The 71,723-nt window shown below is 40.8% G+C and overlaps 2 protein-coding genes and 1 pseudogene across 3 annotated transcripts; 2 read left to right on the forward strand and 1 right to left on the reverse strand.

Annotated features, from left to right (window-relative positions):
* Positions 1-7,901: 7,901 nt before the first annotated feature.
* Positions 7,902-11,568, reverse strand: LOC311599688 (small ribosomal subunit protein uS5-like; annotated as a pseudogene). The gene is made up of 2 exons: positions 11,483-11,568; positions 7,902-8,604 (listed from the first exon to the last, which is right to left on the reverse strand). The product of its transcript is annotated as a small ribosomal subunit protein uS5-like (transcript).
* Positions 11,569-12,035: 467 nt separating this feature from the next.
* Positions 12,036-30,322, forward strand: LOC311600178 (cytochrome P450 4A12B). Its single transcript, XM_084786590.1, has 12 exons — positions 12,036-12,254; positions 13,612-13,753; positions 14,391-14,435; positions 14,840-14,967; positions 24,396-24,520; positions 24,857-25,011; positions 25,444-25,550; positions 25,645-25,835; positions 25,937-26,070; positions 26,944-27,008; positions 27,160-27,236; positions 29,353-30,322. Exons 1-12 carry the CDS (start codon positions 12,066-12,068, stop codon positions 29,519-29,521), a joined length of 1,527 nt encoding a protein of 508 aa, XP_084642716.1. The 5' UTR covers positions 12,036-12,065; the 3' UTR covers positions 29,522-30,322.
* Positions 30,323-49,380: 19,058 nt separating this feature from the next.
* LOC311600176 (cytochrome P450 4A2-like) lies at positions 49,381-57,244 on the forward strand. The gene is made up of 12 exons (XM_084786587.1): positions 49,381-49,672; positions 50,411-50,543; positions 51,051-51,095; positions 51,553-51,680; positions 52,679-52,803; positions 53,145-53,305; positions 53,705-53,811; positions 53,897-54,087; positions 54,190-54,323; positions 54,561-54,625; positions 54,746-54,822; positions 56,435-57,244. Exons 1-12 carry the CDS (start codon positions 49,478-49,480, stop codon positions 56,601-56,603), a joined length of 1,530 nt encoding a protein of 509 aa, XP_084642713.1. The 5' UTR covers positions 49,381-49,477; the 3' UTR covers positions 56,604-57,244.
* The last annotated feature ends 14,479 nt before the right edge of the window (positions 57,245-71,723 follow it).

Below are 71,723 nucleotides of genomic sequence, written 5' to 3' on the forward strand. Positions count from 1 at the left end.
CTCTGTTGAGAAGTTGGGTGTAATTCTGATAGATCTGCCTTAATATGTTACTTGGCCTTTTCCCAATGAGGCTTTTAATATTCTTTCTTTTTTCTGTAATTTAGTGTTTCAATCATTATGTGGTGAGAGGATTTTCTTTTTTGGTGCAATCTATTTGGTGTTCTGTAAGTGTTTTATATGTTTATAAGCATCTCTTTTTAAGGTTGGGGGAATTTTTCATCTATGGTTTTGTTGAAAATATTTTCTGGCCCTTGGAGATATAAGTCTTCTCCTTCTTCTTTTCCTATTATTCTTAAGTTTGGTCCTTTCATGATGTCCTAGATTTCTTGGATGTTTTGTGTCAGAAACTTTTTTGATTTAACATTTTCTTTGACAAATGTATCAATTTCTTCAATCGTATCTTCTACATGGGAGATTCTCTCTTCCATCTCTTGTATTCTGTTGGTGACACTTGTATTTGTAGCTCCTGTTCTTTCTTACTTAGGCTTTACATCTTCAGAATTCCCTCAGTGTTTTTTTTAATTGCTTCTATTTCCATTTTCAGGCCTTGAACAGTTTTATTTGTTTCCTTCACCTATTTGATCTTTTCTGTTTTTTAAGGGATTTATTTATTTATTTACTCTTTAAAGGCCTTTGTATCTTTATTGTGGTTGGATTGAAGGTCATCTTCTTGTGCTTCACTTTGGCCATGTTTGGATATCCAGGGCTTACCGTAGTAGGAAAGCTGGGTTCTGGTGATGCCATATTGCCCTGGTTGTTTTTTATTGTGTTCTTACGCTGGCCTTCTTGTTGTCCTTGGTGTTGACTGGATGTTCCTGATGCTTACCAAACTCCTTGGGGAGGCAGATAGAGGTGTAGGCCTGACAGTGTAACTCAGGGTGCAGAGCACAGCTCACCTCTGCTGCCTGTGCCCCAGGTGGACCTGGCAGGCAGAGGACTCTTTTTCCTTTTTCTTGATACAGTTCATGGGTTAGCAGGAAACTGTGGAGATTGAGGAGGAGAAGGAATAGGAAAAGTACAGTATATACATTACTGTTAAATATAGGACACTCTTAAAAGAGACTATACATGAGAAAAATGAATGTAAAAACCTTTTCAGCTGTGAAAAATAGGTGTATAAATAAATGTGGCCTGAGCTGTCTTGGTGCCAGAGAGTGTGAACTGCATCTCTTGGTCCAAGTTTATTTTGCAGATTCCATATGTCTTTCTTCAGGTTCTGAACCCCACTGGAGCCGGACTCCAGCACTCTACATTTCAGTTTCTCAGGAGATGATTGTTGACTGAACATTAATGTTAACATTCTATTTATAGTTTTCCCATTTGTCTAAATTAGATAGGGTAAGATCTAGACTTTCCACCATATAGTACAAATTCAGGCCAGGGATGCATTAAAGATGGGATCAGTAAACTTCCTCTGAGAAAGCCCATTAGTTTTTGTTAGAAACATAGCATTTGAAAAGTCTTGATAGTCACATTTCAAATTCACTCAAAGGTTCTAGAGACAAATAACTTCAAAAGAGCTGCTGGGAAAACCCGAACAGATTTGAGGATTATTCCCTTGTAAAATACAAATTGCTACAAACTCTTTATTACTGGTAACAAGGACTGTCAGAATTTTTATCACATAAATTCCTTAAACACTGAATCAACTTCTATACACCAGGTTTTAAGGCAATTCTTCATTTGTAAACTGGTTCCTAGATTTGGTTTACCCAAGGGCTGAGTACTTCCTCCTAGGTAACAGCTTTGAATAAGGCTCCTGAAACCAGAGGCCAATGGAGTACAAGTAAACATACTCTGTGGGAGAACTAATAGGTACTTTCAGTGTGTTCCAATTTGGTTTGTTTTGTAACTAAATTCAAATATGAAGAATCAAAAGATGTGTTTCTGTGCCAAGTCCTGTGCTAAGAGGTAGAACAAAGAGAAAAAGAAACCTTCCAGTGTTTCAGTGACAAGAACAGAAAGGTATTTTAAGAACCAAGCACCTGCACTTGGGACAGACATCTTCCCTTCATTCTTGAGTGGTTTGTGAAATGTTCCAGTTCCTGGCACTGTACTGGGCCCTGAACTAGGGCGTGATTTTGAAGAAGGCACTGCTTGTGTCTTGGGTGCACAGGATATAAAGAAACACCTGACAGAAGGATGAGGCCCATCTGTTCATTGGTCTGATACTTTAGGATGTTCAGGAAGAGGGTGGAGGAAAGCATTCCCTGTGATCTCAGCATGAGCTGAGGTATGAAGTAGAGCTGGGTAATTGAAAGGTGGGGGCAGCAGTCACTAAAGGTTACGGGTGCTGCTGCAGCATCTGGACACCATCTGACCTGATTCAAGACACAGAAGATTAGTGTAGAGGAAGATGTCCAGGGAGAACAGAGGAGTCCAGAAGAAGAAACTAAGGCTGACACAAAGACTCAGTAGAGTTAGAAGGCTTCGGGTGCTTGTTGGATGAGCGGTGGAGGCTGAGGACTGAGTGGGAGATCAGTGGGGCATCATCCTGAGGCTCCTCAGCCTGATGCCTTCTTCAGGAGCTTCTCCATTGACATCTGATTTCCCTCTGATCATAAAACGTTTGTCCTAGTGGATGGTGATTCTCAGGAAGAGGAAGGATTAACTCTTCCATGCTGCGGAGCCAGAAATTCATAGTGGAAGAAGTGAACTAATTAAAGACCAAGTCATGAAATCATAGATGTTACTACACTGGCCCTTGGTGTGATTGCTCTCACCTAACAGACTTTGATATTGAGACTAAGGTCAACATTAGCAGGAAGATAAAGAAAGTTTCACCAAAGTGTGGGAATACGTGAACCAAAGTGAAGAGTCAAATAGGTGTGACACGTGAGGAATGCAGGCCAGTGAGTCCATCATAGAGGTGCCCCAGGTCCAGCCTCTGAAGAGCTCTGCACAGTGCTTGAGGCCATTTCTCCCTCCACTGCCTCTTTCAGGTTCAGGAAATGCACTGGGAAAACAATTTACCATAAATAAGGTGATAGTAGCAATGACTTTGGCCCTGCTCTGCTTTGAGCTGCTTCTAGATCCCGCCAGAGTCTCTTGTTTGTATGTCATGATTTCTGTTGAAATCCAAGAATGGGATTTATCTCTCAGAAAATTTCAATAATACTGGTGAGGTCAATGACAGACTCTGAGTGCCTGCTGCCATTCTGTCTTCCTGTCATTTGCTCCTGCTCCTTGCCTGTCTGTCCTCATCCTGGCTTCGGTTGGTCCTTCTTTCTACCTGCCCTCTGTGGATTCTCCTATCTTCCTGTCTCTAGAACCCCCACTTGTCTTTCCAACAGTCTCCTACTTGCTTGTGTGTTTCAATGTCTTCCTCAGCTTTCCCCTCTCCTTCGTCTTTCCCTTTCTGTTGTTATTGTCTGTGCCAATGTGACTGTCCCAATTTACTATTATGAAATAACACTGTTTTCATGAATTAAAGAAATGTGCTTATAGCCTGCTACATTTGCAGGTCAGATGTCTGCATTGGCTTTCACCGAGTAAAAAGTACATTTTTTTCAAGAGTCCTCAGGGTAAATTACTTTCTCCCATCTTCTAGCTTCTAGAGCTTTTTACTCAAGGCAAAGTAGATTAGGCCCACCTAGATTATCAAGAATCATCTCTTGTAACTGAATTCAACTAGTTATAGTCATTATTTACAGCAGATTTAAGCTAGTGTTTAATTGAGTGGCTGGGTAATTCACCACAGTCATGGTGAATTTAAAAGCCAAACATGACATTTCACGCTTATTAACTTGGTATGATTTGTCCCTTTGCAACTACTTAATCTGCAAACATAGATTTGGTACATACCCAACCACCCTAAGGTTATTTTTGCCCATCAGAAATTCAATAGACATGCTCCTTCCAACTGTGGTATATAACACTGAAAGTACACTAATTTCCCCCCCTGAAAACACTGTAAAAGTCAAGGCATGTTCACTCTTTCTTTTTGGTGCTCTGTGATTTTCATTTTGTGATATAAGAGAGTTTAACACATCATAATTTATATTTGAAGTATAGAAGGGAAGAAGAAATGTTTATATACATGAGCATATTTGCAAGAGAGCGAAACCACTGACCTTTACACGCTCCTGTTGTTTCTACTGATCAGAGGTTACAGCAGTATTTAGAGCTATTGTCTTCCACCATCTGTTTTATGCCCCCTTTGCTTTTAAAAGGTTCCTCAGTATGTTGTGTTGTCTTTACATAGTGGAATAACCCGAACCTCTATCCTTTGAAGTTCGCAGGTGCTCAGAATCCTGCTTGTATTGGCTTGTTGTCTTTTTCAACTTTCTTTAGCCAAAAGATGTGTTAAGTGCTAGAAGATGCTCCATGATAATTCTGTGTCCCAGACATCTTTTCCCTTCCTTCCTTTGGTAAGGACCCTACTAAAGTCATCTTGAAAATCAGGATCAATTATCAGCCAACACAGTAGTTCTCTTTGGTTCAGAGGCACAAGCACTCCAAATGCCAGGCACTGGTTTTAACTTCAAGGTCAACAAAATAGTAGCTGAATCTGAGTGGAAGCTTTTCTCTTATTTGAGTCTTTAGGCCATTTGACAACTTGATTACTGGACAGAAAGAAGTTTTATTTTTTTGTTCAGCCACTAAAGGTAACAGGGAACATGCACCATTCTTATTTCTATCTCTTGATTTCTGGACCCAGCCTGATTGTGGGAAACACAGTGGCTTATTAGACTATGACTAGACCAAGCTAACATATTTTTATTATATTAATCCCTCACCACACACAGCTACAAAGAACATTGCCCTACATCTGCAAAGTATTACCTCCTGCCAGTACTATACGTCAAAACTATTCTTAAGGTATTTCTCTGGTTCTGGGATTTACAGCTGAAAAGGATAAACTTAATGATCAGCAAAGGAGAAGGGACACCGAAGACATTAAAGGAACGTCATTGGAGCTTCCCCTACACGGAAAAGTCAAGTTGAACTCAGTCCAAGTTCAAGCTTCATTACTTCCTGGTCAGTTTTCTCACTTTGGTAGAAGATACTATGCGAGTTCAGGAGGTCAATTAGTAGCCAGGTCTTCTCATCTCAGTACTTGGAAGGCAAGAGTTGGATGATCTTGAGTTCTAAGCCATCTTGGACCACAGAGTGAACTTCACACACACACACACACACACACACACACACACACACACACACACACGCATACACTGCCCCCCTGGGTGAGGAGATATAAGGAGAGAAAGAGAGAAGGAGAGCACATGAAAGTAGAAAAGGGGAACTCTGGGAAAGTGAAGAGGATTGTCACAGAATGGGGGATACAACACAGGGTAACGAACACTAAGTGTGGTTAGCGTACACGATACATCTGAAGTAAAACATCACCAAAGCTTGTCATTTATAAAATGAATATGTGCTAATAAAAAAAATTTAAATCCAACCAAACAAATAAAAGCAACAGCAAAATGACACTAACATGCTAAAGCTGTGGGCTTAGGGATTTTTGTTCGTTTTGTTCTGTTTGTTTGTTTTGTTAATATCAGCCCTGCAGTGACAGGAAAAAGAGGGTTCTCTCAAAGCAGATGGAAGCTTCCAGGTCATGTATGTGATGTGAAGTCCTTGTTTGAATCTCCGTTCTTATCTTTTGGTTTCCCCACTTTGGCTATGAGGAAGCAGCCACACAAAGTGCAGTACTTAATTGCACTAAATGTTCTAAGGTATCAAACACAGGCCATCTAGAAGCTTAGGCGTTTCCATTTTTAAAGTTAACTTGATTAGTAGTGCCTGCCTGGTGGTGTGCTGTTGATCTCTATTGCCACCTCATGCTACAAATGGCCTTCCGACATCACAGGTGACAAGGGAGGGCCTGGAGAGCATTAGACACTTGGGAGGAAGAAGGCATTCATGTTCATTGGTGAATGAGGTGGCCACTTGGTCAACTAGTCTCAGAGTTTGAACATAGATCCTGGTCTCTTTCTCACATGGTCCTTGAGCCCCTTTCTCTGAGGAAACCCTACCCTCTTCTGAGGATGCTTCACTTCTCCTCACTTCCCCTGTCCTTGCTTCCTGACTTACTGGAGAGAAGCAATTCTAGAAAACCCAGAGCAGGCTTCTCACACCTAAAGTTTCAATAGGATGTCCTCCCCTCTTACCCACTATTCTGGTAGGTACAGTTTTTCATGGGGACGTACACCTTGGACTAGTGTCTCGATATAAGTGAGTATATACCATTTAGCTCTTTTTGCTTCTGTGTGAACTCACTCATTATGACAATTTCTAGTTCAATCCATTTGTCCACAAATTTTGGAAATTCCTTGTTTTTAATAGCTGAGTAGTATTCCATAGTGTAAATGTACCACAGTTTCTTTATCCATTCTTCTATAGAGGGACACGTAGGTTGTTTCCAAGTTCTGGCTATTATGAATAAGGCAGCTATGAACATGGTTGAGCATATGTCCCTGTTGTGTAGTAGTACATCCTCTGGGTATATTCCAAGGAGTGGAATAGCTGGGTCTTGAGGAAGCCCTATTCCCATTTTTCTGAGAAAGCACCAGATAGCTTTCCAAAGTGGTTGTACTAGTTTGCATTCCCACCAGCAATGCAGGAGTGTTCCTCTTTCTCCACACCCTCGCCAGCATGAGGTGTGAGAAGCCTGGGAGAAAGAGGAAATGGAAGGATCCAGTGGGTCCTGGAAAACTACAGGCGAGTCTGGGCCCTGGGGCCCTCCGCAAACTGTGGCAACAGCCAAGGAAAAAATAGGCAGTAAAAACCTTGAACCCCTACCCGGACTAGCCGATGGACATTCTCCACTGTTGAGTGGAGAAGGAGATCTAACTTTCACACAAACTCTGGTGCCCCATATTTGAACATGTCCCTTGGACGGAGATGCCTGGTGGCACTCAGAGGAAAGATAATAGGTCACCAAGGAGAGACTTGATACCATATGAGCATATTCAGGGGGAGGAGGTCCCCCTCAGACACAGACTTAGGGGAGGGGAGGGGAGTAGGGGGGAAGTGGGAGGAAGGGAGGAATGGGAGGATACATGGGATGGGCTAACAACTGAGATGTAATATGTATAAATTAATAAAAATGTATTTAAAAAAAAAAAAAAGAAAACCCAGAGCAAATGTAAAAGTCATCATTAAAATGATTACAGCAAAGACATCCCTTGCACCATATCTGTATTGGTAGGGGTTTCAACAGGCAATAAAAACAGCGGATTGGCTGACAGTTCAGGGTAGAAAATAACCTGACACCCCCTCCCCCACTCCCATCCCTACCAGTCAGGCTCTTTACCACCATGGGTCTTGAACTCTCTTCTAAAAGGAAGCTTCACCCTCTCTCCTGGAAGTTATTGACCCCCACAGCTGTTTACACTTTGGCCATAGATACTCAAGAAGCTAATGAACTGCTTGCACTGGAGGGCCTGGGCCTAGGAGAACCTTCCATGGCCTCTTACCACTGCATCTGAATCCATAACAGAAAATCCCTGAGACTAGGGAGCCTGGCGTCACCGGACAGGTTGTGTGTCTCTGATTAGGGAGGGTGGAGGATTTTCTGGCCTTGCTCCCTTCCCTTGTACCCTTAGACAAGCTCTGCACCCCTGCCCCAAAGCTGCTCTTCTCAGTCTTCATTGCTTTCATCTCACACCTCAGTAAGCTTGACAACTCCACCTGGCAACCCAGCCTCTTTCATAACATGGGTCTTTCATAACAGGGCGTAGTGCCTGCTTGTTGCACTACAAACACTGCCTCAAGTGTCCCATCCCCTGCTATGATGCCTGCACAGCCAGGGATTTTTTTGATTCTTTTTTTTTTAATTTAAAGAACAGACTTGATTCACTTTATTTTTCTTGTATAAAAAGCCCTATGTTATAGCCACAGCTGGAGCCTGGGTCCTCTGAGCAGAGACTCTGGGGTGGCTTTTCACAAAATGATTAGTGAATTCCTGATAAGGAGACTTGGTGAACACAATCTCTTTCCAGAGGTCAAGTGTCAGGCAGCTGTAGGTCTTGGAGATGGCATCCAAAGTGGCCTTGGCGAAGTTGCCCAAGGTGGCACTGCAGCCCCTGGCTGATGTGTAGCAGTCATCAATACCGGCCATCATCAGTAGCTTTTTGGGCATGGGAGCAGAGACAATGCCAGTGCCTCTGGGGACAGGGATGAGACGCACCAAAACAGAGCCACAGCGGCCTGTTACCTTGCATGGAACAGTGTGTGGCTTGCCAATCTTGTTCCCCCAGTAGCCTCTCCGCACAGGGACGATAGAAAGCTTGGCCAAGATGATGGACTCTCGGATAGCAGTGGCTACCTCCTTGGAGCACTTAACACCAAGACCAACGTGACCATTGTAGTCCCCAACAGCGACAAAAGCCTTCCACCTGGTCCGCTGGCCAGCCTGTGTCTGCTTCTGCACTGGCATGATCTTGAGAACCTCATCCTTTAGGGATGTGGGCAGGAAAAAAGTCAACAATCTCAGATTCCTTAATGGGCAGAGAGAACAGATAGATCTCCTCCAAGGACTTGATCTTCATGTCCTTAACCAAGAGGCCCAGCTTGGTGCCGGGGATCCACACCTTGTCTTTGCGCCCCACTACCCCCTCCCCCAACCTCTGGGGCCCTCTGCTATTTTGTGTTTTCCTGAGGAAGAGGAAGAAGCCCCAAGGCTTTCTTATAGACAATGATAAAAGCGTGCTTTTCTTTCATTTCTTGGAGCAGAGGAAAAAATAGACAAGTAGACAACTAAAGGTAATAACCATAGGCAGCAGTAATAACCAATGGGTACTAGAAAGGATAAAAGCACTAAGAAAGCATCCACAGGTACACACACACACACACACACACACACACACACACACACACACACACACACACATTTTTAACCCAAGCACTGAGGAGGCAGAGTCAGGAGGATCTCTGTGGGTTTTAGATTAGCCTGGTCTACATGGTGAGTTCCAGGACAACCAGGGCTACAAAGTGAGACCTAGTCCCCTGCAAAAAACAAAAACCCTGGTGTTTTTTCATTTCATTGTGTAACTAATTACTTTTTTAAAAAAATGTCTATTTTATTTATGTTATCTGCCCACACTTATATGTATTATATCGTGACTTCAGAAGAAAAACCAGTATGTTTAGTGGTTTCAAAATGCTGAAATGCCAACGTGCACAGATTTCTCTTCCTGTATTTTTTCTTTAAAAGGGCATATAAAGTTCTTTGACATTAAGCTGTTTAATTTCTCATAGCATTTATGTCAGTCTTATTAATAATTTCACAGGCACATAATTTATTATGTTTTCTCTCTCTATGTAGTTTCTACCAGGGAGCTGTTGATTTTGGAAAAATAAAAATAAAAGGGTAATTAAAAGTTTAAATCAAGAGGTTTATATGAGATATTTGGCTTTTGGAGAGACATAATGTAAATGGGTGATATAAAATTACACCGGTATCAAATTCAACCGACTAAATTCAGAAATCAAAAGCCTACTGGTGTGATCTACCCACAGGCAAAACCTCTTCAACTACTGCCCTGGGAACAGGCTGACCTCACCTTTACCTTTGGCAAACAAAACAAACCAGGTAGCACTTAGGAATAAAAACATCCATTTCCCTTTAAGCTGTAGCTTCTGAAACTAAACTCTGACATAACACATTTTATTTTCTTCATTCTCCAAACTAGTATTTATTAGTCATTATAGAAGGCACAGACCTGTACTCCATTATATAAAAAACATAAGGGCATATGATGCTTAGTTACAATTTTAATAATATGTAAATTCATTGTCTATACACAATTCTACACTCTGCTTTAAATTTTATATTTTATCTTATGTGTGTGGATGTTTTGACAGCATGTGTGCCTATGCCAGAGAGGGTATCAAATCCCATAAAACTGGAGTTACAGATGGTCATGAGCTTCTGGGTGGGTGCTAGGAATCAAACTCAGGTCCTCTGGAAGAGAAGCCAGTGCTCTTAACCACTGAGTCATCTCTCCAGCCCTTACAGTGGTTTTATTATTTTGTTGTAAGGTTTCCTAAAGTCCTCCAGAATTCTCCATGAACATTGTGTCCACTGACTGTGCACATCCAGCCACATGGCTTGTCTGCCGTACATCTTCTCATGGAAGCTTTTCTGTACAGAGAAACTACATATATGTAAATATGCAGACTATATAATAAGGCATGTCTTCTTGCCACCTGAAACACACACACACACACACACACACACACACACACACACACACACACACGATAAATGATATGGAATGATCCTGTTATAATCAGAAATGCTACATGGACCAATCGCTCAGCCTAGTCATCATTTTCTCCATATTAATGGTCAATGTGATTTTTTTTTTGACCCAGAGTGCCTGGCTGCAAATCTTACCAGCTGAATGAACCTGGGATTTCTACTTTAGATTGAGATGTTGAAATTTTTATGTTGTTTTGTGGAATAGTTAGGAGAGAAAACAAGTGAAATCTGATTGCTACCCTAAACAAAGTATGCTTAATTCATATTGGCAATTATGAGCCCGAGTTTGAGGAAGAACTCAAGGTGAAAAATAATCTCAGAATCGAGAAATATTGAGTAGATTAAGGTATTCATAGCTCCATGGGTTCTGACAGGGTTCAGGGAAGAAAGAAGACAAATGTCAAATGTAAGGCAATGAAGAACAGTGTGTAGCAGGATAAAGTACTTGGAAGGGTGAGAAAGCAGGCAAAGTTGTGGCCTGGGGAGAGACGCCTTTCACAGGACTCTTCCTGAGATGGCTTTTGTTTTTGAACTTTCCTTGTTGACGTTGGAAGATCATGCCAAAGTGAGAGTGACATCCTGGCTTTGGACATATTTCCAGTCCTTGCTCTGCCCGACTTACTGGTGGTTGTATCTTTACTGGGTGATTTTTTTCCATTTGTCCTTTAAGGCTCTACCCTGTTTTAGTGTTTTCCTTCTGAGGTAGACATTTGTGGTGGTTTAGGTGAGAAATGCCCTTCCTAGGCTCAGATATTTGAAAAAGCGGTCTGTACTTGGTGGTGCAGTTGGGGAGGCGTTGAAGCCTTGCTTGGGAGGAAATGCGTCACTGGCTTCGAGAATTCAGAGCCTCACCCCAACTTCCAGTCCTCTCCCGCCTCTCTTTTGTGCGTGTAGTTGAAGATACAAATCCTCAGCTTCTTGCTTTATCCACCATGCCTCTCTGCCATGACGGCTATGTATTCCTCTGGAAATATCAGCCAAAGTGAATCCTCTTTCTATAAGTTGCATTGGTTACTATATATATATTTTTTTATCATAGCAACAGGAAAGTAACAAACACATTTTATTCTTCCACTACAACCTTATCAAATTTTACTGCACCGATTCTGTTTCTGGCCACTGATCTCAAGACTGTCAGTTCAATAAATATTTGTGGAATTTGTTTAGTGATGGGGAAAAAAAAACCCAGTGTATCCTATCAGATGTCTAGAAAGGGATTAAGATCCCACGTTACAAAAGAAGGCACTGAGCTGGGAGAAGTTAAGTTGCGTGGCTGCAGTGAGGCTGGCCTGGCTCCCAAGCTTCCTGAATTCACGCTCAATGCACTCTTCACCAGCAAAGGCACTGTAGGTCATGATTGGATGGTGAATGCCAACAACACCACGGGAGTATTTCAGAGGGCCTGGGTAGTGACAGCTTTGACATCCAGTAGGAAATGCTACCACATGCTTTTAATGGCTTTTTTCCACCTAAACCTTCAATTTACCTCTTTGTCATAGTTTCTCCATCCCTGAAGTCTTGAAAATCATGCAAACAGCCACTTCCAATGAACTTTTGGTAAACTAAAGCGTGAACTCCTTGAATTCAGCTTTCTTCTGCCCTTTTGGTAACTCGTTCACAAATTCTTGTGAGCTGCGTGGGTAAGGTGGCACCATGCCACTTGATATGTCTTTCATTTTATTGTTCTCCAAAGTAGGTTGTTCAGGTGAATCAAAGCCTGGTCTTGAAATCCAGCTCTGCTCACACCCATGTCCCTCCTACAAGTAGGTGGGGCAATCTTCCTGGGGCCTTGCAGACATGAGGGTGTTCAGGGGAAGTGAGGGACAGACAGTGATCCAGAAGCTGTCATATCATGAGTGTCTCTGCTCTGAGCTCCCCCAGATTCCCGGGAAGCGTCTATGAGTTGCTCCAAGTGGCCTCAGTGCTCAGCCTGCTCCTGTTGCTCTTCAAGGCAGCCCAGTTCTACCTGCAAAGGCAATGGCTACTCAGAGCTACCCAGCAGTTCCCATGCCCACCTTCCCACTGGTTCTTTGGGCACAAGGTAGGAAGAAGAGAGGTGGGTGGCTGTGAGGATGGGACTCTCAGAGAATAGTCATCAAACTTACAGAACAGAGCTTGCTATAAAACAAGCCCAGGTTTCTCATGTTGCTTGTGGGATGATCTGCTCAGGATGGGACACATCTCTTGCTGGCTCGCTCCAGCAACAGGTGCTCACTGCTCAAAAGAGCCCGGTCTTGCTGTTGTCAGCTCTGCTGCATGGCTATGCAAACCTATCATCTGAGAGTCCTGGACTTGGGAGGCTGTGGTTGGTCCTACCTCTGCCTTTTTTCTTTCCAGGCTGAGAAACTCCTGCAGCCTTACCTGTTCTTAAAAACCTGGGCTTCTCAGCGCTTCCCTGCCTCCGTTTCTCTGTCACCCTCTCTTCCTGGCTCAGAGATTGTCTGAGAACGTGGCTACCAGTGTAGTAGAATCTGTCCTATGTATGGTAACAACAGGCAGGAATCGCAGGGGGGTGCCAGGTGTTCTAAAGGGACTCACTTTGCTATTGGGTGAGGCAACTGGCCCTATATGTTTACCTAAGGCTGAAAGAACTGCCTGGGTGGATGATTTATATGTTTAAATCCTGAGGGTCAGGAAGGTTGTTCTTTAGATGTGAAGGTCCATTGCTAGAGAGGCACATTAATCAGGCTGTTTATTTATGGGCTCTTCTGCTGCCCACCCTGTAGTGTGTGTTCCACGTTGCTAAGCACACTATATACCTCAGTACCCAACCAAGGGCCTGGAACAAGTGCACAGTCTCCCATAAATGAGAGGAAAGAGTAGCCTAGGTGCTGGGGGGGCCTTAAACAGTCCCCCCTCTCTGAGGGGATGGACACAGAACTAGGCAAAAGGCTTCAGGAAGAGGCGTGTGACAACTGTTGCATATTGGTCACATTTAAGGGAAAGAGATAGAGTATGGAATGTAAGCTAGAGCTGAGGTTCTGGGACCAGATTTTGGGGAATACAGCTTCATCTAACAGGGCCACAGCATCTGGCTCAGATCAAGTCCAAGGAGAGAGCAACGGTCTAGATGACTGCACAGAGAAGCCATCAGACTGTGCTCCAGTCCCAGGTTCTGTTAAATAAGCCTCACTCTTTATTTAAGACCAACAGCTAAAACAAAAGATTTTTAAAAATTTTACTCTTGAGGTTTTGTTTGTTTGTTTGGTTTGGTGTTTGGCAGTGTCTTTACAAGGTAGCCCAGGCTGGCCTTGAACTCACTATGTAGCCTATATTAGTCTCATACCAACCGAAATTCTCTGGCTTCAGCCTCCCAAGTGTTGTGTTGGGATTACACACATAAGTCACCACAGCTGGCACAAAGCATCTTCAGTGGTTAATTTTTCTACTTATATCAGATCCCAAAGGACCAGGAGCTGCAAGCTATTCTAAAACAGATGAAAAATTTCCCAAGTGCCTATCCACAGTGGATCTGGGGGAGCAAAGTGCGTTTCCAAGTATATGACCCTGACTACATGAAGTTGATCCTGGGGAGATCAGGTGAGAGTGAAACTTCCTCACTTCCACTCTGGATTTATACCTGGGTCCATGAAGTTACAGGACAAAGTGATGAGTCATGCTTCTAATGACAAAACAGTACCTTTCATTTTTCCTGGTCACAACCTAGCATATGGTCAGCAATATTTAATACTTGCTTGGTACTTAGTACTGCAACATTAAAATACTAGTATGGATTCAATTTATTTACCTTTTTTTCCCAACTAAATTGAGGTGGTCAGTTACATATAAAAATAATTGTCATATATATGTACAGTGACTTGAGTTCAAATGTTCTAATTGTTTCTGTTCTGTATCACGGGTTTAAAAAAAGCTACTAGCCACTGCAGTAAAACCACAAGGCTGTCCTACTCTTTGACTCTGAGGACATAGTAATCTACGTTTCTTGCTAACTCACGAGTCTCATCCTGGGGATGTTTAGCTTCTGGTGCAAGGAGGTTGCATCTCTAAGCCAAACTGTCAAGTTGGATAAAAGGGAGTGGAAGACGGGTGGGAGGTAGCATGAGGCAAACCTCTGACGGGTAGTTATCAAGATTTCATAGCTTTCTGGTCTTATTTGCTGCCATCTCAGGCCTCTTCATCGTCTTTATTTTTAATTAATGCCTCACTTTTTTTTCAGACCCCAAAGCTTATGGTTCCTACAGATTTCTAGCTCCCTGGATTGGTATGTACAGCCATATGAATGTCAATGTGGCCACTCTCTACTTTGAGTTTCCAAGAAGGGCATCTTGACTCATTGAGAACAATGGGAGATGGGCCATTACCTTAAAGATGTAGCATGACATGCAACCAGAAATTAACCTCCTCCTTCTGTTTCCATATCTCCTGCTTACAAACATTCTTAGCTCGATATGTATGTACTTCCCTCACTGTTTTAAATCTTTATCTTCTACCTATCATGATCACACCATATGTGATCTGGGGAAAACATTGAAGAGTAGTAGTCTTTTTCCATCCTTATTTGTCTTCTGGTTCTTCCAAGACCTCCCATGTTTATCTCTCCAACTTTCCCAGAGTCTTGGCATTCCCATGATTCATACACTCATTAACACCATCATCACTGCACAGGGTATGGTTTGCTTCTGCTGAATGGACAGCCATGGTTCCAGCACCGACGGATGTTGACCCCAGCCTTCCACTATGACATTCTGAAACCCTATGTGGGAATCATGGCAGATTCTGTCCGTGTGATGCTGGTGAGTTTTCTCTCTGGGTTTTCTCTATCCCTCCTTCTTTTCTTTTTCTTCCCCTTTCACTCTCATGTCCACAACCCACTCACAACACATACTCAGAGTCTACTCTTTAGAAACCATCAGACACAATCAAATGGAATGATACTCAATTCATAATGTGAAATTGGTTCCGTAGTGCCAGAGAGAGGGCGCAGAGAGGGGGAGAGGGGAGGGGAGGGTAGGGGAGAAGAAAAGAGCAGAGGATAGAAGAGCAGAGGACAGGAGAAATCATAGTAGGAACATGGTCAAGTCTAACAGCACACTTGAATAGTGAATCCTGATAGACATCAGTATTAGCTGTCCCTGGATGTTCTAGGTGTGGCAGCTCAGTAACCAGGGCTACTTCTCAAGATGTCATTCTGTCCTGAGACCCAGAGCTTCTACATAGAATTGAAAGACACATACAATGAAATGCACACCAGAACCACATTCTCACAGCCAAATTTGATGTGCCATCATACCCCACATGACTCTAATGTTTGACTTTATAGTGCTCATTAAACTGTTGATGAATGGAAAAAGCGTTAAAGACAAAGATGAATAGAAGCACAAGGGCAGGCCCATAGGGTTTCTTTTCTTTGACTATTTTATTCTCATACTTGAGTTTCCATTAGTGCTTTCAAGTTTCATTTGTCCATTAGAAAAATGAAAGGTTCCCTGGGATCTTCATCATCAGCTGAAAGGTTGTAACTAACTGATTCACAATATTCAAAGTGAAGAAATATTTTGTCAGGAACCAGTCCCAGCAGTCAGACATGTCCCAGCAGAAGGGATAAGGAACAGGCAGAGGGTAGTAATGGGTGAAGGAGTCAGATACCGTGGCTCAAAAAATCTTGCATCTCTGACGGACCAGCAACCAACTGTTTCTTTATTTATACAGATTCCACAAAAGAGGCAAACTTAATGATTTCAAAAGAAATACAGATCATATCATTTTGCCCCTGGAAAAGTTTTACAAGTACAGAGAGATTAGGTATTATCAATCTCAAATCATTTTTAGACTTATGTAGGCATTTATGAGATATGACATTCTATTCTGCAGGAAAGTGAAACATTAAACAGATTTTAAAAAATATCTCAGTCAGTCTAGGTGAGTTCCCAAGCCTTGAATAATGTATAGTGGTTGAAGTACAACTTGTGAGTTATCCTACCCTAAAATTTTTCAAGCTCTCTCAGACTGCAGGCTGACTTGTTCTATTCATTTATTTTTCTTTATGTTTCACTATAACATAATGTGAGCCTTATGCTTGAAAAAATTCTTATGTCTCTTTTATATTAATTTTATATCATTTATATACATTATCAAAGGTTGTTTTAGGCAAACTAACTTTGTTATTAAGTTTTTATTTGGGAGGTCCTGTAGACTACATATAGGAGGAAGCTTGAAATCTATTCTGTTGCCAAATTGCCAAATCTATTGTTTCTGAGTTTGCTTAGGGGCAGCTGTGGCAAGAAAACTCTGGGCCTAATCAACTCTTTTTGTGCTTTTCATAATCTCTATGGCAAGGAAGACTCCCAAGTAGAGCCAGATAAGATTATTTCTTTGAGAGAAGAAATAATTTTCTGGGAGAAAAGATGTAAATGGATCCTAATGTAGAATGTCACCGTCAAATGCAACATATAGAGATCAGAAACCCAAGGTGAAAGACAGCACAGTGGTGAAAACTGTATTCAGTCCAGCTTTGTGTCCAACAGCTGTGCTGGCTTCATGGCTCTGGCTATTTTCATTAGTCATCACTGTGCCAGTGTTTAAGTTTGAAATTTTTTTCCTGAGAAATAGGTATCAGATTACAAATATTTCTTCACACTTAATTTTATAGAAGAGGTTTGTATTAGTCACTTCTGTTGATTAAAGACTTGAGAAGAAGTTTGGATTACAAATAACAGGAAACAATCAACCCCTCCCAACCAAGAAAAAAATAATTCCTCCCCCAAAAAGCCCACAAAATTGTAATCAAATAAAATATCTCTCTGTTTCCTCTGTCTTTGTCTGTCTCCGTCTTTGTCTGTCTCTGTCTCTTTCTCTGTCTCTCTCTGTCTGTCTCTGTCTGTCTGTCTCTGTCTCTGTCTGTCTCTGTCTCTGTCTCTGTCTGTCTCTGTCTCTGTCTCTCTCTGTCTCTGTCTCTCTGTCTCTCTGTCTCTCTCTCTCTCTCTCTCTCTCTCTGTCTCTCTCTCTCTCTCTCTCTCTCTCTCTCTCTCTCTCTCTCTCTCTTTCACACACACACACACACACACACACACACACAAATAAAATAAATAAAAAAGAAAGAAAGAAAGAAACTGTGGAGCCTGTTATATGCTGGTCAGCTACTCCTGAACATGAGGACCCGCCACGAAGCGGTTGATACATCCAGTGTCACTCAATTGGAGAAAACTATTTTCCCTCTCCCAGGAGACATAAAAGACAGTTTTTAAACTTTACCCTAGTGGCAAGGATTTCACTCACTCACTCACTCACTCACTCACTCACTCACTCACTCAAAAATACATAACAAAATAAAATATCATAAGATAATACAAAAATGTCATGTGGAAGATGGACAAGACAAACCAACAAAAGAAAAAGGTCCCTGGAGAAGGCACAAGAATCAGAGACCCACTTGTTCATGCACTCAGGAGTCCCATAAAAACAGTCAACTGGAAGCCATAATATAGTCAAAGGAGCCGGTGCAGACCTCTCCAGGCCTTATGCCTGCTGCTTACATCTCTGTGAATTCAGAGTAGCTTTCATTGTGTTGGTTTAGAGGACCTTGTTTTCTTGGTGTCTTCCGTCTCCTCTGGCTCTTATATCCTTTCTGCCTCCTCTTTTGTGGGGTTTCCTGAGCTCTGAGTGTGGGATTTAGTGGGGGACATCTCATTTAAGAATAAGTGTCCCAAAGTCCCTGACTCTCTGCCTAATGTCTGGCTGTGGGCATCTCTAGTTTTTCCATCCGTTGTTGAAGAAGGCTTCTCTGAAAGTGGCTGAGCAAGGCACTGATCTACAAGCACAGCAGAATATCATTAGGAGTCACTTTATCACCACAACACTCACCCTCCTGCTCTTTAGACCAGTATTATTTGATTTTTACCCTAGGGCTCTGGGATATTTAGTCTCAGGTTCTTGGTCACCCAAGAAGTGTTGAGTATAGTTTCCATGTTGTAAGATGGCCTTAAGCCAAGTAAGACATTGGTTTAGTTATGCCCATAAGCTTTGTGCCACCATTGCCCTAGCATATCTTCTTAGTTTGGTGTTATGTTTCCCTTTTAATAACACGCAGAGCAATTCCCTCTACCAAATATGCTGGAATATAGGGTGACGGCTCTATGTACGCACCAACTTGACATCTCTGTGTTCAGTGAGTTGTGTAGGTGTTACCTTCGGGAATGGGGTCTTATTGTCAGTTTGTAGAGAACAATCTGTAGTCCTGGCAACAGCCTGGGTTGTCTGGGATTCCTCCTATTGGGCCACGTTGGCCAACAATTTAGATATAACAAAATCTCAGCACTGCAAGCTTCATTGGGTGACCAGAGATTGCCAGTTGGGACTCAGTCTCCCTTATTATTTTGGTGGTTTCATTTAGATCATCTTCATGCATGCATGTATTTTAGGAAGTTTTTGTTGTATTAGGGTTCCATACTACCTTCCAAATGTCCCTTCATTTTAGCTATCTCTCTTCATGTTCCCTCCCACAACCTCCTCTCCTTCCGTACTTGATTCTCCCATTTTAGCTCTCCTCCTTTTATCCATATCTATTTATTCTATTTCCCTTTCCTAGCAATATCTACCCATTCCATTTAGTCCCTTAATTTGTACCTGTTTTCTGAGATCCTATGGTTATCACTGACTGCACATATAAGAAGATACAGATCATTTATTTGTCTGTTTGGGTCTGGAATATCTCACTCAGGATGATTTTTTTTCTAGTTCCGTCTATTTGCCTACAAACTTTATGGTGCCTTTTTTCATGGCTGAGTAATACTTCATTGTGCAAGTAAACCATATTTTCTTTACCTGTTCTTTGTTAAGGAGTATCTAGAGTGTTTCTAATTTCTGGCTATTATAAATAGAGCAGTGATTTATATGGTAGAGCAACTACCTCTGTGGTAGGATGAAGCTTCCTTAAATACCCAAGAGCTGGATCTTGAGGTAGATCAATTCCCATCTTCCTGAGGAGCTACCACACTGGTTTCCATAGTGGCTGTATGAGCTTGCATTCCCTTCAGCAATGTATGCATAGTCCCTTTATTCCACATCCTCACCAGCATGAGCTGTCACTTGTTTTGTTGATCTTAGCCATTCTGACAGGTGGAAGATGAAATCTCAAAGTAGCTCTGATTGGCATTTCCTTGATGGCTAAGACGGTGAACAATTTCTTTAACTGTTTCTCCACCATTTGAGTTTCCTCTATTGAGAATTCTGTTTGGATCTGTACCCCATTTTTAATTGGGTTATTTTTTGTACCTCGTTTCTTGACCTCTTTATATATTTTAAATATTAGACCTTTATTGAATGTTGGCAAAAATCTGTTTCCATTCTTTAGGCTGCCATCTTGATGGCAATAGACACATTATGGTATCATTTGATGTGCAGAAGCTTCTCAGTTTCATGGTCCCATTAATTGTTGATATTTTTATTTTAAATTTATTTATTCACTTTACATCCTGTTTGCAGCCCCCTTCTCAGTTTCATGAGGTCCTATTTATTAATTGTTGATATTTTTATTTTAAATTTATTCATTCACTTTACATTCTGATTGTAGCCCTTCTGATCTCTTCCCAGTCCCCCTTCATACACTTCTCCCCCATTCTCTCTTTTCATGCTTAGAGAAGGGGGAGGTCCCTCATAGGTACCAACCCACCCTGGCACATTAAGTCACTACAGAACTAAGCACATCCTCTCCCACTGTGGCCAGACAAGGCAGCCCAGTTAGGGGAATGGGACCCAAAGACATCAGAGTCAGAGAGTGCTCCCACTCCAGTTTTTGGGGGATCCAATATGAAGACCAAGCTATGCATCTGTTACATGTGTGCAGGGGGCCTAGGACCAGTCCATGCTCTTTGGTTGGTGGTTCAGTCTCTGTGAGCCCCATAGGCCCAGGTCAGTTGACTTGGTAGGTCTTCTTATGGAGTCCATGACCCCTCTGTCTCTCTCAATTGTTCCTTCAACTCTTCTATGTGACTCTCTGAGTTCTGTCTAGAGTTTAGCTGTGGGTCTTTGCATGTGCTTCCATCAGCTGCTGGGTGAAGCCTCTCAGAGGAGTTATGCTAGACTCCTGTCTATAAGTATAGCAGAGTAAAATTAATAGTGCCATGGACTGGTTCTCTCTGATGGGATGGGTCTCAAGTAGGACCAGTCTTTGGTTGGCCATTCCCTCAGTCTTTGCTCTATCTTTGTCCCTGATCTCAGTGTCTGTGCTATTAAGTGTTCTGGCCAGAGAATCTTTTCCTGCCCCAATAAATTCAAGGCTATTTCCCACTTTTTCTTCTATAAAGTTCAGAGGAACTCTTTTTATGTTGAGGTCTTTGATCTAATTGGAGTTGAGTTTTGTGTAGAGTGATAAGTATAGATCTATTTGGATTCTTTTCTACGTGGCATTCCAGTTTGACCAGCACCATTTGTTGAAGTTGCTGTCTTTGTTCCACTGTGTATGTCTGGCTTCTTTATGTGTGGATTTTTATGTCTGTGTTTCCAATTTGATTTCTTTGATCAATGTATCTGTTTTTGTTACAATATCATGCTGTGCTTTTGTTGCTTTTTTTTGTTTGTTTGGTTTTGTTTACAGTTTTGTAGTAAAACTTGAATTCAGGGATGATAATAGCTCTAACAGTTCTTTTATTATTCAGAATTGGTTTGGTTATTCGTGTGTGTGTGTGTGTGTGTGTGTGTGTGTGTGTGTGTGTGTGTAAGTGTTTATCAGCTGTAAAAGTTTCCTGGTGGGTTATTTTTGGGGGTGACTTATGAATACTATCATAAAGTAAAGATATTTGACTTCTTGTTTTCCTATTTGTATCTCTTTGATCTCCTTTAGTTTTCTGTTGCTCTAGCAAAGACTTCAAGCATTATATTATATAGGTATGGAAAGAATAGACAACATCATCTTGTTTCTCATTTTAGTGGGATGGATTTGAGTTTCTCTCCACTTAAGTTGATGTTGGCTATAGGCTTGCTGTAAACTGCTTTCATTAGGTTGAGGTATGTCCCTTGAATCCCTAATCTCTGCAGAACGTTTATCATGAAAGTATATTGAATTTTGTCAAAGGCTCTTTCTGAATCTATTGAGATGATTATGTGTTTGTTGCCTTTTAGTCTGTTTATATCATGGATTACATTGATAGATTTTCATATGTTGAACCATCCCTGCATCTCTGGGATGAAGCCTACTTGGTCATGGTGGGTGATCTTTTTTTAATGTGTACTTGGATTCAATCTGCAAGTATTTTATTGAGCATTTTTCATCTATGTTCATAGGGGAAATTGGTCCTTCCTTCTCTTTCCTTGTTGGGTCTTATATGGTTTAGGTATCAAGATTTTGAAAATGTAGGCACTTAGTACTATGAACTTACAGCTTTCATTGTGTCCCTTAAGTCTGGGTGTGTTGTGTATTCATTTTCATTCAATTCTAGAAAGTCTTTGATTTCTTTCTTAATTTCTGTCTTGACCTATATTTTTCATTCATTCAGTAGATTTTTTGGTTTCTATGAGTTTGTAAGCTTTCTGCTGTTTCTGTTGCTGTTGCTGTGCAGCTTGACTTTGTGGTGGTCAGACAGGATGCAGGGTATTGAATTTTCTTGTATCTTTTGTGACTTGCTATGTGTTGGAAATATGTGGTCAGTTTTGAAGAAAGTTCTATGAAGTGTTGAGAAGAAGATCGAATTTAATTTATTTATTTTTGTTTTTTGGTGAAGTGTTCTGTAAATATCCATTAGATCCATTTAGGTTATAATGTCATTTAGCTCCAGAATTTCTCTGTTTAGTTTTTGTCTGGATGATTCGTGAGAATAGGGTATTAAAGTCTCTGCTATCAGAGTGGTACTGTTAATATGTGTTTAAGGTGTAGTAATGTTTCTTTCATGCACTCTAGTGCCATTGTGCTTAGAGCCTAGATGTTTAAAATTGCAATGTCATCTTGGAGAATTTTCCCTTTGAAAAGTCCTTCCCTAACTCTTCTGATTAGTTTTGATTTGAAATTTAATTTGGCTACACTAGTTTGCTTCTTAGGTGACTTTGTTGGAATAACTTTTTCCAACATTTTACCCTGGGTGCTGTACTTCCTTGATATTAATATTTGTTTCTTGGATGCATCAGGAGTATTGATCCTGTTTTCACATCCATTCTGTTAGTCTTTTTATTGAGGAATACAGATAGTTGATGTGAGAAATATCAATGATGAATGATTTTTGACTCCTATTGTTGTTGTTGCTGCTGCTGGTGGTATTGGTGTGTGTGTGTGTGTGTGCGCGCGCGCGTGCTTTCCCTTTTTTGACTTTGCTGGTCTGGGATTATTTATTCCCTGTGTTTTGTTGGATATACCTAACCTCTTTAGATTGGAGTTTACTTTCTAGCACCTTCTGTAGCAGTGTATTTGTAGAAAGATGTTGCTTAAATTTGTTTGTTTGTTTTATCATGGAATGTCTTGTTTTCTCCATCTATGATAGTTGAAAGATTTGCTGGGTATATTAGTCTGGGCTGTTATTATTTGTCTTTCAGAATTTGCAGCACATCTGTCCAAGCCCTTCTTGCTTTTGAAGTTTCTATTGAGAAGTCAGGTACAATTTTAATACATCTGCTTCTATATGTTACTTGGTCTTTTCCCCTATAGCTGTTATTCTTTTTTGTTTTACACATTCAGCGTTTTGATTATTGTGCCAGTGTGTGGTTCAGTATATTTGGGGGTTCTGTATGCTTTTTATGCTTTATAGACTTATCTATCTAGGTTAGGGAAATTTATTCTATGTTTTTGTTGAAAATATTGCCTGACATTGACCTGTATTTTTTCTTTTCCCTCTATTCTTATAGATTTGGTCTTTTCATAGTAGTGTCTCAGATTTCCTGGAGGTTTTATGCCAGGAATTTTTCAGATTTAATATTCTCTATGACTGACATTTGCATTTTTTCTATTATGTCTTTAGCTCCTGAGATTCTGTTATACTCTGTTATACTCTGTTGGTGAATCTTGCCTCTTTGGCTTCTATTCACGTTCCTAAAATGTTCATTTCCAGATTTTTCTCAGCTTGAGTTTTCTTTGTTGATTCTAGTTCCGTTTCAGGACTCGGATAATTTCTTTTCATTTCCTTCTGCTATTTGTCTGTATTTCATAGATTTCTTTCTTTTTTTTAATTTTTTAATTTAATTTTTTTTAAATTTTCAAAGATTTCTTTAGGGAGTTTGTTTCCCTTTTAAGGACTTCTATCATATTCATAAAGGCTGTTTGCAGTTTTTTACTTGTACTTTAACTAAATTGGAATATCCAGAGCCTGCTGTGGTAGGGCTGCTGGGCTCTAGTAGAGACATATTGCCATGGCTGTTATAGTTTGTGTATTTCTGTTGGCATCTAGAGAACTGGGATTGGGAAGATTATAATTCTAGTTGAGGATGCCCGGTCTTATCTTGCTGAGAAGGTGTTTTGTTCCCCAGTTTCTGTTTCCTCTCTAGTTTTTAGGAGAATGTTGTAACTGTGTATTGCTCATAAGAAAATCTTCTGGAGTCCTGATAGGTGTGGGCACTAGGGGTTCCAGATAAAAGCTGTTTCCTGAGTATTGGAACCTGAAACTTAGGAACGGAGATGGGATGGAGAGGCTTCACAACATGGGGGAAGTCGGGGTGTTCCACCATGATCTCCTTAGCTAGTCCCCTGTGAAGGGGGCAGAAAGTGAAGAGAGTTGACAGCAGAATGTCTGCTAAAGAGCTGGGCCTGTGACTAGGGAATTAGGGACTTAGAGGAAAGGAGGAAGAGGTGAAGATCTGCAGCTAGCCTACTTGTTTCCTTAGTCAGAGTGGCCTGTGGGTTCCCAGGTAGTGCCTGCTGGAGTTGGGGGCCTGGGATAAAGGAATGCCTTGAGGGAGAGAGTTTAGAAGGACAAGACCCTCTATGGAATCCACTGGAAGTGGAGGAGGGGGGCTTGGGGGGGGCAGGGAGCTCTGTTGCAGAGCTGGGGGGTTAAGTTGGAAGAGCAAAAAGAGAGTAAAGATCTTCAATTAGCCTACCTGCTTCCCCGGCTGGAGTGCTCTGTTAGTTTGCAGGCAGTCCCCTTGGTGTTTATTAATCCAACCAAGGTGACAATGGAAACCAGACATCATATCATCTGGCACAGGGAGCCATAAAAATGATATCTAGGGATGCAGAGATTGAATCTGGGCTAGTTATCTCCAGCCTTCCAGGAGACTTGGGATCAGATCTCTATGTCTGTTACAGGATAAGTGGGAACAGATTGTTGGTCAAGATTCCACCCTAGAGATCTTTCAATACATCACCTTGATGACCCTGGACACCATCATGAAGTGCGCCTTCAGCCATGAGGGCAGTGTCCAGTTGAACAGGTGAGAAATATCCTTGAGGAATATAGGGTCTTTGGTCTTGCCAACTAATATGGCTTCACCTGAAAAGCCAGTAGAACAGCTTAGATACTAATGTACACAAAACACAAAATCCTTCCTTATGAAATGATAAAGTAGGCCAAGCTCTAACTCTAGACCAGACCCTACCCTGCCTCAGGTGTACCACAGATTCCCAGACAGGTGGAAGCCAGATTGACCATGCCATCTTCTAAAGGCATGGTAGTTACAAGGATTATAAGATGGAAACAACACAATATTATCTCTGTCCAAATTGAGAGAATTGCTTCACTATCTCTGGGTCATATCTCCTTATCACAGAAAATACAAGTCCTACATCCAGGCAGTTGAGGACCTGAACAACCTCTCTTTTTCTCGTGTGAGGAACTTCTTTCACCAAAATGACATCATCTACAGTGTAACCTCTAATGGCCGCCAGGCCAACAGTGCTTGCCAACTTGCTCATGATCATACAGGTACTATTTGTTTCTTTTCTCTGCCCCCCGCCCCACCTTTTTTTCTACCAGGGTCAGTCTAAAGAGGCTAACCATGATCTCTGAGGCAAAAGCCATGTCCTTTGGTCCTCTTAAGGATGTAAGATTAATTCATGTTGGGTACTTTCCTAGTACAAGGAAGCTAAGATGCAGGATGCTGGAAGGGTATGCAGTAGTAACCTGGGGCATCACATTGGTGATATTTAATGGTTCATCCCAGCAGCATTCAAAAAGATCCTCCCTAGTTCTTATCCCTAGGGGTAGCCTGATCTCTGTCAGGTGTGCTAGCCTTATCCAACCCTTGACCATATGCATCCTGGCCTCTAGGGGGAATAAAAGTAGAGAAAGAGGGCACATGGAACTCTTGGGAGTGGTGCTCTCATCTCTTCTTGGTAACTACTGTCCTTTGGATAGACCAAGTGATCAAATCAAGGAGGGTTCAACTTCAGGATGAGGGAGAGCTGGAGAAGATTAAGAAGAAAAGGCGATTGGATTTCTTGGATATCCTCCTGTTTACCAGAGTGAGTGTGTGAAACCTTATGAGAGGCTTGAGACTTGACCTAGAACCACAGATTGATGAACAAACATTGTTCTCTAACCTGTGTCCTTACCCAGATGGAAAATGGAAGCAGCTTGTCTGACAAGGACCTGCGTGCTGAAGTGGATACATTCATGTTTGAAGGCCATGACACTACAGCCAGTGGTGTCTCCTGGATCTTTTATGCTTTGGCCATGCACCCTGAACACCAGCAGAGATGCAGGGAGGAGGTTCAGAGTCTCCTAGGAGATGGAGCTTCTATCACCTGGTGAGTGGAACCTCAAGATGGAAGAGATTTCTATCTCTTGGTAATGGGGAGCTCATGGTCGTCCAAGCTCTATGTGACCTTTCAGATGGGCCTCATTTCAGGGACCACCTGGACCAGATGCCCTACACCACCATGTGCATCAAGGAGGCCCTGAGGATCTACCCACCTGTACCAGGTGTGAGTAGAGAACTCAGTACACCTGTCACCTTTCCTGATGGCCGCTCTTTACCCAAAGGTATGAGCTTCCCAGACCAACTCAGCAGGGGCAAAGAAGAATAGGAACTCCATATTTCTTCTGCAGTTTTGAACTAGTGGAGTCTCTAATTACTCTCCCATTCCTTATCAGTAATGATGAAAGGACTTTTTTTTTTTTGCTTTAAGTTAGGATGTAGTGTATGAAATAAATGCTTTACATACAGTTGGACTTCAGAAAAATATCAGTAAATAAATTTCGAACTCTATATTAAATGTCAGCCTTTAGGCATTAGTTGCTAAATTATTACTTGATGCAAAAGAGAATTAGGTATGTTTTGGGAAGATGTGTGTGTGTTTTTTCCCTATGGGCGAAGGCAAAAGAGAAAGTTCAGGGACTTAGCTGTCATGGATGAAATGTGGTTTCAGTGTCTGAGGATCCCTCAAGTTTATGGAGGAGAGCAGGTGATGATCAGATCTTAGTCCCATATCATGGTAGAAAAATACTCAGTCTCTCGTTATTACTCATGATTTCCCGCTCTGCCACAGTGAAGATAAGAAAAGATAATCAGTCTTGATGATAATGATGAAAACCGTGTATACAACAGTGTATTTTTGGAAGCTGCTTGTGAATGTTGAGTGTGTGGCAAAGGCTCACATTTGATGAAAGAGAGTTATCACTTGACTTAGTAATAATAGTGATTCTCAAATGCTTTCTTGTTTTTGCATCTGGTTCATGATTTTAGGCAGCTAACTCATGCTCAGTGCTTAACCAAGCATGTCCATTTCCCCTATGACCAAAATGATGTTTTTAGCACACAAACCAGCTGTGTGTGCATATTCCCTGCCGAATGTGGGAGCAAGTGCCCTGCCTAATGGGTATAACTCGTCTCTCTTTGTACTAATCGTCCCACAGGTGTCACAGTTGTGCTCTCCTTTTATGGCCTTCATCACAACCCAACTGTGTGGCCAAACCCAGAGGTATAAGGGGCAATGGGAAAAGGTCAGGGGAAGATATCTCAGGACCAATGCTCCCCCCCCCACTCTCACTTCTGGACACTTGGTCCCTTCATGAGCTGGAAGCAGAAGTCTGACTCCCATCCATCCTGGACCTGGTATATTCATACTGCAGGTATTTGACCCTTCTCGGTTTGCCCCAGAGTCTTCCCGACACAGCCATGCATTCCTGCCCTTCTCAGGAGGAGCAAGGTGAGGTGTTCACTGTGTGTAATCGTCTTTGGGATCATGTCTAGCATTTGTGATTACGTAGGTTCCAACATGACATCTTCAGGGCTTTGTGAGTGGGAGGCATCTTCTGGGCCCCACAATGAGTTTGTATTTAAAGATGCAACATGGGGTTTTGGCAGAATACTCTTCCCAAAAGCCATGTAAGTTTGTGTCAGTGTGTGTTTCAAACTTCAATATATGTTGACATTTTAACCATTTCTAGAATATGAATGTTTATATTTGGGTTTTCTTATGTAAACTGACCATCAGGCATTTGTGTTATATGTATGTATATATATGTATATGTATATATATATTTTATTATATATTGAAGGATAAATGTATATCCCCATCATTCTCAACTCACCCCACCATTTCTGTTTAATTCACCAATCAGTCACAACAAAGAATATAGAAATATTTTCATGTTTTTAGAATGGTGTTGAAGCCATGTATGGAAATGTTGAGAGCCTATTGTGGTAGGGTAGGCTTCTTCTACACTGTTTTAGTTTGTAGTCCAACAAAATTTCCACTGTATATTAATACATCTAGTTACCCCCAATAAGCAAAGTTTGGAGAGAATTTTACATTTGTAGAGCTGTGGTCCACTTAACTAGTTTCGAAAAATAGAGAGAGTACACTAGTCAGGACCTATCTATAACATGTACTAGTGTGTACACTAACAAACATCCTGAAATAGCTGTTGAGCTTGAAAATTAAGGTGCAGATGGCTGCTGTGAAATGCATAAAGGCTGAAGGACTCAATCCTCTTGTGCAATGTGAATTGCCAAGGAAGTAATGAAAAGAAAAAAATGCTTTTGTGTCCACACTTCTGTGACTTCTACCATGCTGAATCAGTTCTCACAGAACAGGCTGTAAGCATACTGTTTGTCTAGGATAAGTTTGCCTGGGGGGTGAACACTTCTTCTTAGGGATCAGGTAGAAATCATGATGAGATCATTGGCAAATGGAGGCATATGGTGTAGTTCAATTACTATATTTATCCGTAGTGTATTCTAATGCATTTTATTTTTTTAATTGGGTAAATCCACACGTAAGTATTTATTAAAGTTATTTTTCTCTGTGCCAAGTCCTGTGCTGTGACAGAAACGTAGAGACACAGAGTTCTGTCTCCAGTTCATCGGCAAGAACAGAAAGCTACTCTACAGCGTCAGCCACACCTGTGTGAAACAGACATCATTTCTTTTTTTCTCTGATACTCCCATTTACTTACTGAGGAGTTAGCAGAATGATCTTGGCACTGTTCCTAGGCCCTGGAATATTCTGTGGCCTCAAATAAAGCACCAATGGCACCTTGAGTGTTCAAGAAAGAGACAGCTTGGGAGAAGAGTGAGGGCTAGCTTCTCATTGTTTCCAGCCTTGAGTATACAAAGCCAGAGAGAAGTAGGGGCTGGACAGGTCAGAGGTGGGGAGGCAGCAGCTCACAGCAGGCGTAGCTGCCATCTAGACACTGCTATCCTATCAGTCTGAAAGGATGGGAGGAGCAATATAAAGAGAGAATTGGGGTGGGAATGGGGGACCAGTGGAGTCCATATAGGAAGCTGAAGGTGGCATACAGGGACAGTGCTGGAATAGGATTAAAGGGCTGCAGGTGCTAGTGGACTGACGAGGAGCTGGAGTCTGACCATTAAGGGTCCCCAACCTGTATGTTTTCCAGGAATTTCTCCATCAACATCTGACTCCCAAGTTAGGATCATAGAGACTTTGTCCCCAAGATAGTGATTCCTAAAAGTGTGATCCATCCCTTTCCATGTTGCCCTGACGGGTGAAATCCACACTGGTGGATCGGAAACTCTTAATATGGGAGTCAGCTAGTCAGAGACTGTCACTAAGAGGGTTGGTCCTAACTGGCTGATTCCTTGCCTCTCAAAGCAATATTAAGAGTCAGTCTCAGAAAAGAGGGGTATTTGTGAAAGATTAAGACAGCCAGAATCAAGGCCCAAGGTACGTGAAGTGTAAGGAAAGGGGTCAGGCTGAGTCCCATGAAAGAGTGTCCTGCTAAGGCACAGAGGGCAATGCCTACACAGCTCATGACAGAACCCAAAGCCACATATTACACTGTCCCTTTCTGTCCCAGGAACTGCATTGGGAAACAGTTTGCCATGAATGAGCTGAAGGTGGCCGTGGCCCTGACCCTGCTCCGCTTCGAGTTGCTGCCAGATCCCACCAAGGTCCCAGTCCCCATCGCAAGACTCGTGTTGAAGTCCAAGAATGGGATTCATCTATGTCTCAAAAAGCTCCAATAATCTTCACAGAGCAAGGACAGCTCCAATGGCATGCTGCCTGCCATCTTTCTTCCTGTCACTCACTCTTGTCCCTCGTCCATCTGCTTACATCCCTTTCTTTCTGCTCACCTTGTCTACTTCCACCCACCTTCTGCCTTGCTTCCTCTTTCCTTGTCTTTTGGTCATTTTTTTTCACCTTCTGGGATCCCCAGCTGCTTTTCTTTCTACCTGCCTCCTACCTGACTTCACGTCTGACCTTCCACCTTAATGAGCTCTCTGACTCCCTTTCTGTTGCTCATCTATCCTTAAATGAGCTTAACCCCAATGCCATAAATGACTATAAAAGAAGTATGTGCCCTTGTGGTTTTAAATATCAGACGTTTTACATCATTTCACTGGAATGAAGCTAAGGTAATTACAGTGCCGTATTAACCTCTTGGATATGTCTTGGATACCTTTTCTTTTTGGTTTTTTCCCCACCACCCATAGTTGCATTCTTAGGTCTCAAGAGTCCACCTAAGTGTTAAAATCCAGCACCATCTTTAAGCACCTCTGCTTCTGTTGCCAGCATCTCTCGATCTTTCCAATGTATATGCTTACTTTGTGCCTAAGGTGGCAATACTGGCCATGTTCATAGTCCTACCAAGATTAGGATATGCATATCTGGAAGAGCCATTGTTCAACCAACCTAACACAGCTCATCCCTGGCTGTCACCACCTCTAGCTAAATCTCTCCTTCAAACTCTCCATCTACCAACTTATATTTTAAGCAAGCCTCACCATCTCTTCTCTCTGCAATAAAATTCACAAGGTGGCGTATTATTCCTATACTCTTTGAAGGAGGGGAAGGGGGAGAGAGAGACTAAGGGGGAGAGAGACTTTAAGAGGCCAAGAAAGAAGGTGACATATGGTCTCTGGTATTATGGATCCTCTCCAGACTAGCAATATGGATCCCACATGTGCAGGAAGCCTCACTCATGTGACATCTGATATTTAAACTTACCCAACTGTAATGTTCCAATGTAACTGAGCTTAGACAATGGCCTCTTGTCTTAGAACTCAGAGGAAGAAACACACCTCTTGTGGAAAGGAATCAGGCCTCCAGGCAATTAAAGGATTAATATCAGTCACATTTGATTCTTCAGAAGTACATCAAGCCAGAGCCAGGTTTGAACTGAGCAAGAGAGGCGTCAGGTTTGGTCAGTCACATGATCCTCGGGAACCTTGCTCTTCAAAATACTAAGAAGACTGTGTTGCTTAGCCATGCCATCTGCTGGCTTGCCTCAACACAAGTGTTTGACAGTTCTTCAGAAGCCTTGATGATTGAACAACTGCTCAAAGGGGTAAATAGGCCTTGCTACTGAGAGATCCCAAGCAGATTCTCCTGTACAGGATTCCTTGGTAATCCCCTGCCTTCCTCCCTAAATGAGAGAAGACCGTGTCAGTCTGCCCATAGCTGAGTACTGCATGAGTGTTGGAGCTCATGACCCTGGGGACTGACACCTACACACATCACCCATGCACTTGCACTAAGTTCCTGGGATGCTGCCTCTGCTTCTAACACCTTGTTTGAACTTGCACTTGCTTCCCTTGACTCTTGTAAACACAAGTTCCTCATTTTTCCAAATTATTTCTAGAACCCTGGATGTCATAAGCAGAACTCCCTTGGAGCCCTCTGCTTGCCACTTCCTGATTTCCTGAATGGGTTTTACCTAACTTGTACTACCTTCAAGCAGGACCTATCTCCAAGTTCTTTGGCTTTTCAGGTAGCCAGACTAGCTCAGCTATGTTCTGAGAAAGGATTGGACATCAGTATTTGACCTGAAGACAGAGGCAGGAAAGTGAGTTGAGAATGGACAGCCTGTTGGCAGTTACTTAGGTATCAAATAATGAAGCTCACAGTGTCCGTGCTCACAGGACAGCCAAGGGATCTCACCTATGTTATGACCTAGACCTGTGAGTGAAAACAGGAGCTAAGCCACACAAGAGAAAGTGTCAATACTCAAGTCCAAGGTGAATAGCCTAGGTGATGACCTGACACTGACCCAGGAGATGAAGAAGTTGAACAAGAGGGAGAAAACAATGTCTGCCTTGTATAGGGTGACCTGGGCCCTATACTATATACACAAAACAACTAAAACTGAAGTGGACAGTCAAGTAGCCCACATCATGGCAGAAGATACGTTTGTCCCATAAAATGAGAACATACAAAGAAGTCCTATGTTCAATAATAAAACTGCATAACCTATGCAAAATCAGACATGAAATTTTAACAAATACTCCACCAAAGAAGATGTTGATATGACCAATGTATACACAAGAACATATGTTCCTGTGCATTTAGGCATTAGGAAATGTGAATCAAAAGTGCCATGAGATAACTCTTTGAGTGACTGTCATTACTTACTTATGGAAAATAAAACATTAGACAAAATGTGGCTAAGTGGGAGCTCTTCTGTGTTCGAGGCAAAGTAAAATTAATTAGTACTGTCATCTGGAATACAAGGTAGTTGTTCCTCCAAAGCTATTGTAGATTTGGAACTTATTTTACTCCCATGTAGTTACCAAAAAGATCCAAAAAACTTGTGCTAAAGTAAACATTTGAGAATTATTTTTTGTTACAGTATTATTTACAATGGACATAGATAAAACTTAAAAGAAAATACCTACCAATAGGTGAACTGATGCCAATAATTGGTATATATATTGATCTATATCTATATCTATATCTATATCTATATATAGTTAAACTATAAAAAGTAATGAATTCTAATAGATGGTACAGCAGTGTGGTGGTTTGAATAGGTATGGCCCCCATAGACTCATGTGTTTGAATGCTTGGCCATAGAGAGTGGAGTATGTGTGGCTTTGTTGAAGGAAGTTTGTCACTGTGGGGGCAGGCTACATGATCAAGCTATATGATCAAGCTACATCCAGTGTGGCACACAGTCTTCTTCTCCCTTCGGATCCAGATGTAGAACTCTCAGCTCCTTCTCCAGCACCATGTCTGCCTGCATGCCGCCATGCTTCCTGCCATAACAATAATGGACTAAACCTCTGAAACTATAAGCCAGCCCCAATTAGATATTTTTCCTTATAAGAGTTGCCACGGTCATGTTGTCTCTTTACAGCAATAAAACTCTAACTAAGAAGTGATCTTGACAATAATATGCTGTGATAGTGAAATAAGACAGCCACAAATGATGAAAGGAAAAGGAGAGATCACAATTATTTTGATTTAATGATGACATAATTTCCTATGTGGAAAAACTCAAGGTCTTCATCTGTCAACTTTTCTAATTAATAAGTGAATATAGTAAGGTTGTAGGATACAAAATAAACACAGAAATAATACAGTATTTTTATGCATCAATAACAAACTTCCTAAAGAAAGAATAAGGAACAATCTCACCTACAATATTTAGAAAAATAAGATTTATAAGAATAAATCTGAGGAAGCAACTGATATATACAATAAACATCATCAAACACTAATTAAAGAACACGAGGAAACAGAAATTTTAACAGTAGGCACACTTCTGGACTGGAAGAAATAATATTGTTAAAATACCAATACTACCTGAAGTATTTTACATAGTCAATGAAACTCCTAGAAAATTATCAATAATATTCTGTACAAAAAGTTTTTTCAAGCACCCTGGAAACTATGTAGAACTATAGAAAGAATCCAAATAGCCAGACAACCTTGAGCAAAAAGAACAAAGTTGGAAAAATTATAATAACTAACATTAAATCACACTGCAATAACCCATAAAGCAAAAACATGAGATGGAACCTATCACATAGACAAATGGAACAGAATCTAAAATCCAAGAACAGAACCCAGGACCCAGGAGCAAAGCCACATATTTACAACAAGCTGAGTTTTTACAAAGGTAGTAAGAACGTGTGTGTGTGTGTGTGTGTGTGTGTGTGTGTGTGTGTGTGTGTGTATTGGAGAATGGAAAATTTCTTCAACAGAGGGACTGAGGAAGCTGATGTCCAACTAGAACTGTATGTTTCAACATGTAAAACCAACTCAAAATGGACCAAACTCTCAAACCACCACAACAGAATATAGGAAAAGAAAAATACTTTGGGATATTGGGATGGAGAGAATCTTTGGTATAATCTCTAATAGAACAACAAATACTAAACTAGACTAAATTGAATTATATTTAACTAAAACAGCTTCTGCAAAGCAGAGGAAACAGTCGCACAGAACAGAGACAATGTAGTTCATCTATTCATCCAATAAATCAACAGAATACACAGGAAACTCAGCAGCAAAGACTAAAAGCAACAAAGTCTGATTTTCAAGTGGACCTAAATTAGAAATTCCACAAAGATGTACTAAGGGAAACAGATGTGTGAAAAAAAAAAAAAAACGTTCAACACCACTAATCATTAAGGGAATGCAAGTAACAGCCAAAATTGGGTATTATCTCATCACAATTTAAATAATCATGATCAAACAGAAAAAATTAAACCTGAGCAAAACTTCAGAGAACATTCATATAGTGGTTTAGGGATGCCAGTATAGTCATTGCGTAAAACAGAGTTGTGTTTAAAAATCAGATATAGAGGCTAGTGGGATAGTTTCTGATACAGTGTTTTCCTGCCTGGGAGGCCTTGGTCTCTGTCTACCATGCTGAAAAAAGAAAAAGGAAGGAAAATAAACTAGAATGAGCTATAGTATGACCCAGCAATCTTACTAACGGGGTACACACGAGGGAATTGAAATTAGTGTGTTGAAGGGATATCTACACTCACATGTTTATGGCAACACTTTCTATAACTGTACGGAGAAACTTTAGATTCTTTAAAAGCACAGAAATAGAACGTTTTTGTTTTAGTCCCGTGTGTGGGATATGTGGCTGCTTTAGATTGTAAACAGCCGCTGACTATGATTTATTTGCCTTATGTTCTAGCAGGGGCATGATTTTTCCAGCCGCAGGTAGTCTCTGCAAGTGTATGACACTTGGAATTCTGGGGACTCTTGAGAGAGAATATACATGTTAAATCCCCAAGAGGGGCTGGGGCAGCTGGGTGCTTCTCTTCCTTTTCCTCTTCCTCCTTCTCCTTCTCCTTCTACTGCTGTTGGTGGCTGCTGCTTGCTGTCGTGGCTTATTGTGTTTTGTCAAGTGGTCATGTGCAAAGAGACAAGAAGAAATTGGATATCTTGGTGGTGAAGATCAAACGTAACCCAAGGAACTAGATGCCTCTATTCAGCAGAAAGTAGTCTAACAATAAAGACAGCCATCCACCTCCCCATCTCTATCTTCTTTCTCTCCTACCTAGTGTTGGGGGATTTTTAAGGGCAGAATAAAGGTGGAGAAGAAAGGAGGGAATAAGGAATCCACAAAGTAAGTAAAAAGTTTGGCTACAAGTGTCACCCGGACGTGAGGATAGGAAGAATGGGAATTCTGGTTTCAAATCCCATAGCGGAAACAGCAGGGCATGAAGGGATAGATATTTTTTTCCAACAGTGTCAGCAAAAGGTTTATTGTGGTTGCTATTGCTGGGCTATCCCCTGCTTTGCTCCTAGAGGGGATTCTTTTTTCATTTTCCTCTCCCTATATTCTGTCTCAAAAAAAAAAAAAAAAAAAGGTTGTGAGAATGTCTGAGCAGCTGAGAAAATTGTGGCTGGAAATGGAGGAACCTGAGAAACAAACAGAAAAAAAATTGGCTGAAATGGGAAAACTAAAAGGTTCACTCAACTCTCTCATTTTTGAAAGGGTTACAGAGTTGGATATGAAACCGGAGAGATTACAGATGGAAGCAGAAACACTTGGAAAGCGAGTAACATCAGAAAAGGGAGAAATAACATGCTCAGACCCAGTGACTGAGCAATAGAGCAGAGTTTCCCCCAGGAAGAAAGAGGGAAGCAAACTGTGTTAGAAGACAGGTCATGGCCCTTGCCTTGTGCTACACACTTTTGATTTTCAGTCCCCAGAGCCCCACAGCAAGAAGCCTTACATATGGCTGGGAGAAGGAAGAGGCCATGCAGGGCAAAAGGGTCAAAGAAAAGCTGTAATAGCCAGTTTTGAAAGAAGGGGTTATTTTAAACCAACTGCACTGCCAGAGATAGAGAAGGGGTTGGCCTGAGATTGCAAAATAACCATCAGGTTTCCCAGTAATTGTATAGCACACTTCTGCTAATGGTACAGATAATGATTATGACAAAATAGGGTGGTGTCCTATAGAAATGACAAGTTTAAGGCATTCCAAAAGAGGCCATGATTTCCTATGGCTTGCATTAACCTTATGTAAAGCAAATACTAAATAATTGGGGTACTCAAACTAGAATTATTCCCCAAGACTGGAAGGGGCTGGTAACAGCTGTGATAAAGGCTGGTCATGAGTTACAATGGTTAACATGGTAGAGCGAGGAAGCCACAAATATTTTTTAATATATCTTACTAATTTATTCATATTACATCTCAATTGTTATCCCATCCCTTATATCCTCCCATTCCTCCCTCCCTCCCTCCTCTCCTGCTTTCCCCCTCCCGCCTCCCCTATGACTGTGACTGAGGGGGACCTCCTCCCCCTGTATATGCTCATAGGGTATCAAGTCTCTTCTTGGTATCCTGCTATCCTTCCTCTGAGTGCCACCAGGCCTTCCCATCCAGGGGATGTGGTCAAATATGGGGCACCAGAGTTTGTGTGAAAGTCAGTCTCCACCCTTTCCTCCTCTGTGGAGAATGTCCTGTCCATTGGCTAGATCTGGGTCGGGGTTCAAAGTTTACTGCATGTATTGTCCTTGGCTGGTGCCATAGTTTGAGCAGGACCCCTGGGCCCAGATCTGCCCATCATATTGTTAGAAGTCACAAATATTGAACAGCCAAATAAAGCAAGGGGAATGAATACTGTCAAAAATCAGTTGCAGAGTGCAGATTCAACTCGATGACACTACTATAGAACAGTGTCACTTAGTGGTTTTAAGAGCTTAGGACAAAGTTGAGAATCCTGGAGAAAGAGCCACTTCATTTACTAAAATTATTCAAGACTCTGGAGAAGCCTTCACTGATTTTTTTTTTTTTTTACAAAAATTGGTCTCTGCTATGAACAAAGGCTTATCAGACCCTGATGCAAGATACATGTTGATAGAGACTTTGGTGTATGAAAATATGAATACCGAATGTGAAAGTTATTAGATTGTTAAAGGCATGGGCAAAACCAGTGGACAAGTGGGTAAGGGACACAGTCAATACTGAGTCTCACGAGTGCCATGCTAATGTCATAACACATGCTAATGCTAAAATTCTCCTATATCAAAATACCTGGTGCTTCAATTTTGGGAAGTGTGGTCATTTACAAAGCGACTGTGACCAAGCCTCTAAAAGTCTAAGATCTCAAAATTCTTGATGCATTAGTTGTGAGAAATATGGTACGTTCCACTGGGAAAAATGAATGCACCTTTTCTAGGAGCAATGTTGTTTTCTAAATATCAAACAGAAAGAATGCCTAGTCTTCCTGGGGTGTGCAAGCTTTGTGGCAAGGGATACCATTGGGCCAATAAGTGTAGGTCCAAGAGATATATCTAAGGCAAGTTCTTGCCACTGAGGAAAAAGTGGAGGCCTAGCAGCTCAGGGCCTCTCAGCAAAAAATATAAGCCATTTCCCTCTTGTCATCCAGGAAATAACAAGCAGCCAGGGAAAACCTCAACTAAGTATTGCTGATCTCATGCATGCTGATGTAGCCAGGGGTGCTCTAGACTTGGCCACAGATAAATCTTTTACCCTATCCCCAAAAATCCAATGCTACAAAAATTACTACTTTATTGCCTTTTGCCTTTGTGGATTGTAGGGATAATCTTGAGGAGGAGTGGATTAGCTTCTTAATGATTTTTTTTGTGCTTCCAAGAATTATAGATGGAGATTTCAAAGAAGAAATTGAAATTCTGGCCTATGTTGGGGCTGTAGAGATGGCTCAGAGGTTAAGGAGCACTGGCTGCTCTTCCAAAGGTCCTGAGTTCAATTACCAGCAACCATATGATGGCTCACAACCACCTATAATGTGATATGATGCCCTCTTGTGGCATGCAGGAGTACATGCATGCAGGCAGGGCACTAAACTAACTAACTAACTAAATAAATAAATAAATAGATCTTTTTATAAAAAAGAGAGATGCAAATTAATGCAGGTGATAGGATTTCTCAGTGGCTACTGTTTCCCTGCATTAAAGGCAAAGCCACTCCAGTAAAAATAACAAGAGGGTTTGGAAGCACTGGGAAACGTGTGTTCTGCCAAACAGTGGTTAATGACCAGAGGCCAAAATTAAAATTGCTAGTAAATGATGTTGAAATAGAAGTTTTTGTGGATGTACGAACCAATGTCACTATCATTTCCGCCAAATCTTGTCATTCAGAATGGCCACTTTTAAAAAGTTTATACGCGGTTTCTAGTAATTAGTGAATTATCTCAGATAAAACAATGTGTGTGATGGGTTAGTGTGTGGGACTGGAAGGTCAGGAAAGAAAGCTAAGACTGTATGTGCCTGACAAACCCATACATTTATGGGGAAGAGATATTTTACAGCATCGAGGCACTCAGATTAACATTCCTGCAGTCCCAGAGGCAGCTCACGATGAAATTAGGAGTAAAGTGGTAGATGCCACTAGGGAAGGTGTAATTATATGTCATCAAAAACAATATCAGACTGTGCTAATTGTCCAAACACAGGGCATCACAAGGATTGGATTTCCAAATTTATAAGGCGGGGTGCACTACTGAAATACCAGCCCTACCTCTAAAATGGTTGACTGACAAGCCTGTGTGGGTAGAGCTATGGACCTTAACTAAAGAAAAAACACAGGCATTTGGCAAGCTGATACAAAAGCATCTGGAGGCCCAGCATATAGAAGAATCTACCAGGCCATGGAATTTTCCTTTATTTGTTATATATTAAAAAAAAAAACAGGAAAATGGAGGATGTTAACAGATTTAAGAGTGGTGAATAGGATTCATTACAGCCTAAAATTCCTTTAACTTCTTTATTACTGAGTCATGGCCTATAATAATAACTGATTTAAAAGACTGCTTTTTATATAATCCCCTTGTGTGAGCAGGATAGGAAAATGCTTGCTTTCATATTAACTACTTATGATAATGGTAATCCAGTAAAAAGATATCAGTGGAAAGTTCTTCCACAGGATATGTCAAATAATTCAACTTTATGTCACTGCTTTGTGCAACAACTACTAGAAACAATTTGTAGACAATTTTCTCTATCCGTTATTTATCATTACATGCATGATATTTTGTTGGCTGAGTCTAACAAAGATACCTTAGGGAAACTGTTTAAGAAAATACAAAGACGTCTGTCCTGATGGGGGTTACATATTGCTCCTGAAAAACTACAGAGAGGAAATTCTATTAAGAATTTGGGCTACAAAATAAGTCAAGGAAAAAAATTGACTTCAAAAGGTACAGATCAGAAGAGATCACTTGAAAACACTTAATGATTTGCAAAATGTAATGGAAGATATTAATTGGCTGTGGGCTACCACTGGATTAACCACTCAAGAGGTTAAGCAATTTCATTCAAATGTTCAAGGAGATTCAACCTTAAACAGTCCAAGATGGTGAGAGAGAGAGAGGGAGGGAGAGAGGGAGGGACAGAGGGAGGGAGGGAGAGAGAGAGAGAGAGAGAGAGAGAGAGAGAGAGAGAGAGAGAGAGAGAGAGAAAATTACTGGTAGAACAGAGACTGCAAGATGCATATGTGGCTCAAAGAGATCCCAAACTTGGTTGTTTTTTTGGTTATTTTGCCTTCAACTCATTCTGCTACTGGGCTCATCATGCAAAGGGAAGATGGTATTATTAAATGGATTTTCTTAGCACACAAAGTAAAACATTAAAGACTTACAGAAAAAAGTTTCTGATTTCACCATAAAAAGTACAATAAGACTATGTCAATTGACAGGAACAGATCTTGCTGAAATCATAGTGCCTTTACTAATGCTGAGATTATGTCATTATGGATAATCAATGAATTGGCAAAGAGCTTGTAGCAACTATTTGGGAGAAATTAACAACAAATATCTTAAAAAACAAATGTTTTCAGTTTATAAAACAAACTAATTGGATTCTCCCATATATTGTAAATGGAATGCCAATGCCTGAAGAACTTGCATTCTTGGCTGATACAAATAAGTTGGGAACAGCAGGCTGTCTGTCAGATAAAGTAAACAAAGCAATTCAAAGTCCATGTCCTTCAGCTCAAAAATCAGAATAATGTGAAATTTTATGTATTATTAGATTTTACATATTGACTCTCAGTATGTAAAAAGAGTTGTTTTACATATAGAAACTGCTGAACTTATTCCTGATAAATCAGAATTAACCTTATTATTTATGCAACAGGCAATCAGAAATAGAAACTATCCATTATACAGTGCTCATATTCAACCTAATGTAGGTTTGCCAGATCCACTGTCACAAGGAAATGAAGAAATTGATTGATTATTAATAAGAAATGTATTATAAGCCTAAAATTTTCATGAAAAATACCATGTTAAAAATTAAGGTTTCAAGAAAAAAATTTTCTATCACTTGGCAACAAGCCAAGAAATTTATAATAAAATCTCCTACTTGTTCTTTTTATAACTAAACTTCATTACCCACTGGAAGTAGCCATATGGGTATTAAAAATTGAAATTTGGTGGATGGATGTGTTTCTCTTTGTAGAACTTGGAAAACCAAAGTTTGCATACCATATACCATTGATACATATTCAGGATTTAAATGGGCAACTGCTTTGAGTTCTGAAGAGATTGAGTCTGTAATTGCACATTTACTGGAATGATGTCTGTTATGGGGATACATGTACAAATTAAATCTGATACTGCCCTCCAAATTTCTCCAGTAAGACGAAGCAGTTATTTACATATTATAATGTAAAGTACATTTCACGTATACCACATAATCCTACAGGGCAAGCACTTGTAGAAATATTTAATTGCACCTTAAAAGAAATGCTTATAAAACAAAAAGAAGAATAAAGACTCCCAGGAATAGACTAAATTATTACAGTTGTTTTTCCTTCCTGCCAAAAGCACCCAGAACAATGACTCATAAGACTCAAAATATATTTACAAATACCTAGGACATGTAGCCGGGCTCTTCTCTGACCAGCTCATAACTTAAAACAACCCATTTATACTAATCTACATTCTGCCATGTGGCTGGTTACCTCTGCTAAGTTGCCATGCATCTGTCCTCCTCACATCTTCCTGGCTGAATCTCCTATGGCTGGCTCTATTCCAGAACTTTCTGTCTGCCCAATGTCTGCCCTCCTATTTTTCTGCCTCAGTATAGGCCATTAGCTTTTTATTTACAGATGGTGCTTCTGTACAGACACAAGAGATTCCTTCTACACTAAACGGTGCTTTGTGAACTTTAAATTTTCTGAATGTTAATGAAAAGGAGCAACAGCAGCCAAGAGACCTTGGGTTACAGAAAAAAACTGTGGAATAAAATGAGCCTATATACTATTAGGAAGTATTAACATCAGAATAAAACCTGCAAAAGTTTTATGTTCAGGATGCAGGTTTGTTTATGTTTCTATAGGAAATCAAAACTTGCAAAGATTAGAATTGAAAAGGAGAGGTTTCCTGAAAACCTTGGCCACTGATCCAAAAAGGTGTTTAGTTCACTGAAAATGCCTTGTTTTATAATTGTCACTAAATACAGTGCAATTAGTGGCTTAAGACAGAAGAGGGAAATGTAGTGGAAATTTTTTATTTCTATAAAAACACAGAAATGTTATGAGAATATGTCTCCGTGTTAATTCCAGGTGTGGGCTACAGGGCTGCTTCAGATTGCCCACAGCAGATGACTATTGTTTGGCCTTGTGCTCTAGCAGAAGTATAATTTTGCCAGTTGCAGATAGCTTCTGCAAATGTATGACATTTGGAATTCTGGGAACTTTTGAGAGAGTATATATTGCTTAAGCTCTGAGAGGGGCTGGAAAAGCTCCTCCTCGTCCTCTTCCTCCTCCTCCTCCTCCTCCTCCTCTTCTTCCTCCTCCTTGTGCAGCTGTTGCTGCTGCAGCTGGTTGATGGTCGCTGTTGCGGTTTGTTGCAGTGTGTCAAGTCATCATGTGCAAAGATACAATGAGAAGAAATGAAATATCCTGGCAGTAAAGATCAAACTTGCCCCCCAAGAAACTCAATACCCCTGATCAGCAGGAAGTAGTCTAATGGTAATGATGCCCCCTCTCCCTTCTATCCTTCTTCCTCTCCTACCCAGTGTTGGTGTGTTAGAAGGGTGAAATAAGGGTGGAGAATGGTGAAAGAGAGTAGGGAACCCACAAAGTAGCAAAAGCTGGCTACACGTGATAGCCAAGACATGGAGTCGGCACTGGGTCCCCATAAACAGACAGGGGCACAGAACAATGAGTTATATGCCATGTATGGATGATGGATATTATTTTTGGATGAATTAAAATGACTAAATTATATCTTCAAAAACATTTTCAACATTTTTAACCAATCGAAGAGGTATAAATTAACACCGCTGTGAAGTTTGTCCTGGCCCTAGTCAAAATGACTAAGTTGAGGAAAGCAACTGATAAGTGCTGGTGAGGATGTGGGGAAAGGGAAACCCTCATTTACTCTTGATGGGATTGCAAAGCTGGCGCATTCACTCTGGAAATCAGTGTGGGGAGTTACCCAAAAGCTAAAAATGTACCTACCATAGGATCCAGCAACTACACTCCTTGGCATATACACAAAGGACTTGATTCCCTATCGCATAGATACTTTCTGAGCCATGTCCTTTGATGCTATCTGTATTCAAAATAGTTAGGTAATGGAAACAAGGTAGATGTCCTTCAACTGATGAATAAATAATTTTAAAAACGGCACACACACCCACACACACAGAATAGAATTCTATTCAATTGTAAAGAAAGATGAAACTTGCTTGCAAATGGATGACACTGGAAAATACTGTACTGGAAGGAGTAACTCAGACTCAGGAAAACAACTGCCACGTGTTTTTTCTTATGTGTGGATTTTAGCTCAAAATCTTTAGAATTGAGTATATGACTTGAAGTAAACTCGGGAGCAGAAAACAAGAGAGAGACTGCAAGGAAAGTAAAAGAGAAAGCACTCTAGAGAGAAGGATAGTAGGATACAGGAATAGAAAAGGAGGAATTAAGGAAGGGGCCTTTAATTAGGAAGCGGGAAGAAGAGTAATGCAGAGGGGTATGGAGAGATAAGTAGCACTCAGGATGTTTGGAAAAGCCAAGGTAAATATATTATTTCATGTTTTATTAAAATACACATATAATACACACACACACACACACACACACACACACACACACACACACCAGTTACAGGCATGGGAAACTTCTCTTTAAGTTGGTCATGGGAGTCCCAACAAACCCTGAAACGAAATAGGCTCCTGCCACTGCCCTTGCTTCCTTGGAAACTGGTGTGGAACTCAGAATTGGAAGCTAAGACTCCTTGAAGTCTCCTCCCTGAGGATCAGCTCTCTTAGTACAGGAAGGTGCTGCGCAAGCTTCCAAGGAAGAAAATCAAGCACCAGCCCTACCCAGACTCAAGGCCCACAAGCCATAAGAATGACTGTTCCAGCAAGCTAACTCCAGTGGTGAGACAATGACACTTTTTCATCTTAGGGGTGGCCTGTAGATGCCTAGTAGCACTTGAAGCCCACTAAACAAGAGAAATATTCATGCCTGTACTGTGAGCCTAGCAAACTACCTGTGGCTGAAGAGTTAGGTCACAGATCCTGGAGAAGAACCCACTACTGCCACTTTCTAAAACAATAAAAATTTCTAACTGTGTTTACCTATATACTTTCAGATATGTGTAGTTCTCACCCCTTATCAAAGAAATCTTTTTGCAGCAGATAGAGACCGTCACAGACATCCACAGCTGACCCAAGTGCAAAAGACAACTAACCACAGTGTTTTCAATCCCCCAATTATCACATCTACAACTTAATCTGTACACCTAAGGTTTCGGGGAGCATGGCAAAGAGGGGTCAGAAAGATTTTAAGAGACAAAGGTCCAAGACATCAAAGTTGTTTCCAGATTCTGGCTATTACAAACAAGGCTGCTATGAACATAGTTGAGCAATGTCCTTGTTATATGGTAGACCACCTCTAGGGTATATGCCCAGGAATGGTATGGCTGGGTCTTGAGGTAGACTTATTTCCAATTTCCTTAGATAGTGCCAGATTGATTTCCAAAGTGGTTGTACAAGTTTGCTCTCCCACCAGTAATGGAGGAGTGTTCCCCTTTCTCTGCATCTTCACTAGCATTTGTCATTACTTGAATTTTTTATCTTAGCTATTTGGATAGGTGTAAGATGGAATCTCAAAGTCATTTTGATTTGCATTTCCCTGATGACTAGGGATGTTGAGCATTTCTTTAAGTGTTTCTCAGCCATTCACTTCTACTCCCACTGAGGCTGCCATTCCAGGACCGTAGCCTCGGGCTCTGGGGGTTCGGGGGACTAGTCTCAGGGAGTCCTGGGTTTAAAACCTAAGAGGAACCTTCCCTATAGGCTCAGCTACAGAAAAGAAAGAAAGAAAGAAAGAAAGAAAGAAAGAAAGAAAGAAAGAAAGAAAGAGAAAAAACTATGCCGTAGCCGCTGCCCTGAAAAAATAGAGGTCTGCAATGCCCCCTCCTTCCAGAGTCCAGCCTGAGCCAGCTCCACCAGGGACCTGTTTCAGATGCAGCCAAAAAGGAGACAATGGTCCCTGCAGCCAGAAAGGGACATCAGTTCCACAGCTTTGCCCGTTGGCAAATTTGCCTATGGATGTCAAAATGCTCACATGCAGGCTCGTCCTCTGTGCCCAGCCACTGGGTGTTCAACCAGCACAAGAGTTGTAGACACTTCCAGTCTTCGAGCTCCTTGACCTCATGTAGTACAACGGCTCTTAGATTCAGCAGCCTCGTCAAACCCAGGGTAACACTTCAGGTGTATTTTAACTTCATGCTCGGGCTGCACAGTCACATTGCCGACTTCATCATGGGATGCTTCAGATATCTTCCCAGACCCCTTTCATATGCAGGAGACCAAACTTTAAACCTCACTCCTAGAGCAACTGTCGGGTCTAGAGACAGTCTACCTTGCTACCAGACTTTTACCATTCTTTTAGATCAAGGACAGTGACCACTTAGAGCAATTTCACCTATGTCTTAAAGCTTCCAAAAGGACTTTCAATGAATGCTAGAAGGTCTAAGAAGGTGTTTTGTGAATGTTGGAGGGTCTAATAAGGTGTTTTGAGGTTGGTATATGCAAGTTATAAATGTTAGAAGGTCTAAGAATGTTGTTTAAGTTGGTAAATCAAGTTGGAAAGATTAAAATATCTAAAAAGATGTTTTATTTATCCTGTTGCTATGCTGTTGTTGTATTAACTGCTTAAGAGTGTTGACACTGATCAATGGAGCTCTAATTTATTCATCTAACTATGGAAAACACTCCACTATATGATCCTATCATAGTTCCGAGCTCAAGACTTTAAATTTCCTTTTTTGTCTTTTTCTTAAAATGTCTCTCGTTGTGCTAGAATTATATATCTCCAGTCTTCTGGACAGACATCTTTCATAATGTGTACTGATGCTGAAAGTCCCTTCTGGTCTACAGGAGATTTCTGTTCTCCCCGTGTTACTGTTACATAGATGTCAGAAAGATTTCTACCTTTCCCAAGCTCACCTCAAAGAGTATTCATGCTTTAACGCAGAGCTCTTTTCCTAAGCCTCTGCTGTACTGTATGTCTTCTGCCTTTTCCTATAATGTGTACATGTCTAACAATGTGTATTTCACTACAGATCTCAAACAAGATGATGCTGACGTGTCTAAAATGTATCTCCCTTTATGAATTTAAAGGGATTCTTGTAACTAAGCTACAAGAAATCCACCTCTCAGTTCAAGTGGAATCCATATAAGCACTGTTAATCAACAGCCTAAGTTTTTCAACTATTGTCTATCTCTAAAGACGGGATTCCTGCCCCTTTTTTACTGTTTTGGGACTCCCCTCTCCCTAACTACCCAATTGCCACCTTTCTACACCCAACACTAGCTGACAACCCTGGTCTGCATGACTGTGGCGGTTCCTTCTTGATAACCTACAACTAGGACTTTTTTTTTCACTGGGTGGAACAGCTGACACAGCTCTTTCTCCACTGTCACCTGCCACCTCTGCCTGCTGCCACTGGCACAAAATCCTAGTACAGGGTGGGCTGTGTCCCCAGGCCGCTCAGTCATGAAGCTGTGCTCTTGTGGTCACTGTCCAGCACTGATAAGTCACTGGAATAGTCTATGCACCTGTCTTTTGAGTAACTATCCATTTCTGGGGATACCTTAATGGATTACTGACTTCGCCTCCCCATGAGAAACAGCCCATATGCAACCAAACTTGAACAGATCCAAAACTAAACCAATTTAATTATTGCCAGCAATTGGATAAAAATGGGAGGAAGTTCTCCATGTCCAAACCTTTTCTTTGCTTGCCCAAAATTCTCAAGCATTGTCAGCACTGTCTCTTTCCCTGTTTTCAAGATTTTTTTCTTTGCTCTCCCCAGAGTTTCAAATGCACACCTAATGGAAATTTTCTCCCTTACCTACTAACCTTGTCTTTTGCCCACATATATGTTCTAGTACCCTGCCTGGCTTCCTACATCCAAGACATCATCAAAGCAACTACCCACAGCTGCTCCAGTGCAACCTCACAGATGGTGTCAGCTGGACCTGCATTGCCCCTCCTGGCCACAAATGTTCTCAGATCCTGGACAGAAAATTCAACAGCCTGCACTTCTGGAACCTGGCCAGCATTTCAGCCTTTTGACCCCCTGTTATTGCTCTACGGTCAGCAGGAAGTAGTTAAGATGATTACTTAGCCCCTTATCCATTTACAAAAGGCTGAAATGGTGTGCTCCAGGCGCAGGACAAACAGCTCCAGGTTCTCCCAGCACTGCCCAGTCCCTTGCTGCTGCAGGACATGGCTGACATCCCCTGCCCTCCTCCCTGCACTTTCAGGACACAACTTTTCTTTCCTCTTCACCATATAGTCTGGACATTTTGTTGCTATCGGTTTTTTCTCTCTCTTTTCCCTTTACATGGCAGCCAAAATCTGCTTCCAACGAACCCGCATTTACATATTTTAACGAGCCAGCTCAGTTACATAAAAATAGTCCAACATTTCTCATTTTTTAATTATAGGAAAAGGGAAGACTTTTAGGATTCTGCTTCAGTCCGCCTACCTGTGATGTCATTGCCTACCTGTCATGGGGGTATATCCCTACCCAAGATTATGAAGACCAAACCCTCCTTATGGCTCCCTCTCTTACTTCTCCCTCCCCCCCTCTGATACCCCCTTCCCCCTTTCCTTTCTCCCCATGATCACTTAATAAACCTCATATAACCTAATATATGTTGCCTGGTATCTTATTATCTTATGTCTTATTTTTAAACATAAAAGCATGTCCCTTTTGTTCTTGGTTATGTCAAAACTCAGGATTCAGAAGAAAAAGAAAAAGAACAGTTCTGTTCCTAGAGATTATATAATGATTAACATATCACAGTTGCAGTAGAAGGCAAAGGGGGAGGGTATTGGAGGAAGCACTGGGATGGCTGAAGGACCAGGTTGTGGGTGGAAGAGTCACCTTCTGAAGAATTCTTCCTCAAATGTCTTTTATGTTTTCCTGTCTGAAATCTGAAAATTGGAGTTTCTATGGAGGAAAACTGTGGTCTCTCTCTCTCTCTCTCTTTTTTAAAAAAAGTGGCGGTAAGGACCCCAGGACAAAATAATCCCCATCGCTTATCTTCTTAAATGTAATATCCATAAACTGTTGGGACCCGTCTCAGCACTCACTGGCTTATTGGTGAATGAATGATCTTGCAGGACTTCATTTTTTTTCTCTTCATGCTGGTTGGACAATTATTTCTTCAGGACAACTCTAATATACACCTTTTTCAGGATTTACTAACTTTGAGATCAGGAAGTATTCCTGGAATTAATTAATGACTAAGCTCATGGTGGAGTTTTTGGAAATGTACCATTAATATCTCACCAAGTTAAAGAGATCACCAAGGCACAGAGAATAAATTGCTAACTACATGTGTAATGAGAATCATCTGGACCTTGAGGCTCCTGGGTTGACCAACCTGTCTTCTAGTAGCCCTGAGTCATGCCTAGAAAATGATTGATACCAGCCCCAGGGAAAACATGAGCGACAAATATATATAAACAAATATACTTATTTGGAGTCCAATTAAAATTTGTACGCTCAGTGACTATACTCAGCTGGACAGACCAACTTATTCATTTTTGCCCCTGAAGTCATGACAATAAACAAACAACTACACCTATTAGGCATTTGGAAAATTAGAATATGAATCCCTTGCTGGAAGCTAGGAATGTCAGAGTCATGGTTCCTTTTCCTCTGTTATCTCCCAGTTAGCACCTCTGCCTAGGGCCAGACATGATTGTGACTGGAACTGAGAGGAGACACTGGACACCTAGCTGACCTCAGCCCCCTCCCAACACCTCATCTCAGTGTCTTCCATAACTCCTTTAAAAACCCCTCATATTATAGCTTAATGATAACTCTCCTTTACAGAAGCTATTATTTCTCTCTTTGTCTCTCCCTTCTGCCTCCTCCCACTCCTCTTCCTCTCTCCCTCCCTCCCTCCCTCCCTCCCTCCCTCCCTCCCTCCCTTCTTCTCTCCCTTTAAGCTCAGTACATTAAAACAAACAAAAAACTCTTTTAAAAAAAACTCTAAAATCGGGGACTGGAGAGATGGCTCAGTGGTTAAGAGCACCGCCTGCTCTTCCAGAGGTCCTGAGTTCAATTCCCAGCAACCACATGGTGGCTCACAACCGTCTATAATGTAATCTGACACCCTCTTCAGCAGATAAGGCACTCATATGCAATAAATAAAATAAATAAATCTTTTTAAAAAAACCCTAAAAATCATCCTCTTTGGCCTATAAATTTTATTCCTCAAATTTGAGAGACAAGAACCCAAAAATCACTGGATTAAGTTGGTTTGATAGCCTTCAAGTTTCTGGAAACCTATCTTTTAAGAAAGGTTCCATCATCTTCAGTGACACCTTAGTGACCCAGTAGCATATACATGACCATTCCCAAGGTCAACTGATAAAGCTTTTATAAGGTCTCAGGCATGCATGACAAAGAACATTCAGACAGACACAAGATTTTTTTTTAAAACACCAGAATGGGAAATAAGAGAATTTTGAAAACATCCAGAAAAATAAATAAATAAATAAATAAATAAATAAATAAATAAATTCCATTTGAGGAGCTGATGGTTAAGAGTTCTTACTGCTCTTATTGACGACCCACATCTCTAGCTCCAGAGGATCTGACACTGCTGACCTCCCTGGGTACCAGCATTCACACAGACATGCCCACCCAAACCCACACTCATGCTTATGCATATTACCAATAAATAAATAAACAATAAAGACTGTTGAGAGGAAGGGGGAAAGAGAAGCTTGAACTGCAGGGTGGTAAGGAATGCACCTGGTTACAGTGTAACTTAGACACTATGAGGAAATGTGGACACAGGCCATTTTAACAGAGATCCCAGAATCAGCTATGAGGACCAGGCTACCGCAGATGAAGAGAGCTGCCTTGTCTTTGGGATTTGAGCCTTTCTTTTCTGATGCCCAGGGACCCACGGAGAGAGCTCACAGACGCACACACGTCTGTGCTGCAAGGTTCCTGCTTCATAACCATAACGCTGCAGGGAAATGTGATCTCATGCGGTCTTATGGCTCACATCTAACAGCTTTGATTCACTGTTTACCAAAGTGGATCTTTCTGGTTAATCATCTCTGGACCCCAAGGCCAATGTCTGTCCTCTTCTTTTTCTCTCACATGGAGATGTGGGACAGGCTGTGCAATACTTAAATGTGGGTGTTTAGGGAATTCAGTAACAGCCGATGATCCACAGGCCACTGCGTTATGGGTATCTTTGAGTTGAGCCCCATCACAAATGTGTCTGGCATCTATGGACTCCTCCAAGTGGTCTCTTTGCTTGGCCTACTGCTGCTGCTGTTCAAAGCAGCCCAATTCTACCTACAAAGACAGTGGCTCATCAGGTCCCTCCAGCAGTTCCCATCCACACCCTCCCACTGGCTTTTTGGGCACAACCTAAAGGTAAGAAGACACAGCCTGTTAAGTGATGGATATGTGATCTCCGAGGACTATTCAATTTATCCACTCAGAGATAAGTGCGCAATCTCTGGCTATATTTTCTGGATTCTGAGGTAATTTCTAGAAGTGATGATTTGGAGGGATAATCTTACATGCAAGTGAGAGGGAGAGCTTTCACGGGAGGAAGACTAATGTGAGCTTTACTCTACTAACCAGGGTCAATTTAACTCTGTGCTTTGTTACACACACCCAGTACCATGTCCTAGCAGCCATGAACAGTATTGTGTACAGAACCTGACACATACAAATGGAGTCATGAAAAATGACCACAAGGAGCTTCCTGCTCGATGGGGGTGGGCATCACCTTAGCCCTGCACTACAGTTCTCATGTAGAATGTTGTTTGGTAAATGGCTGTACGGAGAGACAGATAGCAAGACCAGTGCACTGGCCACACTTAAGAACAGAAAGAGTATGTGGAGCTCTTACCAAGGGTTGAAGCTCTCATTCCAATATCTCCTCTGAGGGGGAGAGCTTCATCCAAGGCATCTAGTGTAAACAAATACCAGACACAGCAAAGGTCTGTATGATAATGCAGACAGGTCAAGCTGACCTGAACCATAGCTTCTGCTGAAAATTTCAAAGTTGTCCCCTGTGGAATTACTCCTATTCGCCTTCCTTCCAATGTGGTAGCTACATGATTAATTTGAACCTTATTTCTCTTTGTGTGTCCATTCTCAAAGGACCAGGACCTCCAGGAGACACTTTTGTGGGTAAAGAAATTTCCAGTCACCTGCATAAAGTGGCTCTGGGGCAATATTGCACGTGTCGTGATCTATGACCCTGACTATATGAAGGTGGTACTGGGGCGATCAGGTGAGAGTCCAACAAACACCATCGTAGCTGCACTAGAGAGGCACTCCAGGGTTCACAACCCGGGTCTGGAAAATCCTGGAAAAGAATGACACTTCAGCTATCAATTCTTAAGTACTACTACTCATTCTTCCTTGGTATAAGCCACATCTACACAAAGACTTAGATTTTAAAGCTCTGGTTGTTAATTTTTCTGGGGTCGTAGAATTACGAAGCTACAACTAACTACAGAAGAACCCTAGCACTTTTCTTACCCTTTGGCTTTGAAAACAAGATTTGTGTTTCTTTCTGAACTCCACCGCGATGAAGCCATCAGCTGCCATGGTCCAGTGGAGCCCGCCCTTTGAGCCCATCTGTGAGAACTGAGACAGGAAAGGATGCGAGACAGGAGTATCAATTGGCTGCTGAAAGTCATCAAGAGTTTATGACAGGCCACAGTCTAGAAAACAGCTGGTCGGGGCTATTTTATTTGATCTCCAGTTAGCTGTTCACATCTTCCTTTTCTCGCAGATCCAAAAGTTATTCATGCTTACAGTTTCTTCGCCCCCTGGATTGGTATGTATGTCTAAACTGGAACTGAGAACATTACCCACTTAGCCTTCCCATCTGCTGTCTCTGGATCACAACCAGTGCCCGTGGCCTGGCTATGATTTCTCTCTCTAAATCAAATCTTACTTCTTTTATTCTAGTCAGACTCTTATGCCTATCTAACTCTGAGCCCTCCTGAACTTTAGCTTTTGGCACGTCACTCCCCTGAACTTCCCACTAGCACTTCTGTTCTTCTCTTTTTCAACCTTCATCTCAAAGCCGTCACGACCACAGAGATCATCCCAGCCTATCTTGCAAGATTTCCATTACTAGGATGCACTTTGTCACTTATGCCTTTGTCAAAGAAATTCTACCTTCTTCAGAGCTGTTTTGCATATTTCAAACCATAGTTCCATTCAAATCGCTCAAAGAGTCTCTGAGTCTCTCTTTCTTTGACAAATATGTGTCCATATCTCTGGCACAGGCTACGGTTTGCTCCTGTTGAATGGGAAGAAGTGGTTCCATCATCGGCGAATGTTAACTCCAGCCTTCCACTATGACATCCTTAAGCCTTATGTGAAAATCATGGCGGACTCTGTCCATGTGATGCTAGTGAGTGTTTGTCTATCTGTCTGTCTGTCAGTCTATCTATCTATCTGTCTGTCTGTGATTTATCATCCTCTCTTTTCCATACCATTTCATTTTCTGTTTGCTTCTGTCCTGTCTTTCCTTCCTCATGTTCATATAAGCATTTAAGGTGCATATGACGGAACACTCAAGCACTGTCCCAGGCGTACCCATTACATACAGTCACCGGAACAGCACTCATGCCATTGCTGAATTAGTGAGTTTCCCCAATGTGGATAAACAGAGAGGCCACCATAAGCAGGATCAAGCCATACTGAAATAAATTTTAAGGCAGAGAGCATCATGGTGATTATATTTGGAAGTCTATCACAGTGGAGTCCCAGCAGACAGCAGGACTATAAGTTCCATGGTGACCAAAGCAATGGCAGCTTCATCGTCAGAAGGAAATTCTAAGGACATCACAAAAAAAACAAAAACAAAAAAAAAAAAACAAAAAAAAAACAAGCTTTGTCTTGGACATCTTGAGTGACTCAAGGTCAGCCTCTTTATACCCAAACATTCTGCATGATGATCACTATCGGCTGGACTCGGACTTCTGACTTCACATTGTTCAGTATAACTTTGATAAGTGAGAAGAAATCAAAGTCTGCAATAGTCCTGATGAGGCATATTCAGGAAGGCCAGCAGGCTCTCTCCCGTTTTGACTTTTTTCTCATATATGTGCTCCTCCTGATTCTTTGAGTCTAGTAAATCCATCAGAAAACTGAAGGGTGATCCAGACCTTTTTCATCAACTGAAAGGTCATAATTGTTTTCAAAAAAAAAAGTGGAAAGCATGATCTGACATCACAAAAACTTCATTGAAATTTTGTGATTAAACAAACATCAGATTATACAACTTTATGTTCCTTTTTCCTTGTCTCAAAGGTGGGAGATTCTGATCAGTTCATCTGTAGATCCAGAGGAAGATCATAGTCTCTTTAACACAGGTAGAAAATAAGACAATTCTCCATTCTTCCTCAGGACAAATGGGAGCGGCTTGTTGGCATGGCCTGCCCTCTGGAGATCTATCAACACACCTCCTTAATGACCATGGAGATAATCATGAAATGTACCTTCAGCTACCAGGGCAATATCCAGTTGGATGAGTGAGTGACAGCTATTGAGCTGCAGGATCCCTGATGTTGCCAACTGTTGTGAACTTACTTGAGGGCAGGATATGGGGGGCTGGTCAGATGCATATAGCCACAAAAAAGCAAGGTTCTGGGCCAAGGTAAACTCCAAACCTGAAGCAATCCAGACTGAGAACCATAGCAAGTGCAGACGCCTGGGTGGTCATGTGCCTTCAAAAGCTTAAGGATCAAAATTGCTGTAAGACAGAAGTGATACGTACCTCAGTGTTATAGGTTTTCAACTAAGGGACTATCTACAAATAACCTAGCAATCTGTGAATCAGACATCACTGTCACCGATATTTTGTGCCTTTTAGCTGCAGAAATTCCAGATCCTACATTAAGGCTGTGGAAGAGCTGACTCACCTGGTTTACTTGAGAGTGATGAATGGCTTTCACCAGAGTAATATTATCTACAATATGTCCTCCAATGGCCGTTCATTCCACCGTGCCTGTCAAGTTGCCCATGAACACACAGGTTCTGTCCTCCCACTCTTCTAGTCTCTCTTTCTTTATCAGGCTCATGTCCCTCAGGCTCAGTCTACCAGGCCCCTCCGTAGGACCTGGTACCCATTTGTGTAGAATGCTACTTTAGCATAATCCGGGGGAGCTGTTATTAGTATGAAGTGCTTTCCAGGGATTGTTACTTTGGTGATGCTGTGTGAGTCCCAAGAGACCATATTAACTATGGTTTCTGTGGGCTGTGACTCTGAATGGAGACATGGCCTACATAGTATGATACCAGACTCTTGATCCTGGTGCTAATACTCATGCTTACCTGGATCCTGGGCTCTGGTGGACATGAAGATTGTAGAGTCATGAATACTTGCATCGCACTAACGTTTACCTCTGGCTAATAATCATTGTCCTTGAACAGAAAGAGTGATCAGTATGAGGAAGGCTCAGCTGCAGAATGAGGAAGAGCTGGAGAAGGTCAGGAAGAAGAGGCACTTGGACTTCTTGGACATCCTCTTGCTTGCCCAAGTAAGTAGCAATACAGAGCTGAGGGTTGGTCCAGAGGCACAAGATAATGGGAAAACTCTGCTCTCTCAGTTGTGACTTCATCCAGGCAGAGGATGGGAACAGCTTGTCTGATGAGGACCTGCGTGCAGAGGTGGACACATTCATGTTTGAGGGCCATGACACCACAGCCAGCGGAATCTCCTGGATTTTCTATGCTTTGGCCACCCACCCGGAGCACCAACAGAGATGCAGAGAGGAGGTGCAGAGCATCCTGGGTGATGGGACCTCTATCACATGGTGAGAAAAACTCAAGATGGGGGGGGGGGGAACCCATGTCTTGTAGAAGAGAACTTCTGGTCTTCCCAGATCTGTATGAGTTTCAGATGGACCTCATTTCAGGGACCATCTGGACCAGATGCCCTACACCACCATGTGTATCAAGGAGGCCCTGAGGATCTACCCACCAGTACCAGTTGTGGGCAGAGAGCTCAGCACACCTGTCACCTTTCCTGATGGACGCTCTTTACCCAAAGGTATGAGTTCCCCAGACCCACTCACTCAAGTTCTCATGTGATTCTGTTGTTCTCAACTTCACTTGGTCTCTTGCTTCTCAGGAAAGTGAATCTTTACTTTAAAGTTGGAATAAGTCTCAGCAACTACTTACATATGCAAAGCACTTGTGTATATATGTCCCTCACTGCCTGAAGGTCAAAAGCCTTACATCTTTGACATAATTACCCTCCCAACTATATCCTTTCTGCCCCCAACAGGTTTCTTGATTTCTCTTTCCTTTTATGGCCTTCACCATAACCCAAGAGTATGGCCAAACCCAGAGGTATGAAAACAATGGGAAAAGAGGAAGGTCTCCCGCTTTCTAATCTAGGCATTCTGTCCTTTTATGCATTGGAAACAGGGGCTGACTCCCATCCATCCTGACCCTTTGCTCCCTCTGTAGGTGTTTGACCCATCGAGATTTTCACCAGATGTTCCCCGGCACAGCCACGCCTTCCTACCCTTCTCAGGAGGATCAAGGTAAGGAGAATAGGTTAGTGGACATGACTGGCATGTCAGTGTTTCACATTTCTGATTGCCTAGGGTTCTCTGAGGTCTATTTATATGACTGTGTGGCATATGTATTACATGGCGCATGCCTATTTGTTCAAAAGAGAAAGAGGGCATTTTAGTACACATCTCAGAGATTTTAACCCACTTCTCTGTGGCCACTGAAAAAAATCTGTATCAAAATTATTATATTTTCTTGTTTCCTCAATTTTGAATATCTCATTTTCAGAATTTAACATGAATCAACTTTGAAGCATTCTTTTCAATTTTTCAGAAATCTTGATGGAAAATTTTCCCTAATTTCTCATAGCCCACCACATTTTTCAATTAATTCAACAGTTGCATATTACAATGAACTTATGAGTGTATATATATATATATATATATATATATATGAATATATATATTCAATATGTATTCAGTATTGCTGGTTCTTCTGTTAAAGTCATATATGTGGAAATTCACAGATCATTGTATATTGGACACCAGTGATGGTCCTCTCACACATTTTTGGTTTTTAGCCTCATAAAAATGTTATTGAGCATAAAATGTCTAGCAGCTTGTATACAATGTCTCTGTTTGAAAATTTATGCATGAGAGAAGGGACTTAGCAACAGGCTTGGTCTGCCAAGGAATGTAGTGGCAAACTGCATGGTGCTGACGTGTACAATGGCAAACTGCTGAATGAGATGAGCAGCAAAGGGCTGCTGTAAAATTCCACATCTACAAGACTCATCCTGTAGAACACAAATAGCCAAAACCTCATAACTAATTGGGCACAAAGTATGTTCTTCTGATTCTATGTTCAATGACTTCAACAATGCTGAATGAACTTCCATAGAGTAGGTTAGATGCATGGCATTTCACTGAAAGAAACATTTTTAGGAAAAAAGTTTATCTGTAGCCAAGAATTATATCTTAACAAACTTAAAAAACAAAACACAATATAATATAGCCATTGGATGGTACGAGACCTTTTTGGAGTGAGGTTGCATGGCTACAGATGTTGGTAATTTGAAAGACTTAAAGAGAAGTCCTTGATAGTCTCCAAATGGGAAGATCGGGGGAGAAGCTTGAGGAACACCAAGATGATGTTTTGAATCTCTTTAATATTTAACCTTCATCCTCAAATCATTTGTATACTATATATATATATATATATATATATATATATATATATATATAATCCCCAGGAATATGACCTACCCCTTCTCATGTTGTTCTGAACTGAGGAATCCAGGCTGGAGATCCAGAAACTCTTAGTGGGGGAAAATGGCTAACCATTAACTCACTGAACTACTCACAAGGTAGAATTCTACGCCACTAGTGTTGGCACTATTCAAATGACATCCCATCTGTCTGAGATCAGGAATAGGGTGAGAGCTAGTCCTGGAACACTGAAAGGGTGAGTCAAAAATCAGGAACGATGTAAGTACATAACCTATAAGGAAAATGATTAGGCTGGAAGCATGAAGGAGGACCCTAAATTCCTGGTCTGGATGGGGCTCATGGGTCAATGCTTGATGATGAACCATGAACAGGTCCAAATCAAATCTTATTTCACTGTGTCTGCCTGGTCCAGGAACTGCATTGGGAAACAGTTTGCCATGACTGAATTGAAAGTGGCTGTGGCCCTGACCCTGCTCCGCTTTGAGCTGCTTCCAGATCCCACCAAGGTCCCAGTACTCGTGTCAAGATCTGTGCTAAAGTCCAAGAATGGGATCCATCTTTACCTCAGGAAGCTAAAATAACACTGGCAGAGAAAAAGGACAGCTCTGGAGGCCTGTTGCCTGAAGTGCTTTCTGCTTCTCATATGCTTTTATTCCTGGGTTATCTATACTTACGTTTGTTTTATCTCTGATCTGTCCCCCTTCTCCTCTGCTGTCTGTAATGTCTTCTGCCACCCTGTCTTTCTGCTCTTCTTTCTCTAACTCTCCTCCAGACTTATTCCCATCCGGTGTGTGTGCCTGTGTTCCACCTGGCTGTATTGCTGACTGGCCACATAACCCCTGAACACCTGCCTGTTCTCCAGGCTGTTTGCCCTTTATAGCCATGCCCCTATGGATGAATAGATACTTTAGAGTCCCACTTTATGATTTTCACACTATTGAACCAATGGACTCAAAGGAATTAAAATGTCTCTAAAAATCCTGCACTGGTAGTAAAGTAAGGCTATATTCTTAGTGCCAGTCAGAAGAAGAACTTGACCCTCGGGAGGTGATTTCACAGTTCTGATAGCTTATATTGTGGTTAAATTAACACATGCAGATTTTCTGGGATTTGCTTTTTTATATATATAAAATAATAACACTGCACCCAAAAAGATGGAGAAAAACCAGTGGCATGTATCTTGTTGTTTTGATTTACCTATAAATAAATTGAATTTCTGTTACCAATGGTCTTTCCTTTTTAAAAACAATGACATTTTATGGGCTTTTGTGTGTTTTTCTAGTTGATAATTGCTGGTGTTAGAAAATACCGCGTTATAAGGCGGTATTACATCTAAAAATTTTGAAGCTTTCCTTTTTTATCTTTTTATTTTATTTCACAGGCCCCCTTCGTCTTCTCCTTCCAATCCCACCCTCACACCTTCCCCCATTACTCCATCCCCTTATCCTCAGAGAAGGGGAGGTCCTCCATGGGTACCAATGTACCCTGGTACATCAAATCTCAGCAGGACTAGACACATTATCTCCCAATGAGGCCAGAAAAGGCAGCCCAGCTATGGGAAGGGATCCAAAGGCAGGCATCAGAGTCAGAGACAGCCCTGCTCCAATTGTTAGTGGACTCACATGAAGAACAAGCTGCTCATCTGCTACATATGTGTAGGGGGCCTAGGTCCAGCCCATGCATGCTCTTTGGTTGGTGATTTAGTCTCTGTGGGCCCCCATGTACCCAGGTTAGTAATTCTGTAGATCTTCTTGTGGTGTCTTTGATCCCTCTGGCTCCCTCAATCCTTCCCCCAACTCTCCCACAAGATTCCCTGAGCTCCGCCTATTGTTTGGCTGTGGGTCTCTGTGTCTGTTTCCATCAGTTGCTATATGAAGCCTTTCAGAAGACAGTTATGTTAAGCTCCTGTCTGCAAGCATAGCAGAGTATCATTAATAGTGCCAGGGGTTGACTCTCTCCCATAAAGTTGGTCTCTAGTCAGGCCTTTCATTGGTTGGCGAGTCTCTTGATCTCTGCTCCATCTTTACCCCTGCACTACTTGTAGGCAGGATGGATTTTGGGTCAAAAGTTTTGTGAGTGGGCTGATGTCCCCTTTCCTCCACTGGAAGTCCCTTCTGCCTTCAAGAGGTCGCCTCTTCAAGACCAGTATCACCTTCTGGTGTAAGTCTCAGCTACGGCCATGCCCATAAATCCCAGAAGCCTCCCTGTCCTAGAGATGCCTCCACTGATTTTCTGTTCTTTCTCCCAGCCTTCCCCTCTCCCCATTCCTGGACCCCACTCCTGTTCCTCTCCCCAGGTCTTTCTCACCAAGTTCCCTCCCTCCATCCCTCCAATGCCTATTTTATTTCCCTTTCTGAGTAAGATTTAAGCATTCTCCTTTGGGCCCTCATTGATACATGGATTTTTGGATCTGTGGATTGTACCATGATTATCCTGTACTTTATAGATATATCAGCTCATAAGTGAGTACATACCATGTGTCTTCCTGGATCTGGGTCCCTGTTTTTAATAGCTGAGTAGTATTCCATTGTAGAAATGTACATTTTCCTTATCCATTCTTTGGTTGAGGGACATCTATGTTATTCCCAGTTTCTGGTTATTATGAATAAAGCTGCTAAGAACATAGTTGAGCAAGTGTCCTTGTGGTATGGTAGAGCATCTTTTGTGTATATGCCTGGGAGTGGTGTAGCTGGCTCTTGAGGTAGATTTAGTCCCAATTTTCTGAAAAAAAAAAAAAACAGGTTGATTTTCACAGTGGTTGTACAAGTTTGCATTCCCACCAGCAAGAAGGGAATGTTCCCCTTGCTCTACATCCTCACCAGCATGTGCTGTCACTTGAGTTTTTTTATCTTAGCCATTCTGGCAGGTGTAAGATGGAATCTCAGAGTCATTTTGATTTGCATGCCCCTGGTGACTAAAGCCTTTGAACTTTTCTCTAAGCTCTTCTCAACCATTTGAGATTCCTCTGTTGAGAATTCTCTCCTTAGGTCTGTAGCCCACTGTTTAATTGGGTTATTTGGTTTGTTGGTGTCTAATTTCTTGAGTTCTTTATATATTTTGAATATTACCTCTCTGTTGGATGTAGGGTTGGAAAAAAACGTTTTCCCGTTCTGTAGGCAGCTGTTTTCTCCTCTTGACTGTATTCTTTGCCTGACAGAAGATTTTCAGCTTCATGAAGTCCCATTTATTAATTGGTGATCTTAGCGACTGATCTGCTGGTGTTCTGTTCAGGAAGTGGCCTTCTGAACCAATGCGTCCAAGGATATTCCCCCATCTTCTCTTCTATTAGATTTAGTGTATCCATTTTAGGTTGAGGTCTTTGATCCACTTGGACTTGAGTTTTGAGAAACGTGATAAATATGAATCTATTTGCATTCTTCCATACATCATTAGAACAGCACCATTTATCGCAGATGCTTTTTCCCATCTTAGGCTTCTGGTTTCTTTGTCAAAACTCAAGTGTCCATAGGTATGTAGGTTTATTTCTGGATCTTTAATTCAACTCCATTGATTAAACTGTCTGGTTTTTTTTTTTTTACCAATATCATGTGTTTTTAAATTACTATTGCTCTGTAGTGTAGCTTGGAATTAGGGATGGTGATACCTCCAGAAGTTCTTTTATTGTATAGAATTGTTTTAGCTGTGCTGGGATTTTTATTTTTCCATATGAGGTTGAGAAGTGCTCTTTTCAGCTCTTTCAATAATAGTGTTGGAATTTTGATGGGAATTGCATTGAATCTGTAGCTTGCTTTTGATAAGATCGATATTTTTACTATATTAATCCTACTGATTTATGAACTTGGATTATCTTTCCATCTTCCAATATCTTTGTCAATTTCTTTCTTCAGAGATGTGAAGTTCTTGTCATACAGGTCTTTCACTTGCTTGGTTAGAGTTAAACCAAGATATTTGATATTATTTGTGGCTATTGCGAAGGGTGTTGTTTCCCTGATTTCTTTCTCAGCTCATTTATTGCTTGTATAAAGGAGGGCTACTGGTATATTTAGTTAGTTTTGTATCCAGCTACTTTGCTGATGGTGTTTATCAGCTATAGGAGTTCTCTAGTAGATTTTGGGGTTCACTTATATATAGTATCATATCATCTGCAAATAGTTATAGTTTCACTTCTTCCTTTCCAGTTTGTATTTCCTTGATCTCCTTTATTTGTCTTATACCTAGCTAAAACTTCAAGTACTATATTAAGTAGACATAGAGAGAGTGAGCAGCCTTGTCTTGTCCCTGATTTTAGTGTACTTGTTTTAAGTTCTTTCCATTTAATTTGATGTTGGCTATAGGCTTGCTATATATTGCCTTTATTGTGTGTAGGTATGTACCTTATATATCTCTGATCTCTCCAATACTTTTTTCCCCTCTGGGCATCTTCATTTTCCTCAATTCCTATTATCCTTAGGTTTAATCTTCTCATGGTGTCCTTGATGTTTTGTGTCACGAATTTTTTTAGATTTAGTATTTTCTTTCATGGTTGCATCAAATTCTTCCATTGAATCTGCTATACCTAAGATTCTTTTCTCTGTCTCTTGTATTCTGTTGTCACTGCTTACCTTTACACTGGTGAACTTTATTTGTTTTGCATGGCAGGTCCTACACAAGAAGACTATGATTCATAAAACAAAACAAAACAAAACAAAACAAAATACAGAATCCATGAAGGTGAGGTCATGTGGAGTCACATAGGTAAGAATATAGTCAGTAGATTCTCTTTCTCTACAGTTCCTAACTACTGAAGTGATAACACAGAGAATTCAAGTCTCCATTAGGAAGATCAACTGATCCAACAGGTTTATTCTCTTCTATGGTTACTTTTAAAGGAAGGAAAGATAAAGTTAACTTCCAGAGGAGGTTTTTGGGGTAGAGGAACAAAAGGAACTTTGGAGGTGCTCCAATATATTCCATTTCCTTATGAGGAGGTATCTGAGAATGTATCAGTTAGACCCAGACTTTATTTTTTTTATTTAAACACATTTTTATTGAAAAATAAAATAATTCATATTACATCTCATTTGCTATACCATCCCATTCATCCTCCCATTCTTCCCTCCCTCCTGCTTTCACCCCATTCCCTTTCCCTATGATTGTGACTGAGGGGTACCTCCTCCCCCTGAATATGATGCTAGGGTATCACGTCTCTTCTTGGTAGTCTGCTATCCTTCCTCCGAGTGCCATCAGGCCTCCCCATCAAGGGGATATGGCCAAATATGGGGCACCAGAGTTCATGTGAAAGTCAGTCTCCACTTAACTGTGGAGAATGTTCTGTCCCTTGGCTAGATCTGGGTAGGGGTTTGATGATGACTGCACGTATTGTCCTTGGTTGGTGCCTTAGATCTGGGCCCTTGGTGGGCCCAGATCCACCCATCATAGTGTTTTTCTTGTAGGTTTCTAGGACCCTCTGGATCCATCTATTTCCCTATCTCCTATATTTTTCTCACCTAGCATCCCAATAAGATGTCCTCACCTCTATCCCACTTTCCTGGTAAGTGAAGACTTTTATGAGACCTGCCCCTTGGGCTAGTGTCCAGATATAAGTGAATATATGTCATTTGAGTCTCTCTGCCTCTGGGTTAGCTCACTCATTATGATAATTTCTAGTTCAATCCATTTGTCCACAAATTTTGGAAATTCCTTGTTTTTAATAGCTGAGTAGTATTCCATAATGTAAATGTACCACAGTTTCTTTACCCATTCTTCTACTGAGGGACACTTAGGCTGTTTCCATGTTCTGGCTATTATGAATAAGGCTGCTATGAACATGGTTGAGCATATGTCCCTGTTTTATGCTGGAGCATCTTCTGGGTATATTCATAGACCCAGACTTTAAAGAAGGGAATGTTTGATGTATTTATTTACTTGAGCCTGGCCTAAAGTTACACTAAAGGAGAAAAACAATGGCCTCTAGTGGGAAACATCAGTCATAACATCATAGTATCCTATCACTTGATCTTTTTGTAGAAGGGAAGACACTTGTTATCTTTTGGGGTTGCCTGAATCCATTCACAGACACACATGTAGAAGGGAAGACACACATGGGTATACACCATATGGAGTCCCAGGGCTGAAAGAAGTGGACACAAGCCCCATCCCTAACCCAGAAATTATCTGAAGTTGATAACTATCAAAAAGAAAACTTAGTTCTCCCCAACAGATAGAAATCTTCTCCGACAGTTCTCTCTCACTGGGCATGCAAACCACTCTTAAGGGCAAGCCAGCAGCAGGTAGGTGGCCAACAGAAATCAAACTCAATGGTATCTTTAGAGGTTCTTGGTCTCATAATGTTTTCTCAGGGCATTTTTTTCCTTACAGGTCCTTTAGCTTCTGGTTTTGTCTTTTTATGGGATTCATATGTGTCTGAAGGTGTGTGTTTCTGTATTTATACATACTTCTGATACTTTTTCTTTGGATCTTTTTCTTATGTTTGTTTTCTCCTAATCCAGTTTGCTTGGTTTTGGTTTACCTGATTTGATATTTATTCTTTTGATGACTGTTTGTTTCCTAATTAGAGACAGAAAGGGTGTGGATCCAGTTGGGATGGGAAGTAGGGAGGACATCAGAGGTTTAGAGGAAAGGAAACCATAATCAGAATATATTGTGTGAAAAATCTATTTCTAATAAAATAAAAAAGGAGAAGGAGAAAGAAGGAAAAGAGGATGTTTTGAAGGCTGAGCTCAGCCATTTGTTATATGGTTAATGATCTGTTGTTGTTGTTGTTTTGTTTGTTTGTCTTATTTTTTCCATACAGGCTTTCTCTGTGTAACCTTGGCTATCCTTGACTGGCTTTGAAGACCAGACTGGCCTTGAACTCATAGAGACACACCTGCCTCTGCCTCCTGAGTTCTGGAATTCAAGGTGTGACCAATACCATGCCTTGTCTAAGTGGCTACAGTTTGATTTTGTGGTTATTACCTGTGTTTTCCAAGGATGACTTGAACAAACATCCACTCACCCTGGTTAGGGCACTGACAACAGACAAAAGAAAAGATTTTAGCCAAGCTCATCTCAGTGAAGTAGTGAGTTTACTCAGGTTACTTACAAAAGTATAGCAAGGGTTTACTTACTCAGCAAGCGTAACCCACCAAACGCCCACTCTGATTGGATGATGACTAATGAAAGCTGTAGCTTTGGAATTTAACTTCTAGGCATGTTCGTTGTGACGTCTCTTCTTTCTAGCAGATATTCCGGCTTGGACTATCTTGGAGAAGACCTTTGTGAACTATTCTAAGTTTCAGAAGCTTCCCGGGAGTTCTGTGTCGAATTTACTTCATGTGTTAGAGTATTTCCATTCAGAAGAAATAGCTATCCAATATTCCACCCTTTCCTCTCACTCTTAAATTCTTTGTATTTCTTCTTGCTCAATATTCTTGAGCCTAAAAGAGTATATTAGTATAGATATTTAATTACTTTTGACAACTTATGATAGGATGTTAGATTTGTTAAAGGCCTTTACTTCATCTAACGAAATAATCATGTTTTTTTTGTTTTTTGTTTTTTGTTTTTAGTTTTTAGTCCCCAGGTGATCATATGGTGGATTATATTTGTCTAACGATAAATGGTGATACATCCCTGCAGCTCTGGGATGAAGCCCACTTGACCGTGGTGATGACCTTTTTAAATGTATTCTTGGATTTGTCTTGCAAGTATTATAAGAGAAATTGATCTATAATTCTCTTTCTTTGTTGGATCTTTATGTGGTATGGGTTTCAGGGTAATTGTGGTCTTGAAAAAATGAATTGGGCAGTTCTCCTTCTGTTTCAAATTGTAGAATAATTTGAGTAGTGTTGTCATTAACTCTTCTTTGAAAGTCTAGTAAAATTCTCTTCTAAAACCATCCAGCCTTGGGCTTTTTTTTTTTTTGGTTGTGAGACTTTTCATCATTGTTTCTATTTTACTTGGGGTTATAAGTCTACATAAACTGATTATCAGTTCTTGATATATCTTAGATTAGTATCAAGAAAACTATCTATTTCTTTTAGATCTTTCAATCTGGTAGAAGACAGGTTTCTAAAGTAAGTTATTATGATTCTCTGGATTTCCTCAGTATCTGTAGTTATGTTCCCCCTTTTAATCTGTAACTTTGTTAATTTTGGTCTTCCCATTCCTCCTTATACTTAATTTGGCTATTGATTTTCTCAAATAACTCACTCATTGATTTTGTTGTTATTGTTTTTGTTTGTTTCTCTTTTATTGATTTCAGCCCTGAGTTTGATCATATCTGGCCATATATTTGTTTGGAACATTGGTTTTTCTTTTTGTTCTAGTGCTGTTAAATTATTAATATTAGATCTTTTCAACATTTTTATGTAGTCACTTAGTGGTATATACTTGCCTCTTACAACTGCCTTTATTATATCCCATTGGTTTGGATATGTTATGCTTATATTGTTATTCAATTATTTTAAACATTTTTATATTCTTATTGATTTCTATCTTGACCCATTTTTGTTCAGTAATGATTAGTTCAGCTTCTGTGAGTTTTTAGTCTTTCTGTTTTTTGTTTCTGTTGTTGATATTCTGTTTTCATCCATGATGGTCAGGTAGAATGCAGAGTGTTATTTCAACTTTATTTTATCAGTTGAGACTCGATATGTGTGAGTATGTGATTAATTTGGAAAAAGTTGCAGGAAGTGCTGAGGAAAAAAATGTATATTTTCTTGTGTTTGGATAAAATGTTCTGAAAATGTCTGTTAGCTCTGTTTCATTAATAAAAGTATTTAGCTTCAGAATTTTAGCTTAGTTTAGTTGTCTACAGGTAGGGGTAGAGTATTGAAGTCATATACCATCACTGTATGAGGGTTGATATGAGATTTGAGCTGTAGTAGTGATTTATACACTTAGGTGTCCCTGTGTTTGGTGCTTGAATGGCAAATACCCTTCATTACATTGTTACAAAAGAGTCCATGTCCAGATCATGAGACTTTAATAGGAATTCTTCAAATCACTGAACTGAATAACTAGAGTAGTCTTTAGACCGGGGTAAAAATCACAAAATTCCTTAGTGTCATCAAATACTAACCTGTATTTTTAGACAACCAGGCCTAAGGGTCAAAAAGGCAAAGAAAAACCTCCCAGAAGCTGAGAATTCTATGGCATTCTCATAGTGGGGGACCAGAGATTGGCATGTTTCCTTCATGGCTGGTTTGCCAAAACTGCTTCAGGGGACTTAGGTTCCTGCTGAGAAGTTTTCTTTTATCTTAAATGAAAATAAAAACAGAAATTTAATGAAGTAAAAGGTATTAATTTACAGTTTTGCCCAAATTAGGAAAAACTATTCATTTTTCTCTAGCTTTCAGTATCAGTATTATTATTTCATAGAAAGAATGAAGTAAATACCAGGAAATGTGCATACATTAATAAATCGATCTATGCATTTTTCTTCATGTAGACATCCAGTTAGACCAGGACCATGTGTTGAAGATGCTATCTTTTTTTCCATCATATGGATTTGGCTTCTTTGTAAAAAATCAAGTGTTCATAGGTGTGGATTTATTTGGGAGTCTTTGATTCAATTCCATTGATCAACCAGCCTATTTATATGCCCATGCCATGCTGTTTTCATTGCTGTTGCTCTGTAGTACAGCTTGAGATCTGGGGTGGAGATTCCTCTGGAAGATCTTTTATTGTACAGGATTGTTTTTAGCTATTCTGGGTTTTTTGTTTTCCATATGAACTTGAGAATTGAACTTTCAAGGTCTGTAAAGAATTGTATAGGAATTTTAATGGGAATTCCACTGAATCTGTAGATTGCTTTTGATGAGATGTCCATTTTTACTATGTTGATTCTCCCAATACATGAGCATGGGGCATCTTTTCATCTTCTGATATCTTCTTCAATTTCCTTTTTCAGAGACTTGAAGTTTATTTTTTTTTGTACAAGTCTTTCACTTGCTTGGTTGGAGTCACACTTTATATTATTTGTGGCTACTGTGAAGGGTGTAGTTCCCTTCATTTCTTATTCAGCCCTTTTGTCATTTCTAGACGGGAGGGCTACAGATGTTTTTGAGTTGATTTTTTATCCAGCTACATTGCTGAAGGTGTATATCAGCTGTAGGAGTTCTCTGTTGGAATTTTGGGGGTCATATATGTATACTATCATATCATCTGTGAATAGCGATATTTTGATGTCCTCCTTTCTGATGTGGATCCCCTTGATGTCCTTTTGTTGTCTTATTGCTCTATGTAGAACATGAAGTAGTATACTGAAGAGATATGGATAGAGTGGGCAGCCTTGTCTAGTCCCTTATTTTAGTGGAATTACTTTGAGTTTCTCTTGACTTAATTTGATGTTGGCTATTGGCTTGCTGTATATAGCTTTTTTTACATTTAGACATGTGCCTTGTGTCTCTGATCTCTCCAAGACTTTAAATATAAATGGGTGCTGGATTTTGTCAAATGCTTTTTCAACATCTAAGGAGATGATCCTGTGGGTTTTTTTCTTTCAGTTTGTTTATATGATGGATTACATTGATGGATTTCCATCTACTGAACCATCCCTGCATGCCTAAGCTGAAGCCTACTTGGTCATGGTGAATGATATCTTTGATATGTTCTTGGATTCAATTTGCAAGTATTTTGCTGAATATTTTTGTATCTATGTTCACAAGAGAAATTGGTGTGAAATTCTCTTTCTTTGTTGGGTCTTTGCGAGGTTTAGGTATCAAGATGACCGTGGCCTCAGAGAATGAGTTTGGTGTGGAAGGACGGCAGGCTTTGCCTCGGGTGAAGGCAGTCTTAGTGGGGCTTTTCCCCTTGGAAACACTGCACATACCCCATTGAGATGGACATTGTGATGAACTGAGGGGAGCCATCCTGTGTCCAAAATTGGGGAAAAGAAAGGAGGAGAACCAAAGACTCCAACCGGGCTATTGTGTTGCAAATTGACCATTGAGGAGAGTCCAGGGGGTTGCTGGCAGACAGACAGAAGCAGTGGAGAGCAGAGAGGCAAGGCTGAGATGGTGTGGAATGCTTCCATCTGGAAGAGAATCTACTTACAGGCCCAGAGATGCCAAAGAATTCGCCCTGTGGAACTGAATCCCAGAAGGTTTATTCTTGTTCTCTATAACCTCCTTTCCCTAAAGTAGTCGTGTTTTAAGGAAGATACCTTTGATTAATAAATTCATAATAAAACCTAATTGTTAAGGACAAGAGCCAACAGTTTGGTAATGTTCTTTCCATTTCTATTTTGTGGAGTAGTTTGAAGAGTATCAGTATTAGCTCTTCTTTGAAGGTCTGGTAGAAGTCTGCACTGAAATCATCTGGTATTGACCTTTTTTTGGGCGGGGGGGAGACTTTTGAAGACTGCTTCTATTTCTGTAGGAGAAATAGGAGTATTGAATTTGTTTACCTGACCTTGATTCAACTTCGGCAAGTGGAGTCTATCTAGAAAGTTGTCCGTTTCCTTTAGGTTTTCAAATTTTGTGGCATATAGGCTTTTGAAGTAACACCTAGTCATTCTTTGGATTTCTTCAATGCCTGTTGTTATGTACTCCTTTTCATTTCTGATTTTGTTGTTTGGATAGTTTGTCCATCTTTTTGATTTTCTCAAAGACCCAGCTCCTGGTTTGTTTGTTGTTTGTTTGTTTTTTGTTTGGAGGGGGTTGATTCTTTGAATTGTTCTCTTTGTTTCTAATTTATTTATTTCAGCCCTGAGTTTGATCAAGTCCAGCCATCGACTCCTCTTGGGTGTTTCTGCTTCTTTTTCTCTAGGGCTTCCAGATGTGTTATTAGGTAGCCTGTATGATATGTGTCATATCTCTTTATGAAGGTACTTAGTGCTATGAACTTTCTTCTTAGTACTGACTTCAACATGTCCCATAAATTTGGGTATGTTGTATCTTAATTTTCATTGAATTTTAGGAAGTCCCTAATTTCTTTTTTTTTTAATTGATTCTCTGACACAGTTACCACTGAGTAGAGAGTGGTTCAGTTTCCAAGTGTGTGTAGGCTTTTAGTTATTCATTTTAGGAAGTCCCTAATTTCTTTTTTTATTGCTTCTCTGACACAGTTACCACTGAGTAGAGAGTGGTTCAGTTTCCAAGTGTGTGTAGGCTTTTGGTTATTCTTGAGGTTGTTGAGTTCCAGCTTTACTCCCTGGTGGTCTGATAGGATACAAGGTATTATTTCAATCTTATTGTATCTGTTGAGGCTTGCTTTGTGACCTACTGCATGGTCAGTCTGGAGAAGGTTCTGTGTGGTACTGAGAAGAAGGTATAACCTTTTGTGTTTGGGTGAGAAGTTCTGTAGGCATCTGTTAGATCCATTTAATTCATGACATCAGTTACTGTCATTATATCTTAGTTTAGTTTCTGTTTTGTTGACCCATGCTTTGGTGAAAGGGAGTGTTGAAGTCTCCCACTATTAATGTGTGGGGATCAATGTGTGGGTTAAGCTTTATTAATGTTCCTTTTACAAATGTAGATGCCCTTGTATTTCAGGAACAGATGTTCAGAAGTGTGACGTCATCTTGGCTGAATTTTCCTTGGTTGAGTATGAAGTGTCCTTCCCCATCTCTTTTGATTAATTTTGGTTGAAAGTCTATTTTATTAGATATTAGACTGACTGGCTACTCCAAATTGATTATTTTGTCTGTTTGCTTGGGAGACCGTTTTCTAGCCTTTTACCCTGAAGTAATGTCTATCTTTGTGGCTGAAATGTGTTTCTTGAATGCAGCAGAATGTGAGGTCTTCTTTATGCATTCATTCTGCTAGTCTGTGTCTTTTTATTGTAGAGTAGAGACCAGTGATATTGAGAGAGATTAATGGACAGTGACCATTAGGTCCTTTGATTTTTATGTTGGTTGTGGTAGTGTGTTTGTGTGCTTGTCTGCGTTTTGTTTTGCTAAAATGATGTTATCCTTTTCCTGTGCTGTCCTGGTAAAGTTAGCCTCTTTTGGTTGGAGTTTTCCTTCTAGTAACTTCTGTAGGACTGGATTTGTGGATAGGTACTATTTTAATTTGTTTTTGTAATGGAATATCTTGTTTTATCCATCTATGGCTATTGAAAGTTTTGCTGAGTATAATAGTCTGGACTGGCATCTATCATCTCTAAAGGTTTGCAAGACCTCTGCCCAGGCCCTTCTGGATTTTATGGTTTCTGTTGAAAAGTCAGGTGTGATTCTGATAGGATTGACATTATGTGTTACTTGGCCTTTTCCCCTTGCTTCTTTTCATATTTTTTCTTTAAATTGGGAAATTTTTCTTCTATGATTTTGTTGAAATGTTTTCTATGCCTTAGGGGCAGGGAATACTCTCCTTCCTCAATTCCTATTATATTTTGATTTCATCTTTCATGGAGTCTTTGATTTCTTGGATGTTTTCATTCCAGAAGTTTTGTTTGTTTGTTTGTTTAACATTTTCTTTGATGGTGGCATCAAATTCTTCTATTGTATCTTCTATATCTGAGAGTCTTTTCTCCATCTCTCATATTTTGTTAGAGATGCTTATCTCTATAGTTTCTGTTTTCTTCTCTAAATTCTCTCTTTGCAGGCTTTCTTCAATTTGTGCTTTATCATTATTTCCTTCATCTTCAGATCTTAAACTATTTTATTGATTTCCTTCACCTCATTGTTTGCATTTTCCTGAATTTCTTCCATTGATTTCCTCATTTCCTCTCTATAGGCTTTTGTCATGGCCCCTCTAAGGTCTTCAATCTGTTTGCCTGTATCTTTCTATACTTGTTTACAAATTTTATTCATTTCCCCCATTATCATCTTCATTATGAAGAATTTTAGGTCATTTTCTTGTGTTTCAATTGTGCTTTCTTTTCCAGGGTGATTGCTTTGGGATAACTGGGTTCTGGATATGCCATATTATTTTGGCTTTTGTTGTTTTAGTTTTTATGCTGGCCTTTAGTCATCTTGCTGTTTCTAGTGTTAGGTATTAGTTTCTGGTATCCATCACTGGCCATCAAGAGCATCTCATAGGTGAGTGGCTATAGGTTAAGACCTCCTACCTGTGGGGATCAGAGAACCCTTCTGTGGATCAGATGGGTGACCTGGCTTTAGATCTGGGAACTGTCTGTGGATTAGACAAGTGGCCTGAGCTCAGATTCACTCTACACCATGGGGTCTCCTTTGGGCACCAATACCCAAACACTATTGTCTTGTGACCCACAATTCCATCTGAAAAAGAGCTCATGGGTGCTGTATGTGGCCAACCTGCCTTTGGAGTCTGCACCTGAGCCTGCTTGGACTCTGGGATTCTCTGTCAATTAGCCAGGTGACCTGATGTCATTTGTACCCATTTTCCATGCCTTGAGGTCTCCCCTAGCCTAGCAACCCCAGACGCTGGTATGTTGCAGTGCACAGTTCAGCCTGAGAGACATTGCTGGCACAAGTGTTAGCCTGTGTTTGGGTGGGCTTTGGAGAAGATGCCTGTGCCCACCTGGGCTCTGGAGCCTTCTGTGGATTTGTGTGGTGATCCAAAGCCAGATTTACCCAGGATGCACACCCTGGGGTCTCCCCTGTTCTAACAGGCCCAGATTCTGGCCCTCTGAAACCCAAAGTTCATTCTGAGATATAGAGTACAGGAACAGCTTACAGGCAGGTATGTCTATATGCTGGGGACTGGGAACCTGCCCACAGGGACCCAGGGACTTCTCCTTAGAAGAGCTGGATGGCCCAATGCCAGACCCACCTGCACTCTACTTTGTGTGACCCTTCTCACCTAGGACACTCCAGGTCTGGTGCTCTATAGCTCCCAGTCTTGTCCCTTGGATCAGTCCTGCCCATTGGGAACAGTGATTGGCACTGCCATCTTGGATTCCTAATTTTGATTTTTAACTTGGAATCTTCTTTTTTCTTTTTTCCTCTTTCTTATTCACCCTAACCTCTTGTCTTATTCTTCACTCTATTATGTTCTTTATTATTCTTCTTTTTTCCTTTCCTTTACTTCACTTCTCTTCTATTTCCTCTCCTTTTCCTATTTCCTTCCTCTATTTGATTAGTTTACTGTTTCTATACTTAATCTGAATAATGCTTATCTTTACACTATATTCTATACTACTGCTGTTTTCAGGTCACATTCTTTATCTGATTTTAAGTGTATTTTGTATGGTTTGATATTGTTGATAATGCAGTTTGCTTTCTTCTCACTGAGGGATACTGAATGGTGCTATGGACTGACCTTTCAAAAACAAAATGTTTGATGAGAAGATCCCATTTCAAAATGGAAAATTATCCAAACTAACAGATGTACAAGTCACATCAAACAAATGCTAGAAACATAAAAAGGCGAGAAAACATGATCCTTCCTCCTTCTCAACTACTGAATTCAAAAATACTGAAATGAGTTAAATGTTAGATGATTATTTAGAAGGTTTCCTAGAAAAAAATATGACCAATGACCTCAACAAATATACGAATAACCAGATGAATTCAACTCATGACCTCTTGACCTCGTCACCTGGAGAGGAAAGCCAGAAATGCACATGTGTGCATGCACACACTACCACAAACACACACACACACACACACACACACACACACACAGAGAGAGAGAGAGAGAGAGAGAGAGAGAGAGAGAGAGAGAGAGTTCATGATCACCAAGCCAGCACTATAGAAAATACTTGAAAATATTATACACAGAGAAGAAATGAAGACAGTATCTATTACAATAAATGATCAAATTTATGAAAGAAACATATAAAGGAAAGCTAGGGAAATCCATGGTACCCAACACAGCAAATCAACTAAC

This window comes from Acomys minous, assembly GCF_964271855.1.
Source record: "Acomys minous genome assembly, chromosome: 6".
Taxonomy (NCBI): domain Eukaryota; kingdom Metazoa; phylum Chordata; class Mammalia; order Rodentia; family Muridae; genus Acomys; species Acomys minous.

Excerpts from the sequence above, each read along its gene's own strand:
- LOC311600178 (XM_084786590.1), top strand. The coding sequence starts at position 12,066 with ATGAGTGTCTCTGCTCTGAGCTCCCCCAGATTCCCGGGAAGCGTCTAT. Across the intron at positions 14,436-14,839 it reads ATTTCTAGCTCCCTGGATTG|GGTATGGTTTGCTTCTGCTG; the intron begins GTATGTACAGCC and ends ATCACTGCACAG. Across the intron at positions 14,968-24,395 it reads ATTCTGTCCGTGTGATGCTG|GATAAGTGGGAACAGATTGT; the intron begins GTGAGTTTTCTC and ends TGTCTGTTACAG.
- LOC311600176 (XM_084786587.1), top strand. The coding sequence starts at position 49,478 with ATGGGTATCTTTGAGTTGAGCCCCATCACAAATGTGTCTGGCATCTAT. Across the intron at positions 51,681-52,678 it reads ACTCTGTCCATGTGATGCTA|GACAAATGGGAGCGGCTTGT; the intron begins GTGAGTGTTTGT and ends ATTCTTCCTCAG. Across the intron at positions 54,088-54,189 it reads GATGGGACCTCTATCACATG|GGACCATCTGGACCAGATGC; the intron begins GTGAGAAAAACT and ends ACCTCATTTCAG.